Here is a 72089-nt window from a genome sequence, read left to right as displayed (position 1 = left end):
GCCTCTGTAGCAAACCTGGACTCCCTGAGCTGGGTTTTGGAGCAGGACAAACTTCAATGGTGATTTTTGTGCAGGGTGTCCTTGCTGTGACACGCTGGACACGGAACCGAGCACGCCGCAACTCCAGGGCAGAGGGCAGCAAATTTTTTTAATTTTTTTTTTTTTTTTTTTTTTTTTTTTTTTTTTTTTTTTGGTGGAGAAGAACCTCTCCAGCTCATCAACACAGAGCTGCCCGTTTAAAACCCCAGCAAGAACTTGTTACCCCTTTGGAAGCTCTCTCTGTGTCTGCAGGGTTGCAGAGGGAATGGCCGGAGGTGCAGGCGCTGCCCCTTCCCTTTTCCCTGCCTCACATCCCCGAGGAACAGAGGGAATTCTCTGCTTTGCAGCAGGGTTGTCCTTTGTTTGTTGATTTGTTCCCCCTGTTCTGTTTCAAGCAGGTATTTTAAATAAAAACCACCTTGTACAAATACAGAAAAAAACCGCACGTTGTTGAACTACCCAATCTGGGCTGCCCATACTGTGAATATTTTGCATACACCATTTATTTTTCTTTGCCATTTTTCTCTTAAGAAATCGTCCCCAAATAATCTCTTCCTGCCTGTTAAAACTGCATTCTTTTTCATGTCAAAGAGACGGAAAATACACACACAGTGGCTGAATCTTTGTTATTACATGCATTGCTGTTCCCCATCAGATGCCTCAACCCTTTCCTCAGGTAATCCTGAATTTTGCAAGTGCTCGGAGCAGCACAGGGACACTGCAGCCCCTGGGTCAGTAATGAGCTCTCTCCTTCCAGCCCTGAGTTAGATCCCAAGTTACAGACCTTTTTCTGAATTATTTTTTCTTATTGAATATTGATTAAAAGGATAACTTGTTCATCAAGGGTGAAAAAAAAAAAAAAACCAAAAAAAAACCTAAACCAAACCAAACCAGCAAAAATTGCAATTTTAGAAAGTATAGCAGGAAAATTATTGCAGAGGGAGTAAATTGGCAAAAGCTGACCAAAAGCAAAATAACCCTGAACCTTCAGAATTCAAAGGGAAATATTCTGTCCTTTGCTCACCCGTTTGAGTGAGGAATTCCAGCCCATCTCACACTGTTTGGAGAGCCGTGCTCTTTGCACTGTGCAAATATGAAGCAGAGCAGAAGAGCCATCTCCCTCCTCGCTAAATTCCCTAAATTTTAGGGAATCTAAAGGCAGACCTTTAGTGCCTACTTTAAGCCCTCTCAATATAAAATTTGCCCTTTCCCTCCTCAATAAAATCTGAAAAGGAAAAGCCCTTCAACAGCTTCCTTTCTGGATGTTTTAAGAAAATTCATCAACCAGACAGACATCAAACGCTGATGCAATGGGCATATTTTTTTTTTAAATACAATTTTAAATATAATTTCTAAATGGATGTGCTTTGCTTTCAGCAGGAGCTAGCAGAAAGGGATGGAAGGATTTTTGGTCTCTGTTGTGGACAGTGTCAATAACTTGGTCTTTAAATGTGTGAATTTAGGAACTGCTGCAGTTATCTATGAGGTCATTGCCCCTCTGAGTGCAGGGAGGAAAAAATGTAGTAGAATTAAAAGCTTTTAGAAAAAATACCTTTAACTGGTACTTATTTGAAAGGTGTCACAATGCTGGGCCCATGTTTATATATGAAAGAGTGTTTACATGGGGATTTTTAATGTTACAGATTCCTCTCCTATGAAGTTAAATTATTACATAAATGAGCTCTTGAAAGCTGATTTTACATGTGAAAGCTGACACAGGTCAGAGAAGCTGGAAGCATAGGTGCTAAACCTGTGTATTGACATGTCTGAATTTCTTTTTTAGGGTTCCTTAGCAAAAATAGCTCATATTTACAGTGAAATAAATTGCCTGCCTTTAATGGTCACTTTCCCAAAGCATCTGCTGAAAAGCTTTTATCCATGTGCTGCACCTGCTAAAATCAGATTAAAGAAGAACCAAAGCTGTTTTCTAAAGGGCCCATGTCTGGGAGGAGGGTGAAGAATTAAAAAGGGAGCTGCAATCATGATGATTTTTTGAAAAAGTATTTTTTAGATTTGAAATAGGAAATTGAAATGGTAATTTTATTTTTTTTTTAAACACGAAACAAGTACCTAAATTAAGACTGCGATAAAGCCAGCAATAAAAGTCAGGTTGAAAGCTCTCCCCTGATACATATTTAATTCAAAGTATAAGAAAGTTTGGGACCAAATAAAAAACTATCTCCATACCTAGTAATCTCCCAGTGGTTGGGGAATATTATGCAATGAATGTATCTTTGCATTCTACCCTTCTTTCAGGGCAGAAATACATCACCTTAGTTCAAAAATAGGTGTTTGAAGGATATTATTGGGTAAATGCTGAATTTTAATAAATCATGTTACCAATTATTAATTTGGTGCTTGAATAACAGGGAAAAAAATGCCCGGCTCTCTGAATTTGTCCTGTCTGAAGGGTAGAAATGAAAAGAAATAAAGCCCTGATGGACAGAATGTTTGTTTGGGTAATTACTAACAAAGCCAGCTGTGATGTACCCAAAGAGCACACGGATCAGATATCATTTCTGCTTTGCATACTACATCTGCTTTCAATATTTTTGGTCATTTCAGGTCCCTGTGCAGAGTTATTCAGCGCTGCCGTTTGTTGTGTAACACCAGTGGGTTCTGTGATACCGGAGTTCTGCTGGTTCAAAGGAGATGGCCCTGTGGAGCATCTTTTTGATGTCATGGCTTTTGCTAGAGGCTTTTGTTTAAAGCTTCCCACACACTGTCTGCTCTCTCTCCTGCTCTCCCTCCCGCTCACGTGTGGGAAACAGCAGAGTAATTTGCAATATAAATTACAAAATCAACTGTTGAGTTTACAGATTGAATATGCATGAAAATATTGCATGGTGTTACTGTCTTCCTCAGCCTAATAAAGGTAAATATGTTTGAAATTTGTGCTGGTGAAAGAGTGGATATTTATATACTGTAGATATTAATTACAGCTGGGCTAATTTAAAGTTTCTGTTATTAATTCCCTTATAGTTCCTCTGTCACTGGGATTAACCGCAGCCACCTACAAGCACAACCATTTGGTAATATCCTTAATTACAATGAGAAGATGTTCCTCTTACAGTTAAAAGCAGGGCTTTAACAAGTGCCTCCTAGTCTCTTTTGTTTATTCCAAATAAATATTAGCCCAGGAAAAAAAAAAAAAAAGAAAAAAGAAAAAAAGAGGGACCAACACTCTGAGAATAAAAATGGGCCAGAGGGACTCAGAGGAGCAATGATTTTGGTGAGTGCTTAATTTCTTGTTTGGCTGAAAAAAGCCTGGATTGGCTATTGACAGGTCCCTATCAATAGGCAGACCCCAGAGGTCTGGCTATTTGCACATGGCCTGATTGACTTGTCCTTAATAGACATATAATTGTTGACAAATACCTTCCAATGGACTGTGGCAGGCATGGCTGGCACACAAAAGAGGCTTCCCTTCGACAGGGAGAGGTTTGAGGGAGGTGGCACCTCACCAAGGGAACACCCAGCTTTCCCTTTTACAGGGAAAAACCTGTAAAATTCACCCCGTTCCCATCCTCTGGTGGCTGGCAGCCAGCTCAGACACAAAAAGCAGAGTTGTCCAAAGGCTGTGTGGGATCCAGCCAGGGTGCCCCTTCCTCTAGACAACCTCAAACTTCAAAATGCATCTTAATCACAACAGGCAGCTTAACCATAACAGCAAACTCTGCACCGAGCCCTTGCTCTTCCCACAGCCTATGGTTTTTAAAAAGCACAACTACAAATTTTCCTATTGCTGTTTGCTCTCTCTCTCAGATACTTTGTCCTCAAACATCCACCCTGGCTGATTTTTAGGGACAGGATTCCCGGGTGGGCAGCCCTTCTGCTGTTCTTAAGCCTTAATCTTTCCACTGATTCACTAAATAAAATTGAAATATGAATTTTTAAGAGCAGAAAAGCCAAGGGCAGTGGCTGCAGGAGCAAGGTACTGAAACATTCCAGTCCCCATGGATTCCTGCAGCCTCTGAAATCAAAACTCAGAAATGGATGCCTGGTGCCAGTCACCCATTTGTGAAAATCTTGGCTGACTTTCCAAAGCACCTCAGGAAATCATGGTGCAGTCCACAGCTAAGAAACTGGGTCTAAACACAGCCTCATTTTCTGCAGTGCCTTCACACACACACAGAGTTCTAAATGAGAGACTTAAATAATACATTTACTGTGCTATTATTTGGCTGTGTTAAATAACAGCACAGAAAAGAGAATGAAGAGGTGTAGGCAAAGGAAAAAAAAAAAGATAATAAACTGCATTTATCTGTCCTCAAGATAATAGTTCTATATTAGATATGTTGGGGCATTAATTACATGGATTTTTAGAATGTTTAGTACATTATAGGCATTGCAATACTTGTCACAAGACAAAAGGCCATTGAAATGATGCAGTACAGCCTTAGGCAGCCATAAAAGAACAAATTGTTCAAGTTTGTGCATCAGTGCGAGATCCAAAGAACCCTGTCTCCAGGAAAAATACCAGTGAAATTTAGAGATGCACCTTCTGTGTGGATTTGCCCAGAAGTGGGCTGAAGCCTGGGCTCTGGCCTTGCTGCGCCTGCCTTTCCCTGTCAGCAGCAAGCTGAGAAATCGCTGCTGAAAGTTTGCCTTGCAGGATTTGTTCCCTCGGTCGTTTTGGATTTAGTAACGTGTGCCCCCCTGGGACACGGAGCCTGCCAGGTGGAGGTGACACCCTCACTCTGTAAGTGACACGCAGGGGGAAGCAGGGAGAGGAGGAGGAGGAGGGTCAGGAAGTGCGCTCCTTAAATCTCTAAGCTAATGTCTTCAGCCTCCCACCTTCCAAACTAATAAAAACAAGCATAAAAAAAAGAGATGCGGAGGCAAAAAATACCCCTCACAAACCAGTGCAGACTGTGATCATAGAGGCAAGCAAAGTAGGGTACAAATTAGTGTGACACCATCAAGGTGACACTGTAGACAACCTCTGACACCCGGCACAAAGCTGGATGCCTGGTGCCAAAAAGACCTTGAGCCTTGTCTTTGATTCTTATTGATCAAATACATAGATTAAATACAGTATCAGATGACAAGGCTAAAGCCTGGGATTCTGCGTGCAGCAAAGGCCCTCAGACATGAAAGAGCAGATAGACAACAGAGATAGAGAGACAGACAGAGAGATAGAATAATTGTGTTGTGAATAAACAGATCTAGGCTGAGGCAGGCGGCTCTATCGGGCGGATGGGCAAGGCTTTTTGTACTCACTGCACCTCTTACAGGTCAAAAAATCCAAACGTCAGTAATATTAGGAATAAGGGACAATGTTTTTAATAGCATTTTCGCCATCTCCAAACATTCCTGAGCATGTGCATCCCGTGACCAGCTGCTTCAAAATGGTGCACGCGCCTGTGCGCGTGTGTCCATTAATTCAGAATTACTCCAATTACGAGCTTTTGATGCTCCAAACCCCTCTTCCCAACCCAAAAGAGATGGAGAGCCCTCGGCCTGTCCAATCAGATCATTTTCCCTCCCGCCTGCAGCAGATGTAAGCAATTTACTTTTTTATTTCTGCATATTCAGTGCGAGCGGAGCTGCTGGTGACTCCTCACCCCGGAGCCTGCAGGATTCTAACCCTATCAAATTAAAGCATTTTGCTCACTTATTCCCAAGCGCTCGGCGGGTGCTTAGCAGGCCTCCCGCTGCATAGCAATGGCGGCCGTTCGTGTCCGCTCATAGCCCGGGCCTAATCAGGGATTATTAGGGAAAATATACAGTGCTTTAATTTGATGAGGCTGGTTATAGGTAGCGCAGCTAAAGGTCACACTCTTACGTGTATCTCCCTCAGTCACTGTAATATTTCCCTCCCGCTCGGCGATCCTCAGCTCCAAACAATAGGCCAAGGAGACACGTTTATTTTGGTCACGCTGTGATGAGCTCAATAGGGATCAAAATGAATTATTTAAAGTTGGCATAAACAAACAATCCCGGGCCAGGTTCCCCTCGGCCCGGCTCGCGCCCTTGGCAGTTTTGTGCACGTGTGGGTGTATATGTGTGTGCACCCTCAATCCTGCTCTTCCTTCCAAGAGCTCACAGTAAAACCCTTCCTCAGTTGGAAGGTGAAGCCATTTAGATGCCAGCTCCAGGCAGGGTGGTGGCCAGTGGCCACTGCCTGCTGTTGGGTGAGACTCTGCCCGTTCCGGCCCTGCAGAAGCACCTGGGAACGTCCCACCTGGGACTTCCCAGCTGCTCTGAAAGCTTTCCCTGCCCAGTAGGAGCTAATGGAGAAAGAAAACACACACAAGGCCAGCTATGGCAGGCTTTGAGCCTTCCTGCTGCCGCAGTGGGAGCTGGAGGGTCCAGCTCAGCCCTGTGCCATTCAGAGGTTGGGGGAGCGAGGGAAGGGCACCGGCTCCGACGCGCCCGCCTGTGCCAGGGGAATCAGCTCCTGGCCTCCTCTAAACCCTCACGGCTTCCAGCAGAGGCTCTGCGGCTGCAGGGAAGGGGGAGGGAGGGCACACAGCGATTTTCTTCCTCTGTCAGCCTTAACTCTGCTGCCATTCGTTAAAATAGCAAGGTGTTTGGGCTCTTGTAAGAGCTGCGTGCTGGGGAGGGAAAGAGCGAGCCAGTGAGAGACGGGTGGGTTAATTCTAATCTCCTTTCAAGCCTAATGGTTTGAGCATATGTGTCCATGCAGCAGACCAACAGCAGGCTTATTTACCTCCAAAATTTACATAAGAATTGCTTTATGCAGCTGTATGTAAAAATTCAAACCACACAGTGTCACTGTATCACACAGGTCAATCCAAAGCCCAGTGGCATTATAGCGAGAGACAAAAGCCTCGCCACTTCACCAGGGTTTCCTTTCGGACTGAAAGTTGCTCTATTAAAAATGAAAAACAACAAAAAAGCAGAAGTGGGAGCCTATTTCCACTGCCACCCCCCTTGCAGATTCCCAAAAGGCTGCTGAAATGAGGAGGACCTGGAGCCTGAGCCTGCTTTTGCCCCTCTCAGCAGGCTGCAGGGAGGGCTGCAAAGGACGTCAGGATCGGGCCAGCTTCATTTTGTGTCTGTGAATAATCCCGTTAGCTGATCCCCAGGCATAGACTTTTTATATACACATTACTGATGGGCAGAGGCAGGAGAGTTCACGGAGGTGCAGTTTCAGTATTTATCCTAAACAGAGGCAGACAGGCTCAGGCTGCTTGGGATGCTACAGGCATCCTGCTCCGTCTGGTAAATTGCTTGTGATTGCCTGGTTGTTGGTTTGTTTTTCTCCCCCCAGTCTGAAGGGTCTGTGATATCTTCAGAAAAGCCACAGCTATATGTGCTGTGCTGTATGTGGAAATACACATTTCTTCAGAGATATGAGGGGATCCTGCATAGCAGAAGAAATCAGGATCTTTCAAAATCCCCTCGGTTATATTGTGCTTTGCCGACAGTATCCCATCTTTTTCCATATGAAAAGACATTCTGTTTCAGTGCCCCTAATTCTACCTGTTCCTCAAGTAATCTGATCATCTTTGACTTCCAAATTTGACTGATATTTCATAGTCTCATTCTGCATTAGCAGCCTCTGCCTTGGCACCCCCTTGAGAAAATGCAGAAGTATATCAAGGGCCAGAAAGTTACCTGTACATTTTTTTAAACTTGATAAAAACTTTTTCTGTGGAGGCTTGGGACAGTTCCTATTTTAGTCTGAACCAATTATTCAGCCTTAATACCTGGACCCTGGTATGCTTCTGTCTTTGATCAGAAAGAACTTGCCTGAAGGCCAGCTCAAGAGAGGTTCAAAGTCAAATGCTTTGATTTAAACCACTCTGCTCCCATCCATGAAAGAAGATGAGAAGGAGCTCTCTGGTATAAGACACGGATAAGTGCAATGCAGAGTGGCACATGCAGCATTACAATGCAAAGCATAGGAAAAGAGATGTTTCGGGGAGCAGAGGGCTTCAAACACAAATCACCCCAACAGCCTGGTGGTGCTGACATGGTAAAACACCCCAGGGACTACAGCAAAATTCCCTAGCCTGTGAGGTGCTCCACATATTCCACAGGAACGCAAGAAATAGAGATCTCAGCATGACCGAGGACCAAGATTCAGTTGTTTGTGGTCTGAGAGCCCCTGGAACATTTATAAAGGTCTTTGGACAAAGATGGGAAGCTGCTGGACCATTCCAGCTCTCTGAGCAGCTCCTTCCTTGAGACTGCATTTTGCTACATAATTCCAACTAACCATTAACTATGTGACTACAAGAATCATTCCAGAATTGGAGCCAGACCCCTGGCCCATTATTTCAGAGAACAGGAGCATAATTCCTACCGCCTGCCATGGAAAGGGAACAGGAATCAGGCCCAGAAATCACCTTGGATCTGCACAAAGAAAGGACGCACAGCCTTCTGATGGCAACAGGAGATTGCTCTCCTTTCCTACTTTCCTCGAGCACCTTGATGAGTATTTCAGTCTTTGAACCCCCAACGCTCAAAAAGGAAAAAAAAAAATAATTCTCCTTGGGCTTCACACAGGAAATGAAATGCAGGAAACACAGTGTCAAAATACAGCCCTGGGCTGACAGTGCCACCCTTTTATTGCTGGGGCTGTCATCACTCTTTGGGGGGTGATCACTGCCCCATGCCCAGGAACAGGACTGGCTGCACTGCCTGGAAATGCAGGAAGATGATTTTCCCCCATGCCATTCAGAACTTCACTTTGTTGACAAGAACTAAGGGAACAAAAAGAGGAGCTTTTACAGATATCTTTTTCCACTTCTGGTGAATGAAAGTAACTTTTCTTTAACTCTCAGTGCTGTGGCAAATACATTTAGTCACTGTATCCTGCTGGGTCTTTTCACTGGGGAAGGTTTTGATGGCAGAGCCCTTCTTTTCTCCCCTGACTGGTACCTTAGACATTTTTCTGTCTTCTTCTTTTCATTAATTTGCCCCTATCCATCCTTTCTGGTGTGCTGGTAATTTAAAAAGAAGAAGCCCAGAATTCACTGGAGCATAATACAACAGGACCAAAGCAAACCAGATTTGATTTTTGCCTTGGAATGGGACCTGGGGCCTCTTTGGAGTGAGCTCCCCAGAGCCCCACAACTGCACTAGGGATTTCAGCAAGTTCTGGTGCATGGGCTCTGCTGGCCAAGGTCTCATTTCAAAATGTACCTTCATGGGGAAATAGAAAAAAGCCATGGTGACAAGTTCCAGAGATTCTGTGTCACCACACCTGGTAATGTCAGATGCCAGAAGTGGCACCAGCAAAGGAGACAAGTGAAGTGTTTCTGATACTGCAAAAAAACTACTTAGGCCATGAAAAAAAAAAAGAGTTTGAGGGCAAGGCTTTAAAATGCTTCTTCCCTCCTCTCAAATATCAACATGACTTGGAGATGGTGCTTTCCTCATTCTGGCTATCAAAACAGACTCATTTCCAGGCTCTGTTATAAATGTATAATCCCACACAGCAAAAGCAAATCAAAATCAACATGCACAGAAAGCACGCTGGGGCTGAGGAGATGCAGTACGAGAGATCAAACCATCAGAGAAGTAAAACACAGGGGAGGATGAACAAGGGTAGGAATGAGGCAGTGAGAGAGAAAGAGAATAATTAACAAACAGCATATGCTATAAGGAGCAAGAGACTCCAGCTCATAAAAGAAAACGCTGGGCTCTCTCCTCTGCCTGCACAGTAGTTCCACAGGTTTTGAGATGAGAATGATGAGAAACTGATTTCCAAGGTGCACCTCAGATGTTTGGTGCACAACACCACACAAGACCAGAGCCTGCTGCCATCAAACAAATGCATCTTCCCAGAGGTGAAATTAAATTTTAATGCAACCTACCCTGTTAAAGTGCCCTGCCAGGCCAGCAAGGGGCTCATCTGCTGCTTATCAAGTGCAGGTTCTGGGAATGCTGCTCACTGTGCTGCTTCACCTGTGCCACAGCTTGCTGAACTCCACACACCCCTTCCACACATCCCAGAAATGCTCCAGGTAGAATACAGAAGGAAATTATGCACAGCTTGAAATGTATCCAGGTGAAGGGCACTGTCAGGTAGCAGGGTGGGAGGAAGGAGGGCTGTTTCTGGGTTCAGGAGTTCCTGCCGTGTGCTCTCACCAGGGAGCATCTCTAACTTTTTGGTGTGCTGTTGGCCTCCACTTTTGGAAATGAGCAAATACTATTTCAGTGCTCTTCCTGAATACTGAGAGGGCACCTCTTGTAGCCTCTGCTTTTGTAAAAAAATGGGGGTTTGACTCCCATGGCATGACCTTCCTCCGGAGAGAGACAAATCTGCATGGACGTGACAAGAGAGTTCTTAAAACCTCTGCAAGCAGCTATGAGCCAGAAAGGAGAGAGAAACAAGAGTTCAGAGAACCATGAGAACACATTCAAGGCTCATTAAATGTCATGTGAGACCTGTGGAAGTCTGGTCACTTGTGTTTCTTGCTGCAAAGCCTAATGCAATGTGGGTGTGTGATATTTCCTTCTACACTGACAGGCCTGGAACAGCCAGATTTTTGATTGTGCCTCAAAACTTTGGGATTCAAGCAGGAATTTGTAGTTCCTAAGGAACTCTCTCTCCTGTGGAAGAGAGAGATGAAAGAAATGGGAACTTCAGAGAAATGTGTTGGATTTCGGAAAGGAAATTAACTGATCAGAACAGGATTTAAGTGAATGGAAAGAGAGCAAGGGAAGAAGGAATGAAAATTGCTGTGGGGGAAAGGATGGGTTGAGAGTGCAGGAAGTTTCACAAGCCTAAATGAACACCTTCCTTTTATTATCTCTGAAGAGTGGCAACATGATCCCTAACTGAGGATGAACACACGAAATTGCACATCCAGTAGCCACTGTCAGTCGTTAATAGAGCAGGGAAGTGCTGCACTGTAACATGGAGAGGGAACAGCAGCACCCACACCCTTTGTACCCACTCCTTGCACCTTGTAGTATCGTTTTCCTCTTCTTAGAGTAGATAAAGGGGATTTAGGGAAGACCTGTCAGTCAGACCTTAATAGCTGACTAGATTTTAGAACAAATTTGAGGAGAGAATCAAAAGGAGTAAAGGGCAGACATTTACCGTACGGGTTTCCTGGGGCTAGACTGCGCCCAGCTACCCTGATAAAAAATATTTTTTTAAATTAAAATTCTAAAAAGGTATCCAATCTTCATTGAAGTGTTTCAGCAGGTGCCACTTGGGAACTACCCAGTTCACTGGGGGAAAAATAGACTCAGCCAGAGCTGTGAGGTCTGGGTTGGTGACCGGGGAAGGGAGGATGAGATGTGCTGCAAGGGGGAATAGGGGGCTGCAGGGAAAATATTAGGGGAGTACTTCAAAGATCAGTCTTTGCACTGATCTCATTTAACGCTTCATTAATAAACTTGGCACAAAAAGTAAGAGTGTTCAAATGAAATTTGCAGATTGTACAAAGTTGGGAGGCACCATCAACACAAACGAAAATCGCAATATCGCGCAGGAAGAATTGGATGACCTTGGGGACAGAAGTAATAGAAATGGGATGAAATTGAACAGTACAAAATGCAAGGTCATGCACTAAAGGACTAATAATGAGAATTTCTGCTAGAAGCTGTTGGGAATGACAAAGGAAGAGAAAGACCTGGGTTTCCTAGTTGATTACAGGATAAATATGTGCCATAATATAATGCAACTGAAAAGAAAGATGCAATCCTGGGATTCATCACCTGTAATAGTGCTAATAATGAGAGGAAAATATTAATGCTACTACACAAAGCACTGGTGAGGCATTATCTGAAATACAGCATCAATTCTAGTTACCCATGCCCAAGAAGGATGCATGCAAATTGGAGCAGAGGGTGCAAAGAGGACTATTACAATGATCAAGGAGCTGGAGAGCTTCTGAGAGGAAACTAAAAGCCTCTGCTTGCTCAGCCTACCTAAATGTGGCTTAAAGGGACACAAATCCAGCTCAGGAATGGTGGTGCCCAATCCAGCTGGGAAAGGATATATGTGTGCAAAGGTGACCCAGGAAGAACTGGTTATAAACTGGTTTTAAATTCAGCTAATTTGGGAATTACAAGATGATCCTGACCATTGGAGAAAAAAAATCCCTGAATTTACTCTACCCCATAGTGGGTGCAGTAGAAGGACAAAATCCCCGCCCACAGCATTGAGATAGTTTTAGAATATAACCTGAACAGATTATGAATTCTACAGCATAACATAACATAAAATGGTGGCAAAATGGATTTGATATTCCAGACACACATTCTGAGGTTTACAAGCCACCTTTGGTATTTTTCCTTTAATGCCCAGGAGGATGGGAAGGGGCAACTCTTTGCCCTTCAAGTGGATAACACCAGTAAATGAGAGACTTTAGAAAACAAGAATCATTTGGAGATAACAGTTGGTCAAGTAAGTATCTTAAAAAGATAATGAAATATTTAGTTTGTGTATGTGTCATATCCTGAATTTATTTGGGGAAAGATGCTACTTTTTTTAAAATTATTTGAGAAGAAATGTGGATAAAAAAAATTATTTTTCCTCATTCTAAGAGCCCACTTGACAGCATAACACACATTCTTCGGTTTTCTCTGGAAATATGTCTTGAAATCAATGATTCATGCAAAGTCCTAGTTTTGGCTGTCTATGACATGTATCAGCTATTGGTGTTCACGCAGTGCACTGTAAACAATTCTGCTTTTACAGACTCATTTTCATGTGAAAGGAAATATTAATAAAGTGGTAAAACAATCTGGCAATATCTGGGGCTCAAATCTCCATTATATATATATATATATATATATATATAATTTATATTTATGTTTGTATTTGTGTTTATATTTGCCACAGTTTGCAGGAAAAGATGAAGGGCTGTGAAGGAGCACCTCAGCAGAAAGCAGATATTTATTTTTGGTGGCTGGGAGGATGAATATTGACCCAATAGCTTTAAATATTGTATCCAACTAAAGTATATGATCCCTCAAATTCATAAAGGCACAAGTACCAAAAACTTTCCCCACTGAACATTACAATAAAGCCCCTAAAATTGGAATAAGCAGGATACTAATGACATTTTCAGTGCTGTGGCAGGGTATCTTCCTTGCTTCCTAATCCTAGATGGAATTTTTCAGAAAATTAGGTTTTTCACTGAAAAACCCAGCTTCAAACTGACCACTGTTATCTGTAAATTCTGATAAATAAGGCAAAAAAATGCAAAAATATTCAGAAAAGTCTACATGCACACAGACTTTCGACTTTTTTTTTAACCATATACATTGCTATCTCTCTCCAGACAATATTTTCAGTCCAAATATTGTTTGAACACATTAAAAAATAACATGAAAACAACCCAGAGATTTTTTTATATAGGTCAAGCAAAATATTTTTGATAAGCCAATGCACTTTGGGCGGGAGGATTTTTTTTCTTGTGCAAGATATCTTTTTTTTTTTCCCTCCCAAATGTCAGAAATGTCAGCTAAGCCTATTTCATAAATTTTTTTTCCTTTAATCTTAGTTACTGGATGAGAAAAATCAGTTATTCAGCTGCTCTAATAGCAACAGTTGGAGGGACAGAAGGGGAGATTTTACACTGCTGGAGTGTAGACACCTAAACTGGCCAATGCTGCTTGTGCTTAGCACGTAAAAAATGATGAAATGGATTTGTCTAAGTAATGCCTGGAGGATGCCTGTGATGGGAATGATATCAGAGCTTCACAGCAGAGCTGGTGGGGAGTCAGGCTCCACACAAAATACAGAGGCATGTATAAATAGCAATGTAAGTATATAAATACAAACAGGAATGTAAGTATATAAATAGGTAATAGGTGTATGTATAAAATGTATGTGATGAGAATATAGGAGCACATCCCTACTTTAAAATTCTGTTATTCATTATGAATGCTCTTGCTGATTTGAAAGCTCACCTAAATATTGCATTAAGAAGTGATTTTTAATTACAAACGTGGCAGGCAGCTACCGTTATTTCTCCCTGCATTGACATGATAACATTATCTCACTGCAAATTCACGTTTCACTTTCTGAGGCAACTGGGATGGCCACTGGGGTGCCAAAAAGGGGGTGTGGGGAGAGAGAGCTGCTTTTCCCTGCTCCATGGAACAGCCCCACACAGTGCAATTCCATCTTCCCCTTCACAGGGATGTGCCTTGGATGGGAAGTGTCACTGCTCTGCCTTGCTGTGGAGGCACAATGAAACCAAACAATTAGTTGGAATTATTGCTCTCAGAGAAAACTGATTTGCTTGTCTTTCTTCTGAGAGAAACTCAGTTACCGTACACCATCAACCTTGGCTTGACTGGCAGTGATTTCCCCGGCCTAGTCTGCTGGGAACTTTAAATGAACACGAGCAATTATAAACCCAAAGTCTTCAGCAATTTGTAGGCATTATCTCAGGATAATTGCCCTGAAACGTTCACGTTGCAAAGCAAAGGTAGATAATTTAAAAACCCATCTTTCTCTGTCGGCGCTATGAGCTGGGCGGAGCGCTCGTCCCTCCTGTGGGCCCTGTGGTGGGGCAATAAAGGCTGGAATTGGCCCTTTGGAAAGGCCCTATTGCTGTCTTTCAGAAAGCAAAGAGGCCAAGTCTCAGCTCAGCCTTTTCTGGCTTTATTATTTTTATAAGCAAAACCCAAGCCTTGTTTTCTGGCATAAACAGAGGAAAACCGGAAAATTAAAAGTCAAGGGAACAAATCTGCCCTGAGGAGCTCTGTGGAGTAGCATCCACTGCAAGAAGGCCTTCCTGCTCCCTGGGAAAGATAAATGCCCCTCAGAAGGAAACTCTTGGCCTCCTCATGGCTGCCCATGCACTAACACAGCTTGGTATTTTCTGGGAGTTTTACTTACAAGCTTCTCAAAGTGCTCCCAAGCGCTCATCTCCCTCTCTAAGACTGGCAAAAACCTCCTGAGAAGTGCTGAACGCTCCTCTCTTCTCATGACTCACACAACTGCCTCATCTGTAGGTGGTTTCCTCAGTTCCTTGCCCCCACCCAACCGAGCAGGCAAGTGAAATGCATTCATTTCTGACTGATTTATAGCAGCTATTCCCTCCACTGCAAGGAGGGAAAGCTGCCTCGGGCTGACGAGCACAGCGCGGTGATCTCTGAGCTCCCTCTGCAAAGAGCTAGCAGGGGGAAGGATGCTCGGAGTGAGGAGGAACAGAAAAGCTCACAGCTCTCCAGATTTTCTTGGAGGCTTTCAGAAAACTAAGCCATCGCTGTGTTTTCTTTCCTTGCTTTGAAATAATCAAACCACACAAAAGGCTCCTCAGTGAAACTGGACTCTTGCAAAGCCACAAAGCTTGTCTCAGTGAGGAATGGTGAGCATTGACTTCTGAGGAAGGAAGGAAGGAGAGACCCCCAGAGCAGAATCACCTGCTGCAGTCAGTACCTTGTACCTGTGCTTCCAGATATCAAAACTAAAGTAGTCCAGCTCAGCATTTTCCATAGAACTGTTACAAAAAAAGGAATCATCAAAAATTAGAGCTGTGCAAGCCCGAACCAGAGACTGAGTTTCAGAAAGGGCACATGAAGAGAGCATTTACTGAAGGAGAAATCAGTGAAGTAACACGTATGCTGGAAATATCCAATGAATGCTTTGAGTGCTCTCCCACAACCCTTCAGTTTGGAGCCCTTACTTTCCTATGGAGAGTAGGAGAAAATTCAAGGAACAAACACCATTATCAAGGAAAAACCTCTGCAATATTCTGAGTTCCTGTAAATTTAATTGATTCTTGACTGTTCTGACCTTGGAAGAAAACCTGAATTTCAAAGACTGATCCAGTTCTTTGCACCACTTGAGGCTCCTCTGTTGAACACCATGAGGAGAATGGGACTTAAAAACTTCCAGCTTTCTGCATCCTCATTCCATTTCTCTCCCTCACTCCATGGTTTTTCACACTCAGCTTATACTATAAAATTGCAAACTACCAATGTTGCCATGCTTCACCAAAACATTTGGGTGTCCATAACACACTCACTCCTTCTGCCCATCACATTCCTTACTTGTGTTTCATTCTGAAACTGGCCTTGCTCTAAGGCAGGGCTCTCCACAGTGCTTGGACACTGCAAAGCATGGCCAGAGTGCAGGATATCACCAAACCCATGGCCAGATCAGTCCAAAAGGTAGCACATATATCCTCCCTCACCCCAACACTGCCCACTGTTGGAGATGCCCAAGTGCTCTTGTTTTTATAGGCCCTGGGGAGTTGGCTCTTTTCTCTGTTTTTTAAAATTTTTTTAAATTTTATTTTTAATAATTGAGATGCAGAGAGAACGGGGGAGAGGAGAAATGGGAAAAGGGGAGATATCAGCAAGAGGGCCAGCTGAGTGAGGTTGGTGACCTGATTTCAGGCATACTGGGGGTATTCTGTGACCCCTGTAATTTTACTGCCTCCTGAGTTATCGCTTGTGATTTTCACTGGAGTGAAATGACACATCAGGGAACAGTAAGGACTCCAGCAGACCACAGACAGGCAGAATACAAAGTACCTACCAAAACAGCTGCTGTACCTCTGGCAAAGATATATTTTTAATCCTTTGGAATGGAGATTCCAACTGCCTATCCAGGTCCCCACAGGCTTTCTTAATTGAAAATGCTAGAGAAGGCACCTTTTATTTTTATTTTTTTTTACAATTGTCAGCCAAGCTCACAGTGCAGAAGCTCCAAAGGCTTCTGTATTGTACCTCTCAAGGAGATTAATCCAGATTCAAAAGTCCTCTCTTTGGAGTTGTGGGGCAGAGCTTGTTCCCCATGAAGACCCCATTTTCCTTAATGCCCAAACAGAAACTCCTGGCTCACCCCAGCAATGCTGTGCTCAGTGGAGTCCCACCAAAAAGCAGGGACTTGAAATCTCAGGTAGCTTAGCAACAACACAGGGCCCTAGCAGAGACTGGACTGTATTAAAAAAGAACTGTTCCAAGTAAAATATTCATCGAGAAACAGGTGATATAAGAAGAAATGTTTCCTGCAAAAATAATGAAAACAGACTCTGTTTTGGGTGAAATTTCAGCTTGCACAAACCCCAGATTTCTGCATCCTGCAAGTTCATCTTGACCATGCTCAAAATGCAAAAGCAAACGTGAAACTTAAAATATTTGCTACATTCTGTTTTCAAGTTTAAAAATGGTACCTTTTTAAAAATAAGTGAAGTCCTGTTTCATTTCTAGCTGGAAAGGGGGAAATAGCCTTTATTTCAGATGAAATTTGAAAAGAGCAAAGGCAAAGTGACAGAACAGAAAGGATTATATACACTGCCCTTTACATGCAGAAAAATGTACTGAAAAAACCTTAACCAAGACACTTCTGGCAAGATTTCCTGCTTGACTTGAAAATTCATTTTCTATTTAAAAAGTTTAGGCAAGGAAGTTTTGACTGAGTGCTGTATTCACGCACCTTTTAAAAACTGCTACAAGCTGAATGTGTAATTGAAATCCCCCTGGAAAAGTCCTAGAAAATTATTATCAAATAAATAGAATTGTATAGTAATGACAGGAAACCATCTGTGAAATTGACTGGAGAATTAGTTCCCTGATAGCAAATGCAGACGGCAAGGCAAAAAGTGCTGTAGAAGTTTGTCCCCTCCAAAATGTGAATATTTTTTAATCATTCAGTGAAAGATTTCTTTCTTTCTAACGGATTAATGTGTGAAGAGTCTCTGCTCCAAAAGTGTGTGCTGAATACCTTTTAATTTTTAAAGAAGAAATCAAATCCAGATCATAGCAGCGATGGCTTCTTTCTCATTCAAGTGCTTGGAGCAGGGTGTGATGTGAATGCTGACACTGCTGACGTGCCATTGCACTGCAGTTTGTTACATGGGCACCTGTTTTACCCAATCCCCCAATTTTCCAAGTGGTGCATTTTGCTCCAGGCAGGGGTTACTCCACATGACAGCACTTGTGCTGCAGGTGGCATAGGCTGGGTTTAACCAATGATCTACAGCTCACCTGGTTTAGTTAAACAGCTCTGATGGCCTAATGCTGCCAAGAGGGAGGGAAGTGGAGGCACAACAGGTTTCTGCCTGTCCCAAAGCAGCAGAAGATCAGATGCTGGGAACCTTCAGGCGAGCAGCTTTGTTTCCATAGCTGGTCCTTCAGATCGCAACTGAAACCAAGGTTTCCAACACAAATTTGTGTGAACTTTCCCTCCCTCCTGTTCCCTCCACCGGCCTTGCAGAGCCTTTTGGCCATTCCAACTTAGAGCCTTAGGGCTTAATTATTAGTATGACAAGCTGAGCTTTCAGGGAGGTGAAGGGGGAGAGCAGAGGTGAAGTGGCTGGAGCCATCCTGCCTCAATGGGGCACAGGCAGCAGCGAGGCTTCCCCGCCTTTCCCAGCTCCCACTAACAGCTGGCTGGGGGCCCAGGTGGCCCACAGTGCTGTCCCTGTCCCCTCAGCCTCCCCGCTCTCTCTGGAGGGTGCAAAGCTGCTTTTGGGGCCCTGCTGTGATCTGAATTTGGGAGCATTTCCAGTGGGGAGCAGCAGGCAGGATTTTCTGCCGTGTGTGCACGTTTCTGCTCCCCAGGGCACAAACCCCTCTGAGTCCTCCTGACCTCTCACTGCACCTTTCTGTTTTGATCCTTTTAAAGCCCAAGACTCATGCTTTAGGTTTAGGCATGAGATGAGAAACAAAATAATCAACATCATTAGCAGGCAGCTCTCCTGTGTGTCCCCTGCTCCCATGCCACTTACATGCTCCTTGCCCTTGTAATATTACTGCATGTATCAGGCAAAACCCCACTATTTCATTGCCTTAAACAGGAAAATGTTTTCAACTCCCCTATGCGCTCCTGCCTAGTTCATGGCTTGATTTAATTTTACAAGGCAAGAGCTGGAACAATTATCTGATTCTTCATGTACAGCAGGCTTTCAGTGGTCATTTCTGAAGTTTTACTGGTTCGTAACCTCTGTAATCAGAAGACCCAGTTAAAAAAAAAAGAAACTAAGTGAACAGGCAGGAATCTGTTCATATTATCCCTTCCTAGCTGTCCAGGCTTTCATCCTCTTTTCTCCCACACATGCCCTTATTGCTCTGCTACTCACCCACCAATGAGGGTCTGTCAATGGCAGTGAGAGGTCAACATCAAAGCACTTTTACAGCTAGCAGCTTGCAGCTAATGCTGGCATTATGGAGAGAAATAGAGAGAGAGAGAGAAGCATAGGGATTGAATGAATGGCCCTCTCATATAGAAAGAGACTGAAGAATAGAACAAAACCTCCTATTCTCCCACTCTTTATAATACTCCTGGGCCGAGTGTGCGTATGTGGTACACAGCTGAGTTTGAACTGCATTAGCACTCTTTCAGTTTACAAACAAGAGGCCTAATTTAGAAGAAAAATCTCTTATCTGATTATTTCTTTGTGTTCACCCATGTGGTAAAAAATGTCTGTACAGAGAAGGGAGGGGGGCTACAGAGGTGACTTATTAACTTCTTTGGCTGTATCATAATTGTGAAAGGCAATTGGGGCAATCATTATTCATCCATAATTTTCAGACTTGAGGAAAAGAAGTAGTAAAACAGTCCCTCAGAAGATGTTTCAGTGTGGATTACTATTTTTCCAAAGAAGGAATTGGAAAGACTGTGGGTCAGTCCCGCACCAACTGCATGACTGGTGCCACTCTCATCCCCTGCCCACACAGAAACCCAGGAATTATTTTTGTCCCCTGAAATTGACACTGAGATTGGATGCCTTCCCATAAATATGCTATGGCCTTGGTAGGGTAGATTTCACAATTTGCTGGAATTGCCACCTCATGCTAGGTGGATAATTGCAATCACCTCTGCTGGCTCACCCAGCTCTGATTCTGCAGAGGGAAAAGAGGGAATTCAAGGCTGGCATGACTGCAAAGCTGTTACCTTGGTATGACTCTTGCATCAGGATTAGGCATGAATATTTTTTACAGGACTTACAATGGGTATTATTATTCATATTTTCTCCCTTCTCTGGAGTCTGGGACATCCCATCCTTCTAGCACTGCACAGGTACAATATTTAATGAATATAACCAAAAACCATCTTGGATCTCTCTGGCACTTTTCTAGAGACAGATCAGAGTTACGGTATTTAACTCATGCAATAAGGAGCCTCAGCAACAAAGATACACTTATTTCACATCGCCATGGGTTATGCTACTCCCAAAAGGTTGGATGTGCTCTACTTGAAGTGGTCAAGTGAGGATCTAAAGGGCATTTGTGGGGGAGAAAGGCAGCTTGAAAGAAATACTGGGAAGAAGCTTCACTGGCATTCTCAGTTCCAGCACATCCACACAGTGGAACAGCTCGAACCCTCTCCAGATCAGGGATTTCTGACAGCAAGAATTGGTTATATCCATGCCCTAGCAAACTAAATTTACATCCATAACTGGGATTTTTATCTACCCATGTAACATAGAAATGTATCATCCCAGCTGAAAGAGAGTTTGAACTCTGAAAGTTTCACCATGTTTCTCCTCCTTGGATTCAGGATGCAGAAATTACAGAATGGTTGGAAAAGTACAGAGTGGCTGGAAAAATACAGAAGTGATAGGTAATGAAAAAACCCTGATCTCGGAGATGAACTTGCAGAACGTATTTTGGAAAACAGCTGGATTGGTTTAGGGGAGCCTCTACTGGGGGATTTGAAGGCTCTGTGTTTTCAGAGACCCTCCAAGTGACATGTAATGAACACCAAGACTTGCCTTTCAAGCATAAATATGACAGAGATCTTAACCATGCAAGTATCTAATGCTTAAAAAATTCACTATGAGACCAGAAAGAAACAGAACAAGTAAACTACAGTATATAGTATATAAATACATCTGTGCCATGTAGCTGCAGGATGCCTCAATGCCTTTTGAATACTAATGCTTTTCTACTTTACTACAGGAATTTTTCATGTTGAGTTCTGTGTTACTTGATACACTTTTGAGTCAGAAATCAGCACAAGAAGCATAAGACAAATCCATCAATTTTTTCCCCTCTGTATCAACCCACAGGACAGGACTAACAGGGTACTTGTCTTGCACAAAGACCTCCAGCTGTTTATATTTTTTTAAGATGATGAAAGTGCAGCTTAGTTTGCTATGTACAGATTTGTTTTAAACAGAAACATTGTTGGTAGTTTCAGAGAACTGTGTTCCAAGAACTGCAAGTCCAGTAATCAATGAAACAAAGAGTGCTGGGTCAAAATTGGTGTTAATTGATGGGTAAAGGAATAATGACATCTGATCTCCCACCTACCCTTTCTGAGAGTGCCAAACACTTGCTCCAAGCTATGAGCTAAAAAGGGCTGAAATAATTAATTATATTACTTTCCTTTAGGAGTAGCTGTACTGGCCCTTTGAGCTCAGTAGAAGAGGAGCAGATTGAGGATATTACTATTTTTATTATTACAATTTTGCACACTCAATCAAAGCTAAACCTGACTTTATAAATCTTGATCCTGGCATTGATCTGCTTTGAAAATTCACACAGGAGCAGTAGGAAGCAGTTTAAGCAAGGGGTAGCCTTGGGAGCCAGAATACCAACTCAAATTTTTTTATTTATTTTCTTGAAGATGGCTGTGATGGTTCATTAGTGCACATTCCTCACTCTAGACTGTTTCACACAGAAAAAAAAAAGACATAAATATTTAACCTTTGGAAGGGAACTCATTTACTGGAAATCCAACTTTATGAACTGAGGTTATAAATAACTCTGATGCTCTGCAATCAGCATAGTATAATGAGATCACATGAATGGCTGAGTTGTCTTTAACCTTTGATTGTTTGGAAGTGCAGTTATTCATTTGTGCTAAGAATTAGCGATGATGAGCACCGAAATGGAGCTGGGTATCATCAGGCCAGGGCTGCACAGAAAACATCTCTCAAGTAAAAGTTGTTCCCTCCCCTCCAGTTTCTACCCCCAGGATTTCTTTCATTCCCAGTAATTCGGTTGTAGTCTGTCAAAACACTGCAAGGGACATATATTTCAAATTTATCTGTGGGGATTTTGTAATGCTAGAACAGGGCTTTTTCACTTTGCCAAAAGAGATCTCCTGAGGGAGGTCTGTTCAAGTTACACACTTTTTAAGCATTTGTATTAAAATGCCATGTGTAAAATACATTTTTTAAGGTATATTCTCCCACACAAAAATATCTGCTGCACAGTATTAGCACAATGTATGGAGAAAATTCAAAAGTTTCACCTCTACTGAGTCCTTCCTTGACACTGTTCTTGCAATTCAAGTCTCTGGCAAAAGGTGCCTCTGAGTAACCCAGGGAGGATAATTCTTATTGGTATATTTTTTTGGTTAATTGATTTTCAAAGCAGATGATTTAAAGATCATTACATTGTGATGTTTTATAGCAATGAAAAGCATTCCCAGTCTTCTGAAGGCTTCCAAGACAGCTCTGGATTAAAGATTACAATTTGTACCAGTGAAGCAAACCACTTACTCCTGTATCGTTAAACCCTTAATAAATGCAGAAGGTGAATCATAGGATAGTTATGTAACCTGCCCCAAAATACAGGAGAACAATGAGAAAAAAGACTTAGGGCCATAAATGTCCCCAGAATGCTTTCCAACAAGAAGGTTGGCAAATATTGTCATTTTGCACAGCTTTACTTCTCTTAATCTGAAAGTACTTACTAATTTTACCGGCCACTGAAATATAGTATACTGACTAGTTTAATGATGAAACAGCTGTGTTTTCAAAATTACTAATTTTGGGGTGAAAATAAGCTACTGACTCCCCCAAAATAGGGAAAAAAACCCCAATAACAACAACAGAAAACCCCAAGTGAAATGGAGAAAACATTCCTGACCAATCCTTTTTTTAATACAGAAAAATATGAATGCCTTTTTTTTTTCTCTAGTTCTGCTCACTTTTCTTAATACTTTGGACTCAGGATCTGAGCTGCATTCTCAAGAGATGAAAAGCTTCTTCAGTATGTAAGGATAATAAAACAAGCTGGTGTATGCTGAAAACACTGAATTTTTCATCCATTAGGAACATCTGCCTATTCCAGGAGGGATATCAGAAAACGTGTCCAGGCAGAAACACAAATTGAGAAAATGTCTGTGGCAGCATCTGAAATCACCACAACAGGATAAATAATAAAATATTTACCATGACACAGTAAGGCTCTCTCACCATGGCAGTGTATGTAGAACATACTTCCAGCATTAGGTCATGGAAATGGTGTCAGAAGATGGTTTATTGTAAATTACGGCCTGGATTGCCATATATCCACTACACCTCCAGGAATCTGAACTCTGAAGTCATTTAGAGGTAGGGTTACATCTAGAAGAAAGGATATCTTCCCTGGGAGATAAAAAAATACAGCACTTCTATGCTTTACAGATGTAGCAAGAGGAAAAAAAACCCATTGGAAATGGACATCGAGCCGGGGAAAACTCTTCTGAAACCAGAAAAACTTTTTTCCAGAAAAAGCCAAATAAAATTCTTGAGCATTAATACTAACCCTGCCCCTCCTTTGGCCTTTGCACTGCAAGACAGAGTCTGTTTCTGATTTTAATTTCATCTGCTCTTATCACTTGGAGAGAAATGCAGAAAATCTTTGCCATCTATTTGCTCACCGTGGTTGTGCTGTGGCTTGCAGAGAACAGCCCAGCACAAATAATGCCAATAAACAGAGTCAAACCACACAGCCACTTTTGAAGTGGTTTTCCATTAACCTGGATACCTTTCCCAGGCCTTTTTTCCTATTTGGACTGCAGAGTTTGGGGCACCCAAACCAGCAGCTATTCCTGATCTTTATCTCTGTTGCCTCAGCAGTGGTGCCCCACCAGCACCACATTTCAACACACAGAAAAGCCACATTGCACTTAAAGGAATTCAATTAATGAACTAATTAATGTAATGGAACAGCGAGAGCCAAATCAAGGATTTCAAAGTTAGAAATTGTGATACAAAATATTGGGGTTTTTTAACCCATATCAGTGCATTTAATTCCTGAATAGACTTCTTTCCCTTTTTTCCCCCCAGGTTTTTTTAACTTTGATAAAGCTGATTAGGAACTGAAGGAGGTAGAAATCTCCTTAAGTTATCCTTAAACACACCACACTGACACAGTTCTATATCATTGCTCCCTCTCAAAGCAGACATGGAAACACTGAGTGATTTCCTCAAAATTAACACAGGCTATTGGCACCAAAACTTTTAGACAAATCCAAAAATTACCCCATTAAGCTGCACCCCATTTTTCTGGAACACAGCCACTATGCCTAATTTTCCCTGAGGAAATAAATTACAATTAAATAAAAATTGAATGAATAGGGGAGGAGAAGCCTAAATATTAAACTATAAGTGTTGGAAGAGAATACAACTTTTTGGCTGATTCCACTGGGTCTATAAATTACAGCATAGCGTAATGTATCATGTCTCAGATACAAGAACAGCACTGAAAAGAATAATTTAGTTTCTCATACACAGAGTTAATGATGAATTACCATTTACATGTTTCATCATTCTCTAGTACATATGGCTATAATTCAGGAATCGTGACGGTACAAAATCTATTACTCCAACAAAAGATTTGTATCAGACAATTATCTTGATGGTTCCTGTCTTGTTCTTGGAGTAGCAGCACATTCAAAGAGCTCTGTGAGTTATCTGCCAGCTCTGGAAGTTCTTAGATAGCAGCAAATCTCCCTCCTCAATCGTAAAAACAGAGGAGAAAAACTAATGTTATTTTTATGAGTAACTTAAGAATGCTGGCATTCCCCTCTTTCCCTGCTGCAGTAAACCACTCATTGAGCTTATTCTTTCTGTTCTTTTAAGAGGATTCCAGGGCTGCATTTTTACCTGAGTTTTCCTTCAGTTTTTATGTGTTATCCAGTCAGATTCTGAGGACCTGGCAATTCTTCCCCCCTGCACAAAGTGACTTTTTTTTCCAAAAGCCCATTATATTATGATGTTACAAACTCAACTCTAAAGGTCATTAATTCATGATTTAATGTTGTATGGGACAGTAATTTTTTACTCCCCATACTTTCTGTAGAGCTATAAACCTAAAGAAACCTGCAGATTAACTCTTTCATCCCTGGATGCCATGCCTACGTTCACAGAGGCCTGTATCAAAAGCCATTTTTTTCCAGTAGAACACAAGTAAATATGTTATGGGCCACAGGGACACGGAATGAAGCCGTGAAATACTCAAATCCTGAATTTACTATTGACTCATTGTGCAAGCTTTCCCATGCCATTTAGCCTCCATAAATCTAGCTGGGAGGCTTCAATGAACACAGAACAAATTATGCCCAAATCCAACTGGGCCTATCTGGTTTCTGTCATGGTTTGACATCACCTGCTTAATTTTATAGCTCAACTTGCATTAGCAATCCATACCCAAGCCCATGCAACCTCATCTGTGCTACAACGTCCACAGAGAGAAGACCCATCTCTCTATTTAAGTTTTATGATAACTCTGTGAAGCTCTTCCTGGTCATAATTTTTCTCTCAATATCAAAATACATCTCCCTATTTTGATTCTCTGTGCTGCTCCTTAAGGCGGATGTAAAGAATTTTTGAATGCGGTCTCACCTTCCATTTTCCACTGTAAAACTTTGCTTCCTGGAACAAGTACGAGAATCAAATGCATGTATTGACACTGTCTCTTTTATTTCCAGTGTCTTATCTAAGGAGTTTTCAGTGAGTCTGTCAGATTCCTTGATTAAATCATGCGCCTCAGCTTTGAGTCTGTTTTTCCCTCAGTTGACATCTCGCCCTAAATACAAGCTTCTGCTTAGGGCTACCTCTTCCTCATTCAACCTGTCAATCCTAAATTTATCAAAACCCAAGATGTGGATATCCTTTTAACCTATTTATCCACATTAGATAATTCTTGACTTCTCCCCAGGGAATGTTTCTGGGAAGCTTTCCATTCTTTCGTGTGCTTGGCTTCAATGTTGTCACATTTATGCAATTCATTTGTACTTCTGACTTTCATTTCTTTCAGGAAATGACAATTCATTTGTGGAGGTCTGACTCAGTTAAGACAAAGTCCATGGGAGTTGAAAGCTCAGCTGCACCACTGAGGCTCCATCTGTGAAGAGACTTTGACAGTTCTTTCCTGTAGCTGAAGATTCTGCCTTTCCAACTACAGGTTTGACTCCCTTCTGGACTTACACTTGATTTTATTTCCATTATTGTAACTTACCATTTTCAATAGATTGACAGTCAACTAATGAAGAACTGGGAATAATGAACTAATGAACTGGGACTAATGAACTGGGACCTTCATAAGTGCCTGGACCTGGAGACAATCTCTACATTCTTGCCCAAAATTTGTCACTTGAAAACCACATTAAAACATCAAGTGGGATGAATATGGAAGGAGGAGTCAGATCTCCATAGTTGAAAAGAAAAAGGTGAAATTGTTCTTGTTTTAGTGCTTGTGTAGCTAAACACAGTGAGAATGATCAGGAAGGGTTTGATCATCATCTCCCTCTTGCCAATTATCATAATTTTCCTCTTCTGGAAATAGAATGATAAACTTGGATTAAGCCAACCCCTAATTCAAAACCAAACTGGATCCAATTCAGGTCTCAGCCTATGCATCAAAATACAATTAGCAGTCCTACTAAACAAGATTTAACCTGATTTTTCCAGTGGACAACATTAAGTGAAATCAGTGGAGAAGGGATGCATTTAGCTGAAGAGCAACTATGCAGGTTCTAAGGACATCCCATACATTGCACCAGGAATAAATCTCTACAAAGGTGTTTTGCCACAAAAATTTTCCTTTTTTCCTTCCTGTATGGAGGTGTCTGGAGCCCTATCAGTCTTTCATATACCATATTACATTCCCAAAATATACCAATGTGTCGCACTGTAAAAATAGTACCCAAGGTACCTTAACTATGAACTTTACTGTGTTATAGACACCTAAGTGAAAAAAAAAATAAAAATAGGAAAATGAGGTTGTTGGAGCCACACATTTTAACATGCAACTATATCTTTCTCATCTGGGCTTTCCTTCAGAGCCATGATAAGCAGTTCAAACAAACTATTTGTACACAAGCTATTGCTTGCAGTGCCTGGTGAAGTGGCGTTCAATTGTTATTCACACTCTCTCAACATATTCCCTATGGAACAAAATAGGAAGTTATAAGAAAGTGAGCAGGAAAATAGGATTAGAAGGTAAAGCATGGACTCAGGAAAAGGTTACAGCCCATTAAGTGACAGGCTGTCATGGTCATGTGCTGACTTAGCCCTGGTCACCCTCGTAAAAAGCGCACACGTACGTGGCTGGTTATCGCAGATCAGCAGCAGTCACTTGTTAAATCTGAGCCTTAATTCCCAAACAAATATGTCCATCATGCTAAATGGAAGTAGGTATGTGCCAATACACTACTGCGATTTTAAAAATTCATCGGGAGCACTAAAAATAGCTCCTAGAATGCATTAAAAAAATGTGTTTCTGTGCTGTTCTTTGCGACACCCGTTACTTCACTTGTGAGAATGTTGCTACACCGTCCATCTTTATGAGATTATAGACCATAGAAAACACATGGGGAAGGCTGATTCTCTTCACATGAAGCCTTCTCTGCACCCATCTGGCAATATAAATAAAGCTTAGTAGCGAGGATAGATGACACTCAGTTCCAGGCCCTTTACACTGCTAGACTGGTGCAAAGCAAGGAGCCGGTGTCTGGTGTTTGTCTGACAAGAAGCAAATCTATTTTTGCTTATAGAACTCTGCGGCAGATCATTAGAATATAAAAAAGCCCAACAAACCAAGCCCAAGCCCAAACCCCAACCCCCAGATATCTCACTTGTGCCTACTGGAGGAGAGCAGGCTGAAACAGCGCTGAAGACTCTGTTGAATCTTCCAGGACATTAATAACCAAGAACCACTAGAAATAACCATGGTAACAAACAGTAGCTAAGTACAGTACAATCACCCTGATTACCATAGAATTAGCACAAAACAAATGTTTATTTTTCCTAAATACGTGTATTATGATGATGATGATAATGTTAGTAACTACCCCAAATTACAGAGTATTTGCCCAAAATGCCAATGGCATTGCATTAAATGCTTTGCTCTGCACTTGTTTTCAGACTTGCTTGTAGTAATTGGTGTAAGAAGTGTATTTATAACAGATCCTTTCCCCACTCTTTCTCCCACCCTGTCCCCCGTCCCTGACCCTCAACCAGCTCCATTAATTTGAATATCCACTGGATTCATTGATCACTTCACAGCTGACCACAACACTTTTCTGACATTAGTCATTGCACCATTAACCGTTTCATAAGGCTCTCACCTACTAGACAACACAGGTTTGATTTTAATTTACACTCAGGGATTGTGTATTCAGGGAATTACACAATGAAAAATGAAAATATTAATTTAAACCAATAGATTATATGCAGGGTTGGTCTTAAGTGCATTGAGGAAAAAATGGTACCGCGTAAAAGGAAGTAAAAATATTGATAGTGCAATGGGATGTTTACTTTTGTTTGCTTTTCCTGAGCCCCTCTGTGCCTAATCCCACTTCTTGGTTTAATTTACTCTGCAAATGATTCTAGGATGTCATCTGATTTCTCTGCTGAACTGTCTCACTTCCACTGTGCCACTGCTAATATTTGCTGGATCCTGGCAAGCATGGCTGGGAAGTTGGTGTGGCCAAAAGTCCTAGGCACTGCTTTTCCTGGCCTAGTTTACACGTTTGGAAATAATTTAAACTTCAGAATAAGAAAAACATTCTTGGGGAATTGCAGGGACCACAAAGAAATTCCAGTAAGCCAGGTCTGCTGGTTTATCAGTATCCTAGAGCTGGAATAACAGTTAATGGCTTTCCTTCTAAGTATGGGCCCATCAGATTTTCAAGTGCAAAGAAACCTTCAGTGGGAAAGGATGCAGCCCAAATTCATGTGGGGTTCTGCCCCTGGAACATGAACACCAGATGAAGCAGGGAGTGAAACTGAAAGAATGCTGAAAGTTAAAGTATAGGAAGGAGGCAAAGCTATTGAGTCTGGCAACTAAGATCTAGAATGAGACTGTCACACAGATTGACAGCTATTCCATGGACCTGACCCCCTTGTCACATTCACCTCGTGTCAGTGGAACTGCATTAACTAAAACACAATGACTCAAAATTTACGCTGGTGCCAGTGAGAAGGAAGGGGAAAAAAACAGAACAGGTTTTATATGCACAGCCTGGGGAAATGGTCATCTGGTGCAAGTGTCTGAAACTCTGAAGGGAACAGAGCTAGGAGGGCATTTAGTGTGTGCACACAGCAGATATTCCACAGTTTCCACCATTCCCCCCAACCAAAGCTCACACACACACACACACAGAGGGGCACAACCAGACACGGGTGCCATCCTTAGCCACATCCTCTGTGTGTACTGAGATTCCCAGCAAGTTGAGGCTCCAGTGCAGCCCCAGCCTGTCAAGCTGGGCTGGGTGTGAGCTGCACTGACAGCTGGCACTCGGCTGTGCTCAGCCCCCCTTTTGCAGTGTACAGCATCATGCTCCGACACGCGATTGAAGTAATTAGCTGCCGAGCGGCTGAGCGTACCCCGCAGAGCACTGGTGTCTCGTCTGACACATCTGGGCACAGAAAGTAATTGAAACAGCTGCTTCTACCCATATGGCAGCAAAAGCTGGTGGTAGAGAGCCTGCTGGCTAGGCTGTACCAACCTCAGACAAATTAGCCATCATTAATCCCAGAATCTGACCAGCATACACACAGCCACTAATCAAGACATCTGGGGGAGGGGTGCTGGCTGGGGGAGGGAGGGAAGGAGAGAGGGAAGAAAGAGGCCATTTAAGATTATTCTTAATGGCAACAAAGTGTGAAAAAAAGAAGAAGAAAAGCCTAATACTTAAGGAAAAAAAAAAAAGCAACAAACAACACCCAGCAGACCACCACAGCCCTCCCTCCCCAACACTTTTCTCAATCAGCTTGTCTAGGTGGCTTTGCCCACGCTGTTCATTAGAGAGCTGCTAAAATAGCAGCCTTGCTTTCTGAAAGTGTCACACTGATATATGCACATGTCTGGCATCACACAAAGATTATAAATAGCGCCATGTAATCTAAGAACCTGGGGTATTTTTATACGGTGTGGAATGCAGCCGTGGAGTCAGGGCTGGGGGTGAAAACTGGACCTGCCCTTGTATGTAGGTAGCTGAGGTGCACCCCCCTGTTCTGCAGGACCAAGCAGGCACATGTGGGCTGTTTTCTTTCATCTCTCCAACACCACTCTTGGCTCTGAACTCTGTCACCTGCAGTGAAGTTGTGCAAAACAACGTGGCTCATCTTGCCATTGTAAAATCCAGCGTGCGAGTGGGAGGACAGGGAAAACTTCATAACCCACACCTCCCAAGCACAGACACACAGACTGCTGTGCAAGGAAGGAAGCAGTTTGTCTGGGGAGGAATGGATCAGATGATGCCTATGGTATTCTGCCTTGTGTTTGGAGTATTTTGTGTCTAATAAGGTGTGAGCCCTAATCTGAGTTTTTGCTGTTGCTGGGGTATTTATGGTCTCCCTCTGGCTTCCCTGCAACCTCTTACAGCTCAGCCTTCACCTTCAGAACGATCAAACCCTTTTAGAGGGTTTTTCTCTAGCCATCCACTTACAGTTCTTAAACTTACAGGAGCAGAGCACCCAAGATTCTGCCCCAATACCACATGTTGAAGGGCTTGAATTTATCTGCCAATTTGGGAGTCCCTGGGGGAACAGACATCCCAGTGACTGCACACAGCATGCTGCTTCAGCTGCAGTGCGAAAAGACCTTTGAGTGATGCCAAGTGCATGCACATTAGCATTTTAGTTGGTTTCAGGAGTGTGCTTCTGATTAATCCTCCTTACTGTGCCTTGGCTGGGGCTGTGGAATGGCCTGGGCTGCTTCAGCTTCATCCCTTCCTTTTGGATGCATCCAGAGCAGAAGAGATGAGTGCACCTACTGCATTCCAGGTGCTAGCAGGGCTGGGAAGAGCCAAGCCAAAAGCAGCCCCTCAACAACAGGATGGCGTGGATGCAAATTCTGTGGTGTTTGACAGAGCCTCCCCTTGCAGACTGCTTGCTGACACACATCATCTCCAACAGCACAACACTGGTGCTGGGGTGGTGTGACACAACAGCCGTGAGCACCGCTCTGCTGTTACCATATTTACTGTGAGCAACCAAACCATGCTGCAATTTATTCACAAACTGCTAATGTTCTCCAAACAAGCTCTTGGCACTGCTGCTTTCCTGTTCATTTTAGCTGTTCTCTGCACTGCTTGGTAGTATGAGTAGGATCACTTGCACACGGTCCCACGGTGTCCCAGGCAGCACTGCATTCCAAATATTTTTGGGATAAATTTCTTCCACTCTGAGGAAAATAATGCTCCTTGCTTTAAAACAACCATGGATCTCCCCCAGATCCTCAGCTTTCAGTTCCAGAGGTATTAAAGATTATTTTGCAGGGGGAAAGTCCCACAACTAAAGTGTGAGAGGGGATTATAATCAGTGAACTGCATAGGGTTTGCAAGCAGACTCTCTCTGGCCCCACCAGTGCTTCATTACCATGTGGATCATGCACATCTCACTTTGTCCATGTGGGATAAAGAGTTTAAAGAGTCACTTCTCTTACAGTAGAGGTAGACACTCTTCCTGGATGTTCAGAGAGGACTCAGCAGCAGTTTCACAGTTGTCTGGTGTTGGTGATCCCTCTCTTCTGCTCACATCTTGTCATGGCCCTCCAAGCCTGACCGTTCTTCAAAATCTGCTTTATCTTTTTTTCACAGAGATTGGTGAAATTTGGATGCTTCCCTAAACAAACATGCAATGTCTTTCCCCATTTGGAAGTCAGTTCTTATTGATACTCTGCTTTATGGCTATTGGGATAAAAGATGCTGTGTAGAAGTCTGTATTACATCACGCCACTTTACAGCTTCACTGCAGGCTCATCTGAAGGAAGATGAGCTACAAGACAGAAATTGCACTGGTAATTAACAGAGTAAAAGTCATTATGGAAGGCACATGAAAGGCAAACATGATTTCCTTAGAAGGGTTTCCTCAAATGTGATTCTCTCTAGCAATAAGCCATGGTTCCCTTGACATCCTAGTCCCGGTTTATTGTTTTTAACAAACCTGTTACATAAGAAAAGTTCCTGTCTGGAAAGCTCTGCTGACAGCACGTGTTTGATGACAAAGGAGGCCCATAAAGTGCAGCACAGTGGAGAAAGCAGCACAGGCAATGTGACAGTGCTGGCTGCTGGGAGTGAGGATGCGCTGGCCGTGTGCTGCCTGCTCCGCTCACACTCAGCTCTGTGGGATGAGCCTGCTTGGAAGCAAAGACAGCAGAGAGAGGTGGCCCCTTGTGATTTGTTTATGGGAATGTTGCTTCCATCAATCTGTGTCTGTGAAGGATGCAAGTGTGGTGCTAATGCTTCCCCTGACACATGGATCAGGTAACGCTGCCAAAAAATATCCCCCCCCCCCCCCTTGCAGACATTCCACAGCTTCTGGATCTTGAAGGCAGATGTAAGTTGTGTCTTCTATACAGGATACAGGCATCTGCAACGTGGTCTTTTCTTTGGTTAAAATTCCCTTTTTTTTTTTTTCCTTTTTTTTTGATTGCTTGGCTGGCAGGCTAAGGCACTCTTTATTACCAAGAAGGCTGTAAGAAGAGTCACAGGCTGCAATTTTTCTTCCAAATGCTGCTGGCTATTTGCTTTCCAAGTTTCTCCTTTATTCTATGGAGTTTTATTCCTATAGTTGGGCATTGCAAATATTCTGCAATAATTTTGTTTCAGCAATATAAAATTGTGGGTTCTTTCCAAGAGCCATATGGAAGATTTTCTTTAAATTTTTTTTCAGGTCTACCTATCTATTTTCCAGATACACATTTTCTTGTATGCAAAGACAATTTATAATCTGAAAGATTAGCACTCACCATGCACTAGTTGATCCACTATTGAAACACCTGAAGTGGTGCCCACGTCACTAATTCCCTAACAAATGTCCTGGTTCAGCACTTCCCCTGGGACACATCCTGATGCAAGTGAGAAAATGACACTCTGATTATGAGGCCTCATAGGCTGACATGTTTAGCTGTCCTGCCTAAGCACTTGAAGCAAATGAGATTTTTGTAATTTGGTGAATCAGCACAAATAAAACCAGAACAACCCCCTCAGAGGTAAATTAACAAAGCATTTTGAACTGAACAGCTGAAATAGTTTCAAGTGCTGGAAGTGCTAGATCTCAATATTCAACTTTTTTTTTTTTTTTGGAAGACATTCTGCAGTTCAAGCAAGTTGACAACACTGAAACAAATTAACTGCACATTACCATCAATCTGAGTCTGCAGCCTTTTGTGAGGAAGCTTTGCTGAAAACTTCTTCTCCTTCTGACAATGGAATTCAGAATAAATGAAGAGAGATGGATGCAGGAATGGAGCAAAGCAAAGTTTGGTTGCTGTAATGCTGAAGTCTGTGTAAAATACAAACAGGTGAGATGAGAAGAGCAGGAGGAGAGGAGGTGATGCTGTGAGAGAAGAAGAGAACCTTTCTGTGTCTGCCTTGGCTGAGTGATGAGTAAGGGACAGGGAGCACTCTGGAAAGGACATGGCAAAATTCAGGAAATGCTTTAAGCATCAAGACAACTTCACTGGTGGCAGAATCAGCCTGTCACTCTGAAAACCGAGTTCAGTTATCTAAAACATTTTAAATCTGACTTTAAAATACCATAAACCTTGGTGGCAAATAGGGTTCTAGGTATGGACCAGCCCTGAGTTGGAGAGAAGGAAACTTGCCACATTTGCATTGATTTTCCCTCTTCATTCTGCCATTGATCAGGACAACAGTTTGGTTTGGGAAAAGCAATCTAAATGCTCTTTGCTTTTTCTATGGGAGCTGGACATTCCACTTATCACCTTGCACATTGCTTCTCTGTGGAAAAAAGTGGGAGAGCAGCTTTTCCTGGCCAAGAATGCCAGGAAGGATATGTGTGTTTCTCCTTTTAAAGGATGGAATTTTGAGAAGTGTGGATTTGAATGCTGTCTTCAACCAGAAACAATAAATACCCAGCATATGTGAGCACCTGCAAAGCTGCATTGGTAAACATGTAAAAAAAGGGACCTCTTCCCCCTCCCCTTTGTCCACTACTATATTTATGAAATGAATTACATTTTTCAACAAGAGGATCACTGTTTTCCTTCCAATTCCCTTCCCAATTTGAGCCCCAGGCAAGGGAACCACACTTCTCAATTAAAACAGTTAGCACAACACCTGGATTACAACTCTGCACTCGACTGGGGGCCATATGGTTTATTATTCCACGTCAAACCTCAGCCATGCACATATTCCCTCACAGAAATCCACCCCCAATATATATTTTGAAAGCCTCTGTGCTTTACTTTATATACAAGTGGCTGTTGCAAAAACTGAAATTTCTCTGCTCAGCTGCAGCAGACAATGGCCTGAAATGTGAAGCTTTCACAAAGGTTTGCTTCCAGATATTTATGAAAAAAAAAAAAAAATACTTCAATTTGAAACATCTGCAATTCTTCATATGAAACCTGTCCTAAGGCCATGTTGTACCTGTGTCTGAAGCTTCCTGCCTGACCATGCCAGGTTACAAATTAATTATTAATCCACATCTCATGTATGTGTGTGTGCTTGAAGAGGTGTTTATGTTACCAGTCTGTAAATACTTCTCCACTCAGATATTTTAAGTCATCTGCAAGGTCTGGTACCCACCTCTGTTAGAAATGTGTAGGCTTAAATCTATGGCACTGTCAGCTTGAACTGCATTTGCAGTGAGTATATAGGATTAAACAGGGCCTAAATTATCTTTCTATATATATCTTATGAACAAAAGTGCCCTTCAGTATTCTGCTTAAAAAGTTGTGAGCCCAGACAGCAAACTCTGCTGGGCTGCAGCAGGATGGGGGTGACTCTGCTGAGGACATCATGACACCCTCAAGAATGTCCATGGTCCCAACAGCTCAAATCACTCAATCTGCAAAGCCACAACCCTACCTCAGAGAGAGACACAACAGGATTGCAAATTACACATCCATATTTCTTAAAGATTTTGATGAATTTTACCTAAAATTGTGTTTCCTTTATATCACAGTCTGCCTTCCCCTGACCCTTAAGTATCGTCACTTTTTGTGCTGGGCATCCACAGATCTATTTTTTTTTTTCATTTTTTAAATAGTTCTGACAGCATGTTTTTAATTATAATCTGAGGAAGAAAATAAATGATATTTTTGGAGACCCCCTTGGAGCATTCTCAGGGTGGTTCGCTTATAAATCAAATTATTGAGGGCTTAATTGTGCAACCCTTCTGTCTTGCAAGCCCTTACTCATCTGAGTAAGTTCAGGGAGACTTCCCAGTGGGTAAATGCTCACTAACATGTGTGCACAATCTGGCATTACATGAATATCACTCTCACATATTTTGTGGCCCCGTGTATTTCCAGTATTTGCAGTGTGTTAGATACAGTTTAATGGTAAGCAGCTGTTAGAAGTGATTTATCAACATTATGGGCCAGTTTCTAACATCCTCACTCAGAGTGGTACCTAACTCCTCAAGGAGCCCCTTTTAAAGCAGAAGGAATCACACGCTGGAACACTGGATCAGAATCTAGCCCTGGAAAAGCTCAAGTCTGCTGAATACTTTGGCCCAGTCCTCCAAAATATTCAAATACACACCCAACTTTGAGCACATTCACATACACCCTACATTGTTAGCAAAGAAAACACTCAAAAAACCAATAATGTAAATACATTTTTAAAATTTTTCTGTAAGGTACTGATTTTGAGATGCTAACACCTTATTATAATTAAGTGCATAAGTTCTTTTGGTATTCTCCCTCAGTCACCAGCACCTTGAAGGATTGACCATGCCCAGAAAAAATAATCTCAAAACATATTAATCATCTTGTGACAGAGTTTGTCACTTATTGCTTTTAAATTTATCATATGTAGAAGGCTGGCATGGGACAAAATTGCTGCAGTTAGGAAGTGCCTTTATCCATCTATGCGGAGGAATTTTTTTAAAGAAAACTAAAATATATATGTGTGTGTGCAAGCTTTGTGTATGTAGAATATATAGGTGTATATACATATATACACCTTTATATATATACACCTTTATATATGTATATATATACACCTTTATATATGTATATATATACATATATACACCTTTATATATGTATATATACATATATACACACCTTTATATATGTATGTATATATATACACCTTTATATATGTATATATACATATATACACCTTTATATATTTGTGTATATACATATATACACACCTTTATATATGTATGTATATATATACATATATATACCTTTATATATGTATATATACATATATACACCTTTATATATTTGTGTATATATACATATATGTATATATATACATACATATATACACACCTATGTATAGATATTTTTTTTTTCCTACATCTCAGCAAACAAGAACTTGGTTTGAACCTACAACTATGTTTGCTCCTAACCCTGTTTTGATTTCAGAAACCAGATATATTCTGCCAGGCCCTGTATGCAGGGTCAGTTACGCCTTGTAATTAATTTAGATATTTTTCCACAATCAGCTATGCAAGCATAATCCTGCCTATGGATTTATGGAAGCCTCCCACTTTCCTGCTGGAAAATTAAATATGGCCAAGAAGAGGAGAAAGGAGACAGACACTTGTGTCAGGGAGCTCGTTGAATGTCAGTCCATCTGTTAGTTTATAGGTTAATGTCCCACTTGTGCCCTTTCCTGTGCCATTATCCCTTGATTTCCCGCTGCATGATTTGGAAAACAAGGCCCTGGGAGTCAGGCAGACACATTTGCTTGTTACAGAGAATAGCCTTGATAAGATGCTCTGTAATAACAGACCCGTGCAGCTCCCAACAAAATACAGCAAGACACGTAAGGGAAAAAAAATTGGAAATTTAACTTTTAGTGATAGTGACTGCATGTAGAGCCTGCAGCAGTCTCATCCGTCTGACCTTGCTTTGTGAACTACAAATGACCTCCCTGGAAAACAACAGAGACCTTTTCTTGCTCTAGGCTGTCTCTTGATTGTATCTCTTCCTTCAGGTTACTGTAACTGCTCTTTTCCAGGGGTTGGGAAGGAAAAAAAGAGAGGAGCAGAGTAGAAACACTTAGCTGAAGACCCAGAGGCCCCCCAGGCCTGCTTCCCCCTCAGTTCTACCATCACTCTATTAATAACAGACAACGTTTTCATTAAACGATGCACTTTCCCGCTCCAGGATAGACTTGAGTTTTCTGCACTGATCATTATAAAAGTCCCAGGAGGGCTCCTACAACCACACTGTCTTCACAACAGAGACAAGAACTATCTGTTCCTACACAAACCATACACTGCAGTGATCCCAAGAGTGAAAGAGACCTAATAACCCACAAGTGAAAGAGGTACGGAGCCTAGTTATCAAATTCCATCCTGCAGGATAAAAGCATCCCCCATTCCAACTTCTCATCCAAGGTCTTTGTGGATAAAAGGTTTCTCTGAGCTGCCCCTGAATGGCAGGAAGCTGTTCCTCGTGCATGGCAATTGCCCTTGTTTTACTTGATTTTAAATTGAAGAAACCTCCCTTACCATACTGGATCTTTTCCCAGCGCTGGCTGAGCTGTTAGTGCATTTAGGAAACAGCCTTCTGTTCCATTAAATACTTTAATACTTTTGAATTGTTGCCTCTTTCCCTCCTTTGAAGAACATTATTGATACCCATGTAACCCTGGGCCATTATTTTGGGCTGCACAATCACATATGGTGACACCACCCCCAGTCTGAGGAATTTGCAGTGAAAAGAGGCAATGCACAGCACCCAAAACTGAGCCCAGTCATCACCTGCCCCCTTCACGGATGATATTCTCAGTAGACCCTCTCCAAAAGGTAAATTAAATCCTATTTTCATTTTTCAAAGGCTCCCCTGTACTCTTAATCTTTTCTTATGAAAATTGGATGAAGAAAGTAAAAAGATCAATAACTTAAACATGAAAGTAATCAAGCTATCATGAATAACTGACTACAGGGAATTCCTCACAGCAGTTCCTTGGAGTTCTTGGAATAAAAGGCTACCAAAACCATTTATTTATGGAATATTAACTAAAATCTGGCTACAGTATAACTGAACATGTAACAAAGTTATTTGAGTTAGCACTGCTAGTAAAACTCAAGCTCGCAGTCCAAAAAAAAGTTCTCAAGTATATTATCCCACTGGGAAAATAATGAAAATTTTACAGCCTAAAACTTTGTACTTGCAAAAATTATGACTATTGAAAATGTTCCATGAGCAGCTGGAAACAGATTGCGTGGCCACTGGAATGGTTAATAATGCTGCTGGCATGCCAAACTCATGGGCACTGCTGGGCAGGGAGGGGGAAGTGAAGCTTCACTTTTGGGGTGGCCACCTTGATTTCCAGATCTGGCTGTTCCATTGTAGCATCAGCTAAACAGCTTGTAAGCCTTTAAATGAGGCTCCTTCTTCACTCAAATATTCCAAATCATTGAACAGGAATGGTCCAGGCAGCAGCCACAGAGAACTCACAACCAGCTAATGCTTCAACAGTAAATAAACCTTCCTTCCCTGATGATTATTTTCATGAAGTCCTGGTCCACAAAAAGTACATACTCTGGATTTTTAAATGTCGTTACGCCTTGGAAATCCATATGACATAAACTTTTGCCTAAAAATCAATTCTGAGTTACAATTTGATTAGCAGAAAATTGCCATCGCATTTGTTTCTACATTTGTCTACCTCATGTCCTTTTCATTCATAGGCTGGACGATTTAAGCTTTCTTTAAAAACTCCCCAAGAAAGTCTGTGACATTAAAATGTCCTTTGATGCTCTTTCACTAAGCAGTGAATATTAACAGTTATGGTGACCCTGTTCCCTAATGTGTCTCTGTTGGATCAATAGCAGTTAAGTGCCACTGTTTTACAATTAAAAAGGGGATCATTTTAAATTTAAAAGCTCATAGCTAATTTTCTTCTTGGCACTTAATAGCATAATTCATTTTTGAAAAACCACATAGGGAGAGCATATACTTTATTCTTTGTTGGCAGCCTTACTGGGGCTAGTTTTAGTACTCATTGTTGCATTATGTATAATTTACAGCAATGCCCAGTCAAGCCATCCACATGGCAAGAAGTGTCATATTGCTCCAAAATATGAGTTTGATCCACAGGCAAGAATTAGAGGAATAACCTGCTGGTTTTATACCTCAGTGAACATCTCTCTGATAAGCATTTTGTAGTGACTTGCTTCCAGGGTTTTGTTTCTGCACCTTTTTGCTGGGCAAGGCCTCAGTTCTTAGCAGGCCAAGAGCTTTGTGCTTGAAGAAGCCAACAGGCAGGCAGGAGTTTCTGAATTCTGGGCAATCCAGTAAAATAATGAGTAGTACACTACTACTACACTGAGTAGGGCAACTTTGCCTTCCTACCTGCCAAAAAACCCACTCTCGTCTTCATTCCTGTGAGTTTTTGTTTTGTTTTTATTTTGCAGCTGAAAGAAATGAACAGAATTATGAAAATCCTGCTGCTTTCCCCCCAAGTTCCCCAGGGGTATTTTGGGCTTGGACATTCCCATTATGGGAGTAGCCAAGGGTGTGTCTGCACCATTTGTAGGCTTCAATTTCCTACTGCACATGAACAATCTCAGACCTTAGATGGCATGTCCTACAGTGGAAAAGCAGCTCTCCTAGGGTTTATTAACTTGTTAGAAGTTGAGGAGGGAATGGGGAGGTTTCCAGTGAGAAAAAGCTTTTCTGTTATCAGTGTTTCTGCCCTAAGTACAGGAACTTAGGAGTTCCACATACTCTCCAAGTACTGCAGTTTCAAAATTTGGTTGTTGGTAACCAAGATTTTGCAAATCCCTAAACTCAGTAAGGAGCCCACCCCCAAATATTTCCAGGTGGTTTCAAAGAGGGAGCACAGACATAGAACTGAGGGAAGTTTGGGACTACACTCCAATAAAAGTTGGCATTTCCTGAACCTTCTCACACCAGAGCAGAGAGCAGCAAATAGCTGAACTGCATCAGTGTTGGGTTTGTGGTGATTGCAGTCATAGAGGCGTTAGGGAATTATTGCCTGATTGTTTTAGTAATCCTTTGTGATGATGAAACGTACTCTCCCCTGCTCCCCTTCACCCCTGAATAATCCTACATGAACTCTAAAGGATATTTACAGAAAACAGCACTTCTGGCCCCAGCTGACACCGACAGTAGCAGACAAATCAGCTGCACTCATTTACAGGTAAAGACGAGCTGGGGCTTTTAACGTAAAAGCCCATATCCATCCTGAATTAAATAAATTCTCTTTTAACAAATCACTGCTGTGCATTAGTAACAAACTAACTGGAGCCAGTGAGCTGCTGCGGTGTGATAAAGGCACATCAGACAGGAAATGTTGGGTTAATGTGAGCTGGCCCCCCGGGACACTCTCACCCAAATGGTCAGGGCTGTAACCCAAGTCAGCGAGGGGACTGCCAGTGGCAGCGGCAGCAGATCAGGTTCTGACAAAGCCTGCTGCTCCAACACGCCTCTGTACAACACAATTAACTGCTTACACCAGGCCTTGCCTTGTTTCTGCCATGTTACACCTCTCACATTTCATGTAACAGTGTTTGCAAAGTGCTCCCACTTTTCAATTAGCCAGCCCTGCCTTCCCCTCGCTCTCATCTGTGCCATTCCGGCTGAATCCAGGGCACTGCCCAGAAGTTCAGACTCTCAGGCACAAACTCTCAAAGCCTGTGGTGGCAGCCTTGCATTTTTATTATTTTCTTTTTAAAGCTGGTCATTAGATGTAATTTATTCTGTACACCTCTGGGGAACCAAATCAGGGATATAACTTCCCTTCGCTTTGCTGCCCTAGGTGTACAAGATATTCCTAACAAAACAAGCAGTAACCACTTCATCTGCAGAATAACCTTTCTGTGAGTGTCCTTCTGCCTATTGATTTGCTGATCTCCATCACAAAATCTCAAACTACTGCTTCATACCCCGCTTCCCTTTGAAGTAGACTCATGTAATTGTATACAGATAAAAAAAGAAAATAAATCAAAGACCCAGGAGTTTTGCCTCCCCTCTCTGTGCCCTACAACGAAAACCACAATCACATTTGCCTTTTTTGTGTAATTATCCTTTCATACCTGTGTGAGATGCAGCATTCCATGGGCTGGGTTTTCATTAGGTGCTAAGTGCCTACAAGTACCTGCAAGGCTGTCAGGCACCTCAGAAAACACACCAGGTGATTTTCCAGGACTGCATCCTACGTTCACCAACCAGATACTGCATGGTCACCTGAAACCAGTTCATGTAAAACTTGATTTCAAACTCTCTAGGAGTTAGAGAAGATGCCAACCCAGTTACAGGTTATTTGAAAAATGCAGACACTGCAGGTAGCAAGTTAAGTGGTCTGACAGGTCGAGCACTGGCTTGAAAACTTTAAATGATCAGAAATCCTTAAGCAGGTTTGTGTTTGGTACCCCAGTTTCAAAAAGCTCTCAGAAGCAACCAAGCCAGCCTCCTGTAAGAATTTGATTTTTACACATCTCAGCTCAGAAAGTTCCCAGGATAGGAACACCCCAGACTGTGGAACAAGAAATGCTCTCTCACACAAAACCAGATGCAAATGTAGTTCATGTTCTCAGCTTTCAGAGCTGGATGTGAAACTGAGCTAAAATTGTCTCCTAAACCCCAACTTTTATTACAAGAAACCAGTTACGCCCAATTGCCTGATCTAGGAAACAAAGAAGTGAGAATATCTTGCTTTTTTTCTTTCTTGTATTTCTGATAAGGCATCAGATGAAAAGCAGTGAAAATTACTATTTCTGAAACTTCCATGCCACAAAAACTTCAGTTTGTAATGAAGACTAAAACCATATTTTGGTAAATCTAACTGTTCTGTCTTTACAGTGGTGATTGGAAAGGTAGTTTGTAACCAGTGGTATATTCAGCATGGTACAGGATCCTTTCTGGCAACTCAGGAAATAAAGGTATTAAGGAAATACAACCTAGGTATTTTTTCTGTTGCTGGAAAACCTCTGGCTCAAAGCAGTCAGCCTTGGCTTGGAACAGCACTGAGCTGAAGCTGATTACACCCAGGCAGGAGCCTGAACCGGGACTGGGAATGATTCCCTGTGTGTGCGGATATTTTACCAGACATTTGGGCATGTTGGTGGTAAAACTCCCTCCTCGTGGTTTTTTCATCATCTGGAATGTCCCCAGATAGGTCTGCAGAAGAGCCTGGGTATGAAGAAGCCACAAGTGAAAATAGACTCCCCGTTCTTCACCATGAATTGTAAACAAAAGCATCAGCTGGAGGAGCCTGACCTCTCACACCCCAACGTCTGCAGAAGGAATCATTTTTTGGTCCAATACATTTCCAAAACACTCAGGAAGGTCTGAGATACCAAGCAGACTTCAGACCTGATCTGGAGGCCAGAGGCCCCCCTGCTGCCTTTGTGGATTTGGATCAGGGCCACGGAGAAACAGCAATTCTTCCAGCCTGCACTGGAAGACAATTGCCATTTGTAGGCAACGTGTGAATATTCAGGGGGCTTTATTACACTGGATCCAGTAAAGTTTTACTCTGTGTTAAGTTATTGCAGTGTTTGAAACTGAGCTGCAAACTTTTGATTAAAAAAAAAAAAAAAAAAAAAAATCAGCGAATTCCATATGGCTCCCAGGTGTTCCTCAACCTGGTCCCCAGTTTCCCCTTTCAGCAGGAAAAGAAAAAAGGGATCTGGATTTATACATAGAGATACCCCTCACTCTGCCACCACCCTGATATTATTGCATCCAGCACTGCAGACGAAGCCTGGAGCTTCCTGCACAGTGTGGGCCCAGGTTTGCTTTCCCACCACACAGCATTTACAGATGTTCTCAGGAAATTTGCTCCAGGCAGGTGAAGAGAGAAGTAAACTTTTTGGTTTTCCTCTATATTAATATTTCCTCCCTTGTCTCAACATCCACATGTGATTCATTCTCCATTCAAGATGTTCACCTAAACAGGCACGAAGTCAGTCAGGATTTTATTTTAAACCTTGTTAGGTTATTTTTTAAAGCATGTTTATGGGTTTTCTTTCATTCAGGTAATCTAACCACACAAAGTCTTCGAGTACAACCAAATCTTAGAGGTACCATCTTAGAAGTCACTTCCAATATTTTTCTTTTATTTATGATGTTGTAAAATGTTGCAGCACAGAAACAATCTTAACCCCTTTCTTACTTAATTTGCTCATTTATCTTGATGGAAGAAAAACCACAGTAAAATTTAAACTGCTTCAGATATCTTTCGATATCTGAATATTGATATATTCAATATATAAATAAAACCAAAATGGATAGTCATGCAAAACCACAGAAAAACCCGCAATTTCTCATTCTTTTCCCCCCAGTTTTTAAACTTAGAGACTTCAGAAATACAAATTTCCAGATTTCTACCTGAAATCCTGCTGACATTTTCGTTGCTACAGGACAAACTGTTTTAAGCAGGTTAAACAAAAATAATCACACCAAGACATGGAAGAGTTCAGCTAATGCTCCCTGTGATTTTGAGTTAAGCTAAATAGACTTCCCCACATTCAACTCCTAAGTCTAATTGTTTTCCAGACACCCACAGACACTGCAGGAAAGTCAAGGAAGAAAAAGCAAAAGCTCAAGTGTCACTGAAACTACATTTTCCTACTGAAGACAACTTTGGAATGAGGAAATGGGAGCAGCACAACAAAGACTGCACAAGACTCAATTTTGTGGAATATTTTTGTTCCTGTTAAGTGGGGAAAAAGAGCAGAGCCTTTCGCCCAGGAAATCTTGTCACTTTTATCCAACAGCCACCGTTCTCTCTCTGTTCTCTTTCTCCCTCTGCCCAGTCTCTGGGTTGTTCTGCATTTCCCCACTTTCCACACTTAAATTGCCTTCCAACACAGGGCCCCTTCAGCCACTGGAACTTTTTAAATACATATATGCAGGTGACAGCTGTCTAGGGAGAAGTACATTTCCCTCTCCTGGTCCTTTATGCTAGAGTTGATGCCACACAACTCCCTAAATATGGGTATTTGCCATGGCAACAACTGCAGCACAGTTTTGCAGAACTCTTCCCCTTAAGTGGCTTAATGGAGATGGTATTTATTCCCTTTCTGAAGATTTAGCTTCAGTGACACATTAATACGAACATAAATGGAGCAAATATTTGTGTGCTTCTTGGGAATAACAAAGGCACGTTTATCTGATACACACAGAAAAGACATTTTTGAACCTCATTAATACATGAGTAGAAGTCAATGGAGGAAAATGGATCTTGTTAACTGGCTTCTTGGATACCAATAAGCATCTCATTTGCCTTAAACATATCAACCTAGCAACACTATTTATTCAATATAGAATAATCAGTGACATTAGAGAGCCCCAGCATTGCACACAGAGGAATGATTAATCTATTATTCATTCCACAATAAAGACTCTGAGGGATTTACCATATGAAAAGTGATATTCAGAAAAGGAGGTGGTATTTTTTTCCCCCTGACCTGTATGGGAATTCCTGTCCTGTGGGATGAATTCCATTGAATAACATTGAGAGTTTTGGTTGTGGGTTTTGCCTTTTTTTTTTTTTTTTCTTTTTTGAAGTATTCTTCCTTCCTGCGAGGCAGAAAAGAGATTCCAGAGGACTCTGGGCCTGAGCATGTGGTGTGAAAACACAGGCATGGAACTCTGTATAGGCTGCATCACTTTCATGGCTTCTGAAGAGATGGAACTGTGTTGATTTGAGAAGCAGAAGCTCCTTCTTCCTCACTGCTGCCCACCCTGCCAGGATGGCTGGCGTGGACACAAGGTTATAGGAACACACACAGACATTTTGTACATCTGTGAAAAACAACTCAAACCTCACACAGAACTGCCATCAGCCTGGATTTGATTATCCACAAGTCTGACATTGCACCCAGGAGCCAAAGAACCTCTGAGGACAATTTCCCTGCCCACTCCAGCCAGCTACCCCCATGAAAGCCACCCAACAACAGGCTGTGCACCTGCTCTCCAAAGTTTAGATGCAGACATTATTCTTTTTTCATCAACTGTTTAATAATTATTAAGAATCCTCCTGCTTACTCTGCAGTTACAGCCATGGCCTGAGCTCCAGCACAGCAGCAACTGAGCCCTGTACACCAACAGATGCACAGCTGTGCATTTAATTGGTGTCAAGGTGGCACTTGAAAAAGCAGCTACTTGAATATAGATTTAAATAACAGGACAGGTGACTTGCAATTACTACCTGTGCATTTGTGTGGACAGCTTGGGATTCTGCTGTTTCAAAGATCAAAACTTTTTAAATTTCTTTGCTTCAGGAAGTTTCTTGGAGAAGCAAAGAGGACATTGCAATCAAGGAGAACTTTTGTGTAAGTAAGCACTAAGTAAAAATTATAGAACTGGGATTTAGATCATGAAACTGTCTAAAAGGCAAGTTGTTATTTGATTTTGAAATGTAATTGAAAATAAGAATAATGAAGATAATTCCAATTACTCTGGAATGGCCTCGTGCTCCTTGCAGGGTGTGCAGTGATTAACTAGCCTTTTATAGCACTTCATTTTTTCTTTCCCCCGGTGATGGAAGATTTACCCAGGAATCCTTGGGTAAGAATAATTTGTTTTGGCAAAGACATTTGCAGCAGAGTGGAAGGAGGGTGCTAACCTCTGCCTCAGCCCACTCAGCCCTTCTGGGCTGCCAGGGCAGCCAAGGGAGGAACTGCAGGAGGATTTTCCATGCCAGCTTGAGCAGGCAGCAAACCATGCACACAACTACAACTTTGATCATTCTGGGTACCACAAAATTAACCTTAGGGCTCCATCACAACGTGCTGACCTCAGCACACCTGTAAACATCACTGAACTGAGTGTTTGTAAAAAACAAGCTGCACTTCTAAGCATCTCTGATGAATACTCACACTTTATACTGTTGGACTCCGAATAAGGAGAGCTCATTGATGCATTTCTTTTTTGTTTCACTTATAATTCTGGAGAGTCCTACTGATATACATGAGTTGTGTACTGCCTTAGGATGTTCTAGCAATACACTAGACTAAAAGCAATGGTAGCTTCTCTCATCAAGAACTCTGCTTCATCTTACCACTTATCACCCATGTGCATCTTTACTGAACTCCAGAGATCTCAGAGAAAAACTCTTACTTCGGGATGACTAAAATAAGGGTGCTGTTTTTCGCCACAGTTTAGCTTAAATTATGCAAAACTCCGAGATATGCGAGGCATAAAGGAAGGAAGAACAAGGCCTTTAATTGAATTCAAGATCCATTTCAACTGAATTGCTAAAACCCTAAAACAGAAGAGCAGTTTTGCATTCTGCTAACATAATCCACCTCCATCCATGTTACTCCCCATGAGTCACACACACATAAGCTCTCAGTGCACAAGAAGCAAGAAAAGACCACATAGCAAGCAGCTGAATCAGCCTCTCCTTTTAGGCCTTGTATTTGCCCATGAAAACAGTGAATATTGAGACAGGACTATTCCAACTGTCATCTACAGCTCTTTGTTAGTGATAAGAAAGGAAATTTCTTCACTTGGAAATTCCAGTTTTTGTGCCAACAGCTGCATTGGTTCCTCTGCTGCTGTCAATAACCATGTTCACTTTAGACCTTTCCAACACAGCATCTCACAAACTGTTTGCTGCTTCTCAGCCCACAGCAGGGTAATTCCATCTGCAGGGCTATGGCTTCTGGAGGAAACAGCATTTTTGTATTGCTGTCCTCTCAATCAGTTTGTAACACGGACAAGTGAAATGACAAGGGCAATTAATAAGCAGAAGCACATTCCCTGGGTTCAGAGATTCAGGCCCTCAAAGCTTTGAGCCACAGATCCTACAGAAAAAGGCAGGGCTGGAATGTGACCCACAGGAGCATTTCCCTGCTGGATGGCTGATGGAAGAGCACTGGGATGTGCCTTTCCTTGCTCCCACAGCCTGGAGTGGCAATCCTCACCCCATTGCCCTGCTCTGCCCACATTGCCCTGAGTACCAACACAGCTCCTCTCTCCCTGCTCCTCCTCCTGTAACCCTCTGCCCCCTGCCTCCCTCCCTGTGCTGATGTATTCCCACTGTCCTACCTGATTACTCCACGCAGCAAATCCCTCTCCCTGGTCCAAGTCAGCCTCCACGGCCCAAACCAGCACCCACAGCCTCCAGGAAGGGGCTGAGTGAAGCAGGGGAGAAATATTCCCTTGCACTGTGCAGGCACTACAGCCCTGCCTGGCCCAACCTGGGGCCAGCAGCTCACAACAATTATTATCTCAGGGTGTGGAGGGTGGAGCCCAGGCCCAGGTGAGCTCCTCAGCCCACTCACAGCTGTGGAAATGAGTTCCTAGATCATTCACCTCATCCCTGCACAAGCAGCAAGTTTTTGATGCAGCCCCCAAGCCCTGGGGGTAGAAGGGACATCTCTCCTGTACTGCACCCGTAGCAGGGAGACACAGGGGACAAGGCCCTCAGCAGCTGCTGTGGCAATGGGGGGAGCTGAGAGTCATTGGGGGGTCCCCACGAGGGAAAGGTGACCAGATCTCATTGTTTGTCCCCAAATCTCATTGTTTGTCCCCAAATCTCATTGTCCCCGTGCAGCAGCAATCAATAGGGCTGTAATTACGACTGCTGCTTTTGGTGCCCCCAAACAGGGGGAGCACAGCTTCGTGCCCATGCTCCCATTGAGGATGCAGCTCTGCAAAACTGCTCCTCTTATCCTTCTTTACATATTTATTACAACTCTTTAGGCTGATCCATGCAAACCAAAGGAAAGCCACCAATGGAAAGGGGCCGGCTTGTGCCAGCAATCCCCAGACTGTCAAGCGATCACTGAAGATTGGACAGGTCCTGATGAAATAAATGTTGGCTGCTGACTCTTCCAATTTTGCAACACTCCTCTGTGTCACTGGAGCAGCCTTGTCCAAGATTGAGATATTTGCAAACTGTCATCTTTCATAAATATCTGCCTTGAGTGACACTTTGCCCCCCTCCATTTCCCTTTGAAATGTACCTAGCTGGCACGGAGCCTGCGGGATTTCATTGCTTGTGATAGGTGATTAGCAAAGAGATGATTTCCTCCTCCCTCCCCCTCCTCCCCTCTGCCAAAGGGCTGAGTGACAGGTCCAAAAGGCGAAAGGCAGACTGGGGAAGCAAATCTGCCAGAGGCAGAAGTGATGACACTCCGAAAACACTTCATTCATCTTGCCAAATTACAGGCTGGGCTGGGGACTGATGGAGACTGGAGGAGGGAGGGGGGGATAATCTCCTGCCTTTGCCTGGCGTGTTCTGTGCTCAGAAACATTGCAAAGCAGCTCCTGGAGCTGGAAGGATGCACCCCAATCGCCTGCAATTTCTGCTCTGTAATGCTCCCAGGCGAGCTGATACCTGGCTGTGCTGCAGGCTCCTGACAGCAGCACCAAGCGCCTTAGTCATGGATGTCAGATCCCCTCAGCTCCCACAGCCTTGCTGCCCGGGCGTCAGGAATGGGGCTGAGAGGGAATTTCAAACAGCAAAACACAGCAGGAGGCACCTGCACTGCCCTCCCCTCACTTATCCTGCTCAGAGGGCAAGGCAGGAATTTGTGGGTGAGAGTTTTCCTGTTTTGGGAAGCTTGGAGAGGTAATTTGGGAATGAACACTGATGAGCCACTGATGATGCTGCTCTGGGATGCGCTGGGATGTCTTCTGAGAAACAGCAAAAAACTAATTGTGTGCTTGGACAAAGTTCTGCACAAAACTTCCTTTGCCTTTCCCATTTGGAATGAGAAATCCACTGATTTTTTTTTTTCCTCCTCAAAACATTATCTAAAGAATGGCTTTATTTGGCTTGTTTAATTTAAGGATATTTTTTTGGTTTCTGGGTTTCAAGTGGATGCCTGTCTAAAATGTAATTACTTTTTTGGCTTTTTTTACCTTACATTTAATGGTTTAACATTGAAATGTTTCAGACTTGCCAATTAACTACTTCAACCCAAAGTATTTTGCCTGAATTCTCAACATGCCCCAAGTCTACTCTATTTACATTTTCAGGCTTGACATTTCCTTTTACCAGTGAGATTGCTAACAAAGGAAATTATGTTTTCCTCCTGTCTTTGCCAATGGACATTGTAAGCAGTGATCATTGAATCTTAAATTCACTTTTCCAACTGAAGAGCAAGTCAGTTATTTCAGCCGGTGCAATTGAAACTCTCTCTTCTGTCATCCTGAAGTACTTCAAAAGATACACAAACCACTCCTGAAGAAAGAGAATAATTTTATTTTTAATAATATGTGAGTTTTTTTGCTACATGTCAAAGGGAGAACACCAGATTCTGTTCTCTCCCAGGCTAGTCTAAGACCTGGGGTGCACTCAAAAACAGACTTAATGCTGTTGTAAAAACTTATTTGAATGTTGTTATATCAGAACCTACAGCTCCAATAGATGCTGATGTCACTTTTCATTTTTACTTGTGTAAATGAAGCCTTGGCTGCCTTTCTGTAGCACCATCAATGGCATCTCCCAGACTACACTGAAAATGGAGACCAGGGCATAATAAAGTGAATTGCTAATAATAAAAATAGATGCCTAGCACTTTACAGAGTGAAGTGTGTACTCTAGACAGGAGAAGTGCCATCTAAAATGATCCTGAGCTAATCATCCCAGAATCAAAAATATCAGGGGTGGAAATGATGAATGGCACTGTCTGTCCTGGAACTGTTTGATACAAGCATGTGTGCTAGGAATTTATTTGCTAAATTCCATTCAACAGAACTAATTCTAAAGAACTTCTAAAGTAATTCTAAAGAACTTTAGAATTTTCTAACAGTTGAACCCAAACATAACATGGTTCCCTTTTTCTCTTGAACACTAAGGATGTGCTCAACTGGGACTCAGAATCTGCATGTTCCCCACTGCTGGCTGCCCCATATCCAAGTGCTCAATACTGCCAGCTGGAAAAGACATTTCATGGCAAAAAAAATAGATTTATTTCCTTATTGTATAAGCTTTTGCTTCTAAATTGGAAATGCTGGAAAATGACCATCATTTGGTGTTGGAACTGGGGAGTACCATCAAACATAAAAATAAAGCACAGGAAGGATCAAAGTGAGCCAATCCTTTCCAGAAGATTTCACTACTGAAAATGTGTGCAAAAAAAGGGAAAAACCTGATGCCATTTATTTTGAGAAGTTCTGTTCTGCCATCACTCAGCAATTTCCAACTTCAAACAGCTAATTGAAATATCACACACAGGGTGAGGTAGGCTGGCCTAAAAATGTAACATCCCTCCCTCTTCAGACTGAGGAATCTGGTAAGAGAAATTACAATGAGTTTCTCAAAGACAAACACTGAGTTTGTGATGGAACAGAGATTAAAATTTGGGGTCCTTTGTCTCTCCCTTCAGCCACCTTGCTGCTTTATTCATGTTTGCACACAGCCAGACCTGCAGCCACACAGCAGAAAAAACACAGCAGAAGGAGGGAGAGTATGAAAAAGCGAACCTGCATGTCAGCACATGGACAAATAACCCATTTCTGCACCCACAGAGCAGTTCAGGTGAAGCTGAAGCACCTCCACCAATACTTGCAACTAAAAGTAAAAATCCTTCTCAGCTGTTCTTGTAGCTGAATTATTTCCCCCACAAAATGAGAATAAAAGAGAGAAGGGATTCCTCATCCAGAGTGCTTCAGGGTGTTGGGGGCTTTCTCAGCTCAGAGTGATCCCCAGCGCTGGGAGCAGCCCAAGTGAGTGGTCCTGCCAGCAGAGGAGCAGCTGAGGTTGGTGCTCTCACCTTGGAGAAGCTCCTTGGAATTTCCTTGGACGAGGTCTCCATCTGCAGAGAGGAGCAGCATTCATGCAGCTGTTTGAGATTTCCAGGGGTCATCTCCAAGGGTTTCTTGCTCATATCCTGGTGTTAGACAGCTCTGCACCAAGGCAGTGAGATGGCAGAGGATTGTAGGGGATGCAGCCCCCTTATTTCTGGAGATAAGGAGAAAGTGATAAATGCTGCATGTGTGAGTGTGAGATGTGGTGTAACCCATCTGGCCACCTACAAACACATGTGTTGTACCCATGACAAGTTAATTGTGCATTAATCAGGATATAATCTCATACTGCTAATGCAAGTCATGATGTAATTTTACCTTTACTACCTATGCAACTAGGGCCATTATTATCCTGTAATAAATTGTATCACTTCAGGCTGATGAATGACACTAGTTAATGTCTCTCCACCTAATTTGTTATTTCACATGGTGATGTAGCATTACTTTGGTTTGGTTTTTACCCAGGGAAGCTGCCTCACAGTTGTCTTTATTGGACTTTTCCAGAACATTTCCAGCAGAAGAAAAAAAAAGAGAAATTGGTACTTGTTTTTATTAAAAAATAAAAAGGGGAAGATTTTACCAGAGACAGTTGTTTGCTTTTGTTGGGCTACTTCTTTCCAGTGAGCCCAGCTCTGAGCAGAAACAGAGATACTTCAAGCAGCAATAACCAAAAATGCTGATTGGGAATTTAGCACACATTTGGCCACATTGCTGCTTGTTTGTTGCATGTTTGATGCAAGAATAAATAACTGCACATTCCCAGTGCTCCCACAAGATGCACATAGGCCCACTTGCTCAGTGGCAAGCAATTTAGCTGTGGCTTAAGAAGAAAAATGTGTGTGTTGGAATTAAACAGTCACTTTATTTTTGGCTTTTGAAAACTCACCTCTGCCTGCACACCTGTGCGTCTGACCCTCACACCTTGAGGCTTTTTAAAGTTCTGGGTGGCGGCTACAGAACACTTTATTTTTTTTTTTTTTTTGTGATAAATAGGAGAAGGCAGAGAGAGGACAGAGATGTAGAATGAGTTATTTTTCTAATGTTTTTCATTAAGCAGCAGCTGCTGCTCCCAAGCTGTCAGCTCTGTTGCCAGGGTGATTTTGCGCGCACGGCGCGGAGCGGGGCCGGTGGGTTCAGCGCATCCACGCTCGCGCCTGGCGGTGTCACTGCGCCCGCGGACCCCTGGATCTGCAAAGCCCTGCCCCTGGCTCTGCTGGGAACGGGGCTGCAGCAGCGCAGCCCCTTGCTGAGGGCACTCAGCACTCTGCTCTTCCGCGCCGGCGCTGCCTCGTCTGCTCCCTTCCCCTCAAGTGGGACAGATGAAACGTTTTCGTTTTGACATTTCAAATTTCACACGCGGTCCTTGGGTCTTCTCCTCAAAGGGCATAACAGATAACTTGAGCAAGATACTAAATATTTCAGGCAGTGGCAGCAAACAAAGCCAACAAACCAAAATTGATGTTCAACCAGTGACTTCAGTGGGTCAACTTCTCCCTCCAAATCTTGTGCAAGGGTAAAAGAGCTTTGTTGGACTACACAGAGTTGTCTTGCACAGAAAAGTGTTTACACTCTAAGCACAGAAATAAAGGGCTCATTTTGCTCTAATATTAATCTCAGTTTGCTTTCCAAAGTGCAACATTTTACCAGTCTACAAGGTAGGACTCCAAGACAGGGAGAGCACCTTTTTCCATGGTTAGGCCATTATGATAAATTTATGGTTTCTGAGTGTCTAATGAATGTAGTAAGAAAGGTAAAACGTTCACAATTCTTTAATATACTGGTGAGAAAACCTTATCAGTTTACTGGAGAATCACAAATGGCAACAGGTCAGATCAAATTTCTCATGTGGCATAAAATCATAAATGCAGTTCCCAGGGCTACCTCAACTTTAATAAAATGAAGTCATCCATGTGTTGCTTTGTATTAATATTGCAACTAGGTTTAAGCATATATGAGCCATGATTTTTCCTCAAGTGTTAAATCAAATTGAATCACAGGTTTTTATGAGTGATAAAATGATAATAGACCAGATCTGGTCAGCTAGGATAATAACTTGATTCAGTACTTTGGATGTAAGTGTTTAAGATTTCCACAATAAAACTGTAATGTTATACCCTAAAGTGTGTTAATAACATTAAGTGATGTAACAGTGAAAGCGAACTGACAGAATGTAATACCCATAGGGCCATCATAATAGAAATAATTTATAATGTAACAGCAATAAAATCTTTAATGTTATCTCAATCCAGTCCTGTCCCCAAGTCTGGGGTTTCAGATTACACGTGATTTTTTTCTATGCATTTAAGTGTTAACTTAAAATAATTAAGAAAATGGTTTTCAAAGTGGAAGAGCCTTTCAAAGTTGCTGACCTGATAATAATATTATTAACTCTTTCCTTCCTACCAAAGTCCCGTGTGGCCAATAGCTGATATAAAAAGGAGGTACATTTCTTTTGCTTCCATTTTCCCTCCCTTTTTAAAGCAACTTGCAGCAATCAAGGAATATGTAGGACTACCACGCTACATGGAAAACGTAGTATTTTCACATTTCATAATTTTCACATCTAAACACAAACCCAAACCACACTGTAAAAGAGTTTGTACAAAGACCCAGTAAATGTCACCACACCATAAACACAAGGTTGATGTTTGTGGCTACTCACAAAAGAAAGGGGAAGCCAAAGGGGAGTCTTCCATCCTCCCTGTGGCAAACCAGGACTTGTCCTGGAAGAGCCTGCTTGGATATTAGCAAATGTCCTTCCTGGCAAAAATTTGGGATAAATTCCCCAGAGGGCCCATGAGATCTTTTACAGTCAGATCACTAAGAGTAAATCAGAGAACCTCATGTACATGGCAGAGACCTTTCCTCCATCTCATGCAGCATAAATATGTTTAATGGAATCTCAATATGGACTGATGTTTATCATCTCCTAAGACAGTGGTCCTTAGGAAATGAAGAGCTTTTTTGTTAGTTATTCTCCTCAAAACATATGAAAAGAACTGACCTGAAAAGGACAGACGCGCACAGATCTTGCAAAATATGTGCAGAAACATAACATTTAAAAGCAAGCCGAAACCAATCTTCAATACTTGAACCAAGATTTACTTGTTTCAAGGTAAGGTATAATTTTATTCCTTCTTCCTGATCAAATTGCTTGCTAAGAATATTGACTGTTTTAGGCAGGAATACTGAGGGCTTTCTGTAATGTATGCCATGCCTCAGAGGAGCCAAACCAGAATAAATTCAGCATCTGAATTCTCTTGCAAACCCATCCAACCCAGGACTAATAACCTGTGTCTTTAGAAAATACTCCAGCATCAGACATACAAGATAGTTATGGTGCAATTAAGAAAAATCCTCTGACTCTCAGGTTCTCTCTGGACTCACCAGGGAATGCAGAAAAAAAAAAATAACTGGAACTGAACAAAGAAGCAGCTTATCATCTTGAAATATGCTGGGTTAATCGTCCCTTTAAAAGCAAATGTATTAGGAAAACATTAGATCCTTAGCCCTCGGTGACATAATTACACAGGCTTCTGATTAAACAGAGGCTCTCATTAAGTAAAACATTTTATTTTAGTTTCTTGTTGGTTGTTGGTATTATTGGGCTTCCTGCCCAATTCCAGCCAGGCTACCATATGAACAGTGAAAACAGCCAACATTGTTAATACAATAACAACAACAACACTTGGCACTTCCAGCCTTCCCTTGGTCTCAGAATCTTACAGCAATTCACAGATATTTCTTGGGTGCCCCACGTGACAAAGTGGTGGAGCAGGTAAAGCTGACCATGCTTATGTTATAGATGGATAAATCGGGGCACAGAGGGATTCACCTGCCTTGGCCTGGCTGCTGGAAAGTCAGTGGTGGGATCCAGAAATCCTGAGGAGAAAACCACTTGGAATTACTGTTTCAGCTTCTTTCCTCCCTCCTTAATTGCTGTTGCTCTTTACAGGTTCCTTGTAGCAGAAGAGGACTTGTGCTGTGAAAAATCAAGCAGAGATGCAAAGCAAAAGGAAAAGGCAATTAAGCATTGCTCATTGTTTATAGTTTAAGCCTGGTACAATTTCTCTCCCAAACAGATTTGTAGTGGTTTACATAAAGCAGTAAGGACCTTCTTTTGGCCAGCTGAGATGTAAAGTTTGCACTGTGGGTTAAAGCAGTGAGTAACAGAAGGATGTTTTAGTTTCTAGATCACCAAATCTGCCCCTTCAGACACACGGAGAGGCTTCTTTGCAGAGCTTCCAGTGATGGGAATGTAAGGAGAACACCTGTGCATGGGATAAGGGGTTCATTTATGAATGCACAACCTCTGAGTTGCCAACAGCACTGAGATTTCATCCTCCCATCCTCCTGATCCACCTTTGGCCAAGATACTCCTCTCCCAGTGGCTGGGAAGGGGGCTCTGGTAGCCTGGAGTGGATTTACGTGGCCAAACTTACAGAAAAATGCTTCATTCTTCAGCCTGAAAAAGGGTGAATCAACTTTTGGCCTGCATCTGCAAACACCTCAGACAAGGAAAGCTGAGCAGAAATTACCTTTGCGGATCATGGTATGGATACAAGAGCAAAGTTCTGCAGAATACAGAGTTTCCATTCACACAGAAGGGTTAATTCCTAAGATTAATAAATATTTCTCACTGGTGTGCTGTCTAGTAAGGAGAGTCACTGCTGATTTACCAAATTTCTGCCACAGCCAAATAATTCTTTTCTCTTTAGCCTAAAAGAGAGAACTTTGACATCTGGGAGCATGAAGTGTTAAACTCCTCTTAGGCAGGGAGGTTTAGAAACAAAATCTCACACAGCGCATATAAATATCATCTGTATCCAGCCTCCACCAGTGGGGATTGTAATTGGCACTGCTGTGAATTATCTGTTACTGATACACACCAACACCCCCTGATTTGTAAGCTCAGGTGCCCCTTCCTGGCTGCAAAAATGAAAACACAACACCCACGTGCAAACCTAATGGAGTCAGTATCAGAACAAGCTTTTAGGTCTGCGTGACAAGAGTAGCAGAGGTGGAAATCTGCTTGTCACTTATCCAGCTGGAGATGAACAACTGGCTTCAAAAGAAACTCAGGAGTGAAAGATTAAAGGGAAGATGACCATGAACTCTCCTTTCCCCAAAGAAGTTCAAAGCTTCCTGATTTAGGTTCTTATCGCACTATAAAGAGGGGAAGCAAGGAAGATAAAAAATTTAAAAATAAATGATCTTTAAGAAATTATCCTCATCTGAGTGTCCTCCAATATGTCTGGTCCTCTAAGTGTTAAGTGAATTGTAACTAGATCCTGGGGAGACAGTTGCAACCTGGTTATCAGTGGCAGTAAATGGAAGATAATAGCCCCACTAGAGAGTTATGAAATGGCTTGTCTTTGAGCTGCCAAAGTGTTTAGGCTCTCTTTTATTATATTCACAGCAGTAATCCGATATGTCCTGACTTCTGTCATCTATATGTAATGCTTATCAACTCTCTGCCAGTGATTCACCCCCTTGTCAGGGACAATTATTCCTCAAAGTGCTGAGGTTACGACTGAAGCAATATTATGACTGGAAAGAAAATATGAAAGGTGCAGAGCATCACAGCCAGCAATCTCGGGGCTGACGTCAAAGTGGAGGAGAACATTGTTGATAAAAAAATAAGGCATAACAGGAGTGTTGCACTGCTGTTCCCACAGCACTCCTGAGCTCTGCTAAGGTCATGCATACCTCTGATGATGATGGTGATGGAAGGTTTTCCCACCCCTTTATTGGAGCTAGGTTTCCATACTTCCCTGGTTAGGTGTCCCTCTCAATTTCCTTTCTATGTCCCCGTTTAAAGCCACTTAAAATTGAAGAGGCAGCGTGTGTTCTGTCCCTCTAAATTTGCAGACAGGAGCTCAGCCTAGGAAATTAATTTTCCACCAGAGGATAATAAAATGAAAAGCATAATCTAAGGGACAGAGGGCCCAATTTGCAGTTTTCAAGTTGCCTGAAATTACAGTAACACCTGCAGTGAAATTCTGATCCAAGCATGCTCCGACCAAACTTTTCCATCACTCGAAAGAGTGAAAAGATGCCTCGGGCAAAACTAAAGTAAATTGTGATCCTGAGCTTGTGGCTAGGGGAAAGCACAAGTCAGTGTCCTGGCACCACGAGGGCAGTGCTGGGGAGCACAAGGATCTGGGATCAGAAGCTCAAGGCCTTGGGGACAGCCAGGGGCTGTGGCATTTCTTTGTCTCCTCTCTCAGCAAGGGGTGGCTGTGGCTGGGGAGCTTTGTCAAGGGCAATGAAGAAAGGCAGCTGGTCAGTGAGCATAATGGTGAGACAGGGAGGCCAGAGAGGGGTGGCAGATGGTCCCAGGGGCTGTCCAGCTGACCAACAGCAGCACCTATGCCCTGCGTGCACATGTGGCACCAACCCGGGACGGGTTCTTAGGTGTCAGCCAGCACATAATTCACTGGGCTGAGGGTTTCAGCCTACAGAGTAACAGAAGTGGAGGAAAACAATACCTCTCTGTGGTGTTTTGATAGTCCTTGGGCTCTGAAGTACAGTGCAAACTCTGTATTTCAGCCCATTTTGCAAACAAGGGGTTGAGCAAGGCCATCTCCCTGCTTGGAGGGTCACAGGGGTCCAATTGCAAGGTCGGGGAGGCCCCAGTGAGGAGGCAAAACAAGCAGAGCTGGAGCAGGGCAGGAGGGAGGAGGCAGCCAGGGCTGAAAAAAAAATTATGTCCCAAATCAGCTGTCTCAAATCAGAAAGTGGAGCCACTTCTCAGAGTGCAAGCCAGGCCTTGTGCAAGGTTTGGTGCTGCCACTGGTGTTTGGTGCTTCAACAGGAGCCCACAGGGGTCCCAAGGGTCACGAGCAGCAGGGTCAGCTGTGCTTCCATTGGGAGGGAAACAGCCTCCAAAAGCACTGAGGAGAGGGAATGAATCACTGTGCCCTGTCTAATATATTGCAGTAATGTAATATAACAGCAATAACCCCCAGAGTACCATCTGGTGAACTTGTGACTAAACGCAGCTTGTTTTGCTCAAGGCACACAGGCAATGGACAAGTATATATTTTATTCCTTCGCTTCACCCTGCCCAAGCACAAGTGGTAGCAAAGCTATTCCTGGGAATTTTTAGACCATCTACAAATCAGAGCTGCAAGCAGTTATTTCTCCCCTATGAGACACACAGGCAGCTCGCTCTGCAGGAGGGTGCTCAGCAGCATAAACTCCTGAGCCTCAGTCATGGCCACCAAAGCAGACAGAGGCCTGATCTCAGCTGCTCACTCCCCATTTCTGACGCTGCAAAATTCCCCAGTAAAGCCCTGTGTAGGTGGATGTCTCAGGTGATATTTCCCAGGGAGGCCTGACTCACCCATGATGAATATTGGTGACTAGCTGCTCTGACCTTGGTCAGAGTTAATCCTGCAGGAATGAAAAGGTTCAGATTTCAACACTCACTGGAAGAAAAGGGAAGAGAGGAGGAGCAGCCCCCTACTAAGATAAAGACATGACCAGTGGCTCTGCCATCAGTTACGGCATTGCTTGCATTTGGCATCACATTATGAAAATACCTATTCAGAGGGGAGAAGGAGATCAAAGAGAACATTTCCGTGGCGATGACTCTAGCTCCACTCCACTCTGCTCCCTCTCCTCCTCCCGTCCTCGGCGTTCCAAGGCTCCTGCTCTATTCATCCCCTCCGTGCCACCCCTGGTTTATAACACCACATCATCATCAGCAGCGCTAATAACCCGTGATTCTTTCCCCCCATTGTGTTTGTCAGAGTCGGTAATCTGGGCACTACAGCAGCCCAGCACTGAAAAGCTACAGTGTGTTCCTATAGCAACCAGCTAATCCGCAGGTGGAAGGTGATTGGGCACCTTTTGCACCGGAACAATAATTTGAAGGATCTTTTTCAGTGTGCTGCTCCGCAGCGCGAGTTCATTGTGCTGCAGCCCACCACGAGCCGTTAGAAGCTGTCAGGGAAATGCACAAATCACAGCCAGGAGAGGCGAGGCCTTCCAGCAACAAGCCCTTGAAATATTTCACGGCAGGTTAAGAGGCCAAATTGTGTATGGGCGAGATGAATTGTGTAGGATAAAACAAAGAGCTTGTATAATAAGCCAGTGCTGACAGACTCCAAGTCAGGGAATCCCAGTGAAGTGTAAGGCTGTGCATGAATATGAGTTTTCCTGAGCTGTGGAAGGAAAACAGCTGTAATAAAAGAAAGTGCTGGGCAGAGCTCCCACATTCGGCTCTTCCAAAACCAATTACTCCCACCTGGCTATTCCCATTTCTCCTAAAACATCTCTTGTTACAGAAGAGAATTTAATATTCTCTAATTGAAACCTCTAATTTAAGGCATTTGCTTGCTATCCTCAAAGTCTGAAATCCTGGCCTGGACTTTCACAGGGTGATTAGATATTGTAGAAGTCTCAAATTTTTGGATATCCAAAGTCAAACTAAGAAACCTTCAAGAAACACACAACCTGTTTTGTCTGAAAGCCAGGCTTTGTTATATTTCTCAGAGTTAAGTAGTTGGAGTTTAAGGTAAGGAGTGATCTTTCCTTCCATGGCTTGGAATGAGAGATGATCTTTAAGCTCTCTTCCAATCCATTTTAGATTTCCCTGATCTTTCCAAGTAAACCAGCCCAATCCATGGAGCAAGTGCAGCACAGGCAATGAGAGAACAAACACCTTCATACCAACCTCAAGAAACAGTCCCTGTCCTTTGCAGTCCATGTCTAACTTGTACCCTGTTTTTTTTCTTTTTTTAAAAAAAAAAAAAAACAAAAAAAAACACTGGACCAGAAATAGTAGACATAGATAGAAACCTCTTTAAAGCTCAGTTGTAGAAGCAGATGCATTTCCCATGCAGCCATTGCAGCGGAAAGTGAGAGCAGATCATGGAAATGATGTAACAGGCCCTGTCACAGGAAGAAAAAAAAAAGGAAATCTGTTAAAAACTTCAATAAGAAGAGAGAAATAGCACAAGTGCCTCTTTACCTCAGTTTAATCACATTGAAGAAAGAACGTCTTTATTAAATGCCTGGACTTAATAAAAATGTCAAAAATTCTCATTGCATAAATCAGCTCTTTCAAAATTTGCTGGGGTGATGGAGGAGAAAACTTAAGAATAGAGGGCAAACAGAAGTTTAGTTATTATGTCATGACTTCCAAGACTGCAGCTTCAAAAGCTTCCCTACATTTACCGGCCAAAGATTCCAACCTGGGATGCTTCCATCTAAAGCAAATTTCCTAAATATGAGACAATGCAGTCAGTGTCTCATTTATAAGAGTTTTACAAAGCAAAATGTCCACTGAGAGCTGAATCAACAAACAAACAGGACAGAACAGATCCTGCTTTTATGACCTAACTGTTTTGCTCATCCCAAAGTAAGATGAATAAAATGGATGAGGCAGGTTCACCTACTCAATCCAAACCAAGAGAAGAAATGCTTGGATGGGGTATTGCATATTCCCCCCAGGGTATTATTATGTTATTGAATATTCTACAGCAAATATGAGTGTCTTCCTCTTGCCTTTCACCTACCTTGTAATTCAGGAAATCTTCCAAAAGAAAGTTTAACTGAAACAGGCAGACGTCTTAGAAATTTTCTTAATAAACAATTTCCAGAAAAATATGAAAAAAACTTTTGACCATCTTTAATTGTGAAATGTATTGATTGTTCTCCTCAAGTAATTCATGCCTGAAAATGACATATTTTTGCTCCTTTCAGAGGACTTGGATAGATAGCATTGTTTTTCTTTCCAAAGCACATCAAAGAGCCCAAATTTTGGCAGGCTTTCTGTTTTCTTTAAAAAAAAAAAAAAAAAAGAAAAAAAAAGAAAGGGGGGGAAAAGAAAGAAAAACATCAGCAAAACAAAGCTAAGAATAACTGCTCTTTTCTGAAGAGTTGTGGGCTCCTTCCCTTCCAGATTCGTGTCATGGTGCTCACTTCAGGGAGCTGCTGAGACACAGAGCCTGGAGGTGGGGAGGAGGAGAGCCGTGGAAAGATCAGAGTGTTGGCACCGGACACAGAGCCCCTCTCCTCTCAATGTTCAGGCTGAATCTAGACACAGTCAGTCAGAACCCAGTGTCATCGTGGTTTTTAAACACTTCCATGGGCCATGCAAGGTCACACCGTGGCCTCTAACACAGGGGACAAGTTTCCACATATCAGCAGCTGCTGCTTTATAGACAGCTCTGGTGATAGCTGCTCTCCAGTTTGTTGTATCTCCATTGTGTAAGTGAATAAATTCCAGAAATTGGCTGGATTTGGGTTGAGAATAGCCCTGTCCTTTCAGGACAAGGATGGACAGAAAGTACTGAGAGAGCTGAGTACCTCCCCCTTCTGCTCAAATGTTCAGAGGAAGTAGGTTGGTATTGCTGCAGAAAGGTTTTCAATTTTGAGCATGTTTTTGCCCCTGGACCCATTTTTCTTGATTTCCTAGCTCAGCCAGTGATGATGATTTACTTATCACAGACCTGAACTCCTGTGGCAGGATCTGATGTCTGTGTGTTGGTGAAATATCGTGCACTATTGCCAGATGTTAAATATGAAGGAATAACATTAAAAAAAAATGAAATAGAAATGCCACCAGCTCTTACTTACTCTGTGAAGCAACTTTTATCTTGATTTGCTGTGTAACTGGTGTTAGAATCATATTATTTTAAGGCTTAAAGTTCTCCTGGAGATTGTGGTACAAGTGGCAGAGTTTCCAAAGCTTCCCAAGCAGAGCTGCTTTGCTCTGAATCAAGAATAAGATATGAGGAAAGGCTCAGAAAAGAAGAGGAGATATTCTGAGGGAAATGCCAGCACTGCCTGCTTTATCACCCAAACTGTGGTGTCACACTGAGCTGAAATGTGCAAACCTTCCCCACCATGGCCTGCTCCGGGGTAAAACTACTTTTTGACTTTGTGGGACTTTTAATGGGCTGTTACCATCCAACAGACACAGGGCTGCAGGAGCTGGCAGTGCACGGAACTTCTGGAAAAAGCCACAAAATCCCTGGAGCATGGCATGGCCCTGCAGCGTGGCCCAGCTGATGTCATGCCCACGCTTTGGGGAAGGAGCAGAAAGGCACAAAAGACAGGGCATCTGACACAAAACCCACTGAACTTAGAGTGACAAACCAGAGTGCATCCCTTGGCTGACTTGTAAGTGACTGGGGCACAGAAAATGCCCTCTGGATCAGGATGACAGGGCTCACTGCTAGAACAAATCACACAGAACGTGAAGTTGGGCTGTGACCCATTGCTTGGTACAATTATCTGACCTCCTAACAAAGCCTGGTGAAGATGGCAGCCATCCTGCATTTAACACAGAGCCCGGTGGAAAGTTGCTATTCTTCAAACCCTGCATCTAGACATCTTTCAAGTGATTTCAGAATTTAGGGTGAAAGTGGATCTTAGGCCTTTTTTTTAAAAAGCCATTTCAAATCCTCATTCATATCATAAATGCTTTTTTCTCCTTTCTTCTGCAGGCCACTGAAATCTCTGGGGCCATGACATTGTCTGGCACTGAATGCAGCCCCTTTTTATCATTATAAAGAAATAATGAAAGCATATGGTGGAGAGACACTCATATTTCAGTGTATGGTGCCTTCCTCCTTCTCCATAACCAAGCACTGAAAAATATATACTATGATGAGAACATTGGATATTTCCAATACACTAACAGAAAATTCCTAATAATTCAAAGCCATCCCTGCTGCCTAGCTTGATTGTAAGTTCAAAGCAAAAGAAACCAAACATATCTTCACTTTTGTGCATTAAACATCAGCGAGTGACCTGTATTTTATTACAGTACACAGCTGTTTTATCACATAAGTAAATAAATCACCATTGAACCAACTTTGGGAACGAAGATTTTGAATAATAACACAATTAAGTTTTCCCACAAAGTCCAAATAGCCCACTCGCTCATAGTTGCTACAAGCTGTGATTCCCACGTGAAAGATATCAACTTATTTCCTTTTCCTGTCAATCATCAGTACCAAGTGGGGCCCTGGTATGTCAGGTCATGACCTTTCACTCTGGGCATGAGCCTGAAAGCCACCAGTGAATCAACTAGTTTAATTATTTAGGCTGTTTTTAATAAATATAAAAATGTGGCCTTAAATATTTCACATGCTTGTTCAGTTTGGGCTTTCAAGGACCTCTCATCGGGCCCACCAGCCTGAAATGTCCTCTTATTGGTAGGAAATCAGTCAATTAAAAACCAAATCCAGCTTTTGGAATAAGGTTTATTTTGTTGATTTTGAGCTTCCTGGCTTGGGTGTCACTTGCTTGTTGGTTTAGAGGACAGGATTTTTGTTATCTTTTTTTTTTTTTTTTTTTAACCATAAGACTGTTTTTAATCAACACCAGCAATGGCCTATTTGCCTACCTCCCAGAAAATGATCCTTTATGCAGATGCCAGCACAGGATTCACAGATTTCCATGTATGGTCTATGTTCCACATCTTCTTCACCTATGGGGGAAAAAAATCAGACATAAAAACAAGCAGGAAGAAATCCAATGTAGCACAGTCCATATAAAACAATTTTTAAAATATTTTTGAGTAATGTTGGCAGGTTTGCTACTGGGTCCCTTAGCAGTGGACAGTTTAATTCCATTTTAGGTCAAAGTGTGATCACAGCCTTCCTTTGCTAAGCTTCCTAACAATTTCTTTCAGCTTCTAACTCCCATAATCTAAAAATCTAGGCCTGAACCAAGCTGCTGATCCTGCCCAAGATTCTGCACAAGCAATCTGCAGCAACCACAACCACGTCAGAATAAAACAAGTGATGCTTTCCCTGGATGTCAGGGCAATGATTTATATTCTACAACCCAGTTATGTTTATTGCCCACCAAACTTTCCAGCTGGTAGATACAAGACAGAATCAAACTTGAGAAACTAATTGATGGTGGCTTTCTCAAGAACTTGGGCTGCCAGAGTTAACTTTGCCTCTGAACATTCCTGAAATGTACAGAGCTTTCCCAGCCTCTCTCAGATTTATTTTGTTCTTCTTTCCCCTTGTGCTCCAGGACTTCTCAAGGAAGTGAGTGTGAAGGGCTGTCTCTCTATTTATAGATGATAAACCCAATTCTTATCTTTCTCCCTCCTCTCCCTCCTGCCATGGTGCTGCATCAAAGAGAGGACCTGGGGAAAGGGAAGAGAGATGCTCTCAGTCTGAATTTTCCAGTCCCTCTCATGGGCTGCTGGGTCTGCAGGAAACATCAGCATGCCAAAATCTGCTTTTCTTTCAAGCAGGAGTATTAATCTAAATGATGAGCTATATCTCAAAAATGAAATTGCTGCGGTGTAGTGATCATCAAAGGTACTTTAATTGAATTATGCTTTGTTTGGGGCAGTAGAAAACATTTAATCTTGATCCTATTTGAATTCTTCATTTTGCCTTAATGGCTTCAAGGTGTGCCCAATAGTACCTTAGAATTCACAATAGAATCAAACAAAAGTCAGCTGAAGCATTCTATCTTTACTGAATTAAAAGTGTCCTTGCCTGATAATGCTGCTTCTCAGCAATTTCACCAAAATTGCTGTAGTCCAGAGAAATCTTTCCAATTCATCCAAGACTGCTCTTGCTGATGAAAAGCTGCCTCCTGAGGAGTCCTCAACCCTCGTCCCTCAAGCTGCACCAGCAGCAGCAGCAGCAGCAGCATGTGCTCCTAGCATGTGCTCCATCCCCAGCCTCCCGGAGTGCTGGAACTCAGCGCATCCCTCTGGGTGTCCAGAGTTGCAGGGGACCCCACCAGGGGGCTCAGAGACCCCGGCATCCAGCCCAGAGCACCTGGGGATTTGACTTTGACCCCTGGAGCAAGCTGCCAGCTTTGTATGAGGACCTGAAAGTCACAGAGGTTTGAATGGTGTAATAATAAAATTATCACAGGGTGAAAATGTAGATTTTAGGATTTTTGGTACGGGGGTTATGGGGACAAGATGGAGGAATCAGGGCGTGTCCAGCCTTTCTCCTTCTTCTTCTTGTTCTCCATTTTCTGCAGTGATGTTGGCACTTGGGGATTGGTTTAGAGTAGAAGTGCACTGTCTAACACAGGTGATAAGTATTGGGAATTAAGTGTAAATATGTTACATGTAGTTTGTAGTATAAAAGGACAACACAGAGTGCCTGTGGCTGCCCTGCTGGGCATAGAGAAAATTTTATCGATAAGAATTAATAAGCAACTTCAAGACCGAAAAGTGAAGAGTCCAGACTCGTTCTTCAGCTGTGTGGGCCAAAGCAGAGACATCCTGCACATCTCGGGGCAGCAATTATCAACCAAAACCCAAGGCTGGAGCAGGGGAGATCAAACCCAAAGCATCGATCCCAGGATCCAGTGCTTTGAGGTGGGATCTGGGAAGGCTCCCAGGGGCTCCAGGGCTGCTCTGCCCTGACCCAGCTTTCCAAAGGCTGACCCCTCCTGCACCAGGGGCTGCGACAGAGCGCTCGGCCCATTCATGTCCCAGGAGCACATCAGACAGCTTAAATAACTCAGCTGTGAGCACAGAACCCCGTGATCATTTCTGCGAGGCCAACCTGAGCAGCTGATTCATCTCGGGCAGTTTGCTCTGGACCAGAGCTCTCCATCACATCCATTTCAAGTTTTAAATCAGATGAGAGTGAAGAACTCTGCACTCAGACACTGTGTTGGGGGGTGCCATATAAAAGGACAGACAGGCAGAGAGGCTTGTATTAAAGGCTCTTATTTCCCATCATATTTAACTAGCTCTATTCTGACATGATAACAGATTTCAGAGGAATAAATGCATGCAATGAAGTAGAGTCAGGAAGCTGTAAAGCCATTATTCCCTCACAACATACATTTCCCTGGTAAACATGTCCTGGCTTTGCAGCATCTGATGGGTTTAATCACAGAAAAGCTGTATTTACCATATATTTAATTACCATGTATTTACAGCCCAGTTTTAGAAAGCGATGGGAGTTTCCTGATCTGTACTTGTCTTTTTCTTCCTTCTCTGATGGGGGTTCACACCTTTTCTTACCTGAGCCTAAAGGCAGAAGAATATTTGCAGATCTTCAGCAATCTGTGACAGATCACACCTTTTGCTTACTACCAAAATATTAACTGGACAGGAAACTTATGTGAGTCCTGAAACCAGCCTGGAAGATGCCAGAAACAGCTGCACCTTACAGCTCCCTGACTCTCTTTCAACATGACTAAGCAAGGAAATGGCCATTAGAAAATAGGAGTGATGTGATTACATTCCTCCTTTTCCCTTGGACTATTATTTCATCTATTAGGCTATTGCTTTTTAGACTTTATGTGCGTATTCAGCAACTCCATAAATAAGATTTTCATTATCAACATTGAAATCCCCAACAGTTTTCAGCTCCTAATGAGGTCTTTACTGTTCTCAGGCACCACTTGGAAAAGCCTTTTATATGATAAAATGAAGATGTGAGAGAGACTGAGCAAAGTGTATGTGTTGCCAAAGGCATTACTTTCAAACAGTCCTCAGTCTCCTCACTCAAACAGGTGGTGATCAGGTTCTAGTAAAAAAAAAAAATAGACTTGAAATTATTTCAGTCATCCAGCCACTGGAAAAAAAAAAAGAAAGAAAAGACAAAAAATGTTGTTACTATATTCTTCTTTGCAGTCTCCAGAAAGCTCAACGTAACATGTTCAGAAGAAATTTGCAAGTATTTTGATGATAAATTATGGCTTCCTGTAGGATGTTTCCAGTAGTCACCCCTTTTCTCTCAAGTTTAAAAATGCTTAGGAAACATGGAAAAAAATAAGATCTTTGAAATGACATAACAAATTGATATATACAAAAAATAGTTCCCAACACTGCTGTACACAAATGTAAGTATTAGGGGAGATAAAAAGCTCCCAGAGTGCTGAGAAAAGGAGATAAAAGACAGGTTCAAGCCAAACTGCAGAATGTGAACAGATTATTTGAGAGGGAAAGGCAAGTGTGGTTCAGATTTTATAACAATCTCTTTGCCACAGAGTGACAACATGCTGGGTTCGTACAAGAAGTGAAATGTGGGACCAAATTTTGCAGTGGAAGCAACTCTGTACTTGAAGAAGGCAAAATATTTCAAATTTAAGCTGAACTTGCATGCTTAAAAGCCTAATGAATATTTTAAAGAAGAAATACAGAAACCTCAAGTGACAGTATTTTGCAGAAAGGTCAGACATTCTCCTTCAATTAAAATTAAGATGTATTTATATCTCTCATACTTTGCATTAAAAAACCAGGGGCTTGGTTACAGGAGCTGAGAAACTAGCAGGATTCCTTCTGTATCTGACTTATTTTGGGATGCCAAAACAACCTTGTGGGGTGGGAAGGTGAAGGGGATAAGGAAGGCAAAGCAATCTCATGGCTTTTACCAGAGGCTGAATGCACGGAGGGCCCAAACCCAAAATAACCACACAGGGCAGCCAGATCCTGGCATTAAAGCTGTTTTTGAATGTCTAAAGTCACAGTGAGTTTGATGGCCAACTGCCATGATGCTCTTTGAAGATTTAGGGAGCGTTGCATTTCATTTGAGATAACATGCTTTCGCAGTTGAATGGCAAGTTCCATAAATTCCTCTGGGATAAAATCTGAAGTAAACATCACAAAGTTTTGTATGGGTTTCTTGCAATTTGTTTTGGAGCTTATGTGTCGAACAGGGCTGGAAAATGGCTGGCAATGTTTTATTTCACTTATTATACACAGATTTTGAGCATGCAAGTCTAAGCAAGAAATGTTTGGAGAGCACGACTGTGCTGCATTTTTGTTTTTCTGGAATAAGTGGCAGTTTTAATTAAAACAATTATACAAGTCTTTGTTTTCTTCAACTTGTTTGATTTAGTTGGTTTCTTTAGCAACAAACAAAGCTTTCATGGCTTCTTCACATTTGCACAGAATATTAATGTTGCTGCCTTTGATTTCAGAGTCTTGTAGACTTCAGCAATCTCTCAGCACTTCAGTCCCTAACACAGCTGAGGTTTTGTGAGCAGCAGAGATGGGGATGTGCATATCCCTGCACGTGGGTCAGGATAATCCCAAATACAGGATTTGGGAAGAGGATGGATGGGGAGCAGCTCTGAGGAAAAGAACTTGGATCTGCTGGAGCAAATCCAGAGGAGAACACAGAGATGATCTGGGCTCACCTGGAGGGGAAAAGGCTCCAGAGACATCTTATAGCCCATTTCAGCACCTAAAGGGGCTCCAGGAGAGCTGGAGAGGGACTGGGGACAAGGGATGGAGGGACAGAACAAGGTGGAGTGGCTACATATTATTCTATGATTCTACAACACGCTCAGTAACCCAGCGGGGCAAAATGGACAGGGAAAAAAAAGGTGATCTAATATTGCAAAAAGCCACTTCTGTCTGAGAATTCCAAATTTTGTAATGTCAATAACCTTCAAAACCTTCTTTATAGCTGGCTGAAAGTTATGGGGAAAAAAAAATATTAAAGTGGTGTTGTTTCTTTTTTTTTTTTTTTTCTTTAAAGCTTCTAATTTTCTTCCTTATTTTGTTTTTAAACATTTTTGATCAGCTCTACTACAGCACATCATGTTTTCCATTGACACATGTATGCCTGTGTTTAAAATATCAATTCATTTATCCCCAGAAATGTTGACACAAAAGATAAGAATCAGTATAAAAAGAACTGGTTTAATTTTGGTGCTTTTCAAAAGGAAAGGGAGCTTAAAAATGCATTTCCCTCTGAAGATGTGGGTTCAGAATTTGGCTCACACCCACAATAAAAGTAACAGCGGTATTTAGTTTCTCATCACTAACTCTGCATGGTTTATCCCAACAGAAGAAGTAAAATAAATGTCTGGGCATTGTGGCTGTGCCCCAGAGGAGACATTTGGGGTGGAGTGGGCAGAATGGATGGGCAGTGCTGGAAGTGTCCCAGTTTGACCAGCATGGAGGGTTCAAATCCATCATGTGCCAGAGAGGCCAGCTAACAGATAAATCTCTTGCTGCCTTCCCTTAAAATCCATCATTTAAAAGATCTGTTTAGTTTATGCCTGCTGCTGTTTTAAACATACATAGCTAAACCTCTATTTTTATTCATTTATTTTAGCTGCTTATCCAGAAATCAGTATACATTTTCCTTCCTGGAAGATGCAATTTAATAAAAAAGCCAAACCATTCCTTTGCAAAGCTTCTCCCAGATGAGCATATCTAGGTCAGGTTTCAGCCTGGCATAAATATTTTATTTGAGAACTGCAGGTCTGCAGGAATTGGGGTTCCTGATGTAGCCTGGGCCGTGGCAGCACATGCGGGCGCTTGCTTTAATAAAAAAACCCCTTAATCTCATTTGGCTCTACCTCACTGGCAGCTTGAAGCACTTGAATCAAACAGTACAGCTGTGAATTGTGACACTGGCTGGATGGAAGCCCAGAAAACTTTTCCCAGAGAAAACCCTTCAGGGAGGAGAAATAAAAAAAAAAAAAAAGGGAAAAAAAAAAGAAAAAGAAGAAAGAGCAAAAGAAGGAGGAGGGGAAAAAAGGCTTCGACAACTGAAATACAATAGAAGCCAAACACAAAACCCCACCATCAAACCTTGCCCCCCTCCAGCCTGAATCTGAAGCAAACCAGGAAACCAAAAGAAGGATTGGATTCTTCTTAGAAAGGTTATTTTGTAAGGTAGAAGGGCCAACCTGGGCAGCCCTGAGCAATGGCCCCAGTTTGTATTTTCTGCAAATAAACAAAACTAAAGCCAAAGGATAGGAAAACTGAATTATACCACTCCTTCAAAATCCATTTAAAAGAAAAGGCAGCTTTGATTTTTGTGAGGAAGAAGAAAAATATCCAGCTGAGGAAATTAAAAGAGGGTTGGAAGCACAAGTGCCATAAAGCAGACCTAGCACAAGTGCTCTTGCAATATTTATATTCTTATTTTTGCTTGAATCCTGATGTTGAAACCTTCGCCTAAAGCAGATAACTGAGCAATATGGAAAAACAAAACAACAAAACCATGGAAAGCACATCTGAATGGAAGGAAATGTTCTTTTTCAGGAGGCAGCAGCCATGCTCTGGAGCCATAAGGTCAAGGGGTGAATTTCTACTGAAGGAAAACATTAGAGCTGGATATTTCTCATCTGTCAGTCCCATTAAAAACCATCTTTTAAGGACTCAGGACTGTGCATTGCGCCTTTCCTCAAGTTAGCAGCATAATAAAGATTCTGTTGCCTTTTGCAGATGTTTAAAGACATGATGTGAAAGACAAATTCTCCAGCTAAAACCCTCAAGAAATGTCACTTCTGTGTCTTACTGAAGGAGCTCCAGCACATTCTCTGCATAAACATCTGCCGGAAACATTTTAAAAAGGAGGCTGTTTAAATAATGGCTTTTGTAGGCTCGGCTGGGATTTTTTTTTTTCTCCCTTCTTTAAAGAAAAGAAAATGAATTTGTGGAAAAGTTCCCTCTTCCAAAGCAACTTTCCTTTGCAAACATGCTTCAGCTAGGATGATCTGAGGGAGCAGCTGTAAAATGAAGAAGAAATGTTGAAAAGTTTCCTTCAAAACATTCTATATCAATCACACCTCAGAGACAGTCATAAATCAGTGCTTTCTTTGACTTCAGAAAGTTGTTGCTCCTCATTGTTATGCTAACTTGTTTGTGACAATTATAGCAAGGCTCTCTTTACATAATAATTGGATTTTTCTATTAAACAGACAGGGAGAAAAAAATGGCAAAATAACCAACATTCTATCAAAAGTAGTACATTTGTGGCATAAACTGAGAAAAATGAAAAAATAAACTCAGTTTATAATCTTTTTACTGTAATTTGACTCCTCATTCTACGTGACTAACACAAGTCTACCTACCCTTCTCCATCTTTAAACGTATGCCAGAGTGCTGGGCTCTGCAGGAACTGTGCCTGGGTACCAAAATGGATTAAGATTTTTGGATGTCTTGAGCTTATTTTATGCATATTAGAAAAAAAATCTACACTTCTGGATGCAGTACTTCTATTCGTAAGTGACAGAAATCAGAGGTAGTTGGAAACACCTCTAAGGAATTCCACCTGTTGCCAAATAAAGGAATAAAAGGGTGTTTCTTCCAACAAGGACTATATATCCATTTCACGAATTGGGAAGGGGCTGGGAATGGTGTTTGATGCAGTCCATTAAAAGCTTCATTAAACCTTGCAGGTTTCACATTAAAAAAGAATTCAGAGGATTTTGGGAATGATGCTGTAGGTGTGAAAATGCCGTGGGATGATTAATATTGTCATTCTAACATATAATGATGTAGGGAGAGCTTTCACAAGGAATTTTATTGCATAGAATATGGTTTTAAGATTAACATCACATGTGAGACTGCTTCTTCAGGACAGAGATGGAGAATGATGAATCTACAGCAATTTATCTGAGAAGCAGTCCAGAACTCCCATCTCCTTAAGCAGGAAGGGGAAAGGCTGCCAGGCACTGTGGGGAAACAGGGGAAGGAAAAAACAATCTGTGGCAGCATTAGCAAGTAGAATATTCTGGTGCAGAATATTTTACACTCAGATCAAAATCAGGAGGAAAAAAAAGGTTATTTTCTGGCTGGAGATCTGTCTGATGGCATGGCTCAACAAGGGACGAGGAAAGAAAAATTCTTCCACTTTTGCAGGACTCAGAAGACCCTTTCCATCACCAGTGCCCATCCCTCAGCATTATCTTCATCTGTGCATTTACCCACAGTATGCACAAAATTTACGTCCAGAAAGGCCTTGATAATTTCTTGGCTTTGGCAAGGTACTCAGATGTAAACGGAACTATTTTGGCAGAGGCATCTTGGAGGGAAAAAAGTTCCAAGAGGCCACAAATTCATTTTTATCCCCTGGTTCTGCTTCTCCTGGTGCTTGTCACTGATGGCACCATTACATAAATCTTTATTTCCTGTGCTATGCAGAAAAGGTCTGCCAGTGTTAACCAACATACTCTTTCCTTTCTTCCTAAAAACCAAGAGAGGTGAAGACCTGATTTCCTTCTTGTTTAACATCCCTGATTGTCTCATAAAGCTCACTGAGTAAAATTGCTTTCCAGACTTACATGCAGCAGATGCAGAAAACCAGTAATATTTTCCAATTGTTTCTTATCTGTTGGTGATTTCTTTCACAAGTCACTAACAATTGTCTTTCTTGATGATTAGTTGCTTTTGTATATCAGCTTGATTTTTGTATTCATATGCTTTCACAAAAAAGGTTGAAAGTTCAGTTTTTCCCAGTTTTCCCATCATGTAATAAAACATCTTCGTGTGATCTTAGCTCCCAAAATCCCCCGTGACTCTGACTTCACACAACCTTGTAAAATGTGAAGTTCACTGGGTTTGTGAAGAAATTAATCTCTTTATTTGTGTGTCC

The 72089-nt window shown here is 42.2% G+C and overlaps 1 long non-coding RNA gene across 1 annotated transcript; it reads right to left on the bottom strand.

Annotated features, from left to right (window-relative positions):
• Positions 1-54505: 54505 nt before the first annotated feature.
• On the bottom strand, positions 54506-63211 carry LOC131089116 (uncharacterized). The gene is made up of 3 exons (XR_009115208.1): positions 63152-63211; positions 59593-59685; positions 54506-54766 (listed from the first exon to the last, which is right to left on the bottom strand). It is a non-coding gene; the product is annotated as an uncharacterized LOC131089116 (long non-coding RNA).
• Positions 63212-72089: the final 8878 nt, after the last annotated feature.

The sequence above is a fragment of the Melospiza georgiana genome, chromosome 13 (genome assembly GCF_028018845.1).
Source record: "Melospiza georgiana isolate bMelGeo1 chromosome 13, bMelGeo1.pri, whole genome shotgun sequence".
NCBI classification, from domain to species: Eukaryota; Metazoa; Chordata; class Aves; order Passeriformes; family Passerellidae; genus Melospiza; species Melospiza georgiana.
Note: the sequence above shows the minus strand (reverse complement) of the source record. Positions and strands in the feature narration are given on the sequence as shown.